This window comes from Aphis gossypii, chromosome 1 (assembly GCF_020184175.1).
Source record: "Aphis gossypii isolate Hap1 chromosome 1, ASM2018417v2, whole genome shotgun sequence".
Taxonomy (NCBI): Eukaryota; Metazoa; Arthropoda; class Insecta; order Hemiptera; family Aphididae; genus Aphis; species Aphis gossypii.
The window spans coordinates 68,231,127-68,303,215 of NC_065530.1; the positions used below are offsets into that span (position 1 = coordinate 68,231,127).

Here is a 72,089-nt window from a genome sequence, read left to right on the forward strand (position 1 = left end):
AATTTTAAAATTGATATTTTATTTTGTAGTTGAATGTAACTTACTTATGTTTTACTCTGTAGTTTATACCTTATGTAGGTACCTATAAAAAAATGTTAAATACATATGTCATACAAACATATAAAATACTAAAATAATTTGTAAATACTCAATAAACATTAATTATATTAAATATTTACCTACTCAAATATGTATAATAATTAATAATCATCATTTATATTACTTGCTCATATAATTATTATCATATCGACATTATTTTCAACAGGACCGTCAGGACCTCTGAGCCTTATCTTGATCTCAAATCTCCAATAACATAGGTATTTGAGAGATGAAAATAAATGTAACCTACGTAAATCAAAAAATTAAAAATAATTAATATTCCTTTATTTTGTTTTTGTTTTTATTTAGACATGGTATATATTAATAATTTAAAAACAAGAATTTTAAACTGATTTATGAAATTTATCATTTATAGTTGGTGAATATAATGATAAATGATAATCTGTGTTTTGCGAATATACTTGTGAAAGTTGATATAGTTCAGGGCATTCGGAGTCGGCTATAGTCAGCAGAGTTGTTCTCGAACGTCTCGCCATCTACGTTCCCGAACAATTTTCGAACGTTTCCAACGAATATATTTTATTCTAGAATGTTCGAGTAAACACGCGAGCAAACGCAATAATACTTCAAAATGTTTACGATGTCGTCACATAATAACTGATAATTATTTGGATCGTTTACTTCAAATTCTCATTCTATACCTATTTTAATTTTCTATTAACTTCAAGATCATCAATTTCTAGCTCATGATAATTTGTATCATTATTTATCTTTTTTTTTTATTGTATTTATTGAACTATACGTTTTAAACTTTTAACTAAGTACAACTTTGCTAGTTTTTGATAATTCGGGTAATAAATATTTATAACATGGAACAAGATAAATTGGCTAAAATATTTTTTGAAAAAATAAAATAAAATTACTTATGAAGATTTAAGATAGTTCAAAGTTGAGTACTGAACTAACTAATTTACTATATTGCATAGGTACCTGATTTGAGTAAGTACAAGATTCTAAGTATTTTGATTTCTTACAGCTATATTTTTTAGCAATATATACTTTTGATAGTTATTATAGTTCAATATAATTAAGGTATAAGAGTCGTTAACCAAATACTTTATACCAAATGCATCACAATTCATTAATAGTTAAAATCATATTTTATTGAATTTAAGCTAGCTCTAAAACTGTAACTCGTAAAATGTATTATGTTTACAATTTTTAAATTGTACAACTAAAAATCGATTAAAAAAAATATTAAAATATATTTTATTAATACTTATTAATTATTATCGAATTTTTTAAATTTTTGATTGTCACTGACAACTGAAGTAGGTAAGTAAATAAAATGTATTTTATTTTTAATCAAATTTAAATTCTTAGATTATAACAGATAATTTATTCATTAGATATATAAAATAGTTTGAATTCAAGAATTCTGGATATAAGATATTAAATGCGTGTTATTCTATCTGGTTTCGATGTCTAAATATGCCTCCTTTAATCATTCCCTTTTCAACCAGGTTTTTCAAAAATATTTAAAATTGTATTAGGTACTTACCAAGTATAAACATTAAACATAGGTATTACCTATATAATATTGTACAACAATAAATAAAACCAAAATAAAATAATAAAATCAATGATCTTTTTTTATATAAGTATATATTATGTAGATTGTAGGTAGGTACTCTATAAAGTACATACCACTATAATATATAAATACATAAATTATTCGATTAGATATAGAATTATATTATACTACAAGATATAATCAGAATATCTTGAATAGAATGGACTCACAATAAATCACGAATACGAAGCTAATATCTGTGAATGGCACTTCTCATCCATGTTATTAATGCTCCAATCTTTATAACTGGTGTAGGTACCCCCATTTTCTATTACTGTTTTCTGCAATTATTACAATAAAACATAATTTTGTTGATATGATTTATTTTCATCTATATAAATAAAGATTGTTTGTTTCAAAAATATTAATCAAAATTTTGAGGGTATGAAAGTATAAATAGTTTCTTTTTATGCAAATTTAAAAATTTTTCTTTTAAATTTAGGTATAAATCGTCGAAATATACTTAGTACTTAAAGTAAATATTTTGTTAAAAAATCTCAGAACAATTTATTTTAACGAATCATTCGTTTTTTACTGCCACAGTATAATATTTCTGTTGAAAACTTTTTTTTCGTAAGCACACTGTAATGTTCATTTTAAAATTTAATTGCAACACTGCAGTAAAATTCTATTCAGCTAAACTATAATATTTTATATTATTATTCCACTTATACCATACCGGACGCACGTTACACAGCACTTGCACTTATAAATATATTATTATACAAGTAGGTAATACGACATTCCAAATTCCAGTGCGTTGTAATTTGTAATCATATTTTTCTTTTTTTATATTCAATCGACCATAAAGGTAGATCTGTTTAACAAATGATTAATAACAATCACATTTTAATGCTTATTTTTTATTGCTTAATTTTTTCATTAGTTATAACTATAAAATAATTAAAACATTGATATTGACATATTATAATTATATATGCGGACGTGTCATTGTATCAAACAAACATAAACACAATAGATTAATGAATAACGGTCAGATTATTGTCGTCGGCAGAAAACGGGAACCTTTAATATAATTAATCGTTGTCAACGACGAATGGTAGGTGCGTACGATCAGTATTTTAAGGCCACATAGGTACTCGTGTATTAAAATATCAACACGTATTTGTAACAATACAATGTAAGACATGATATAATTTTCTTATCATATTATATAATATGCCACCAGAAAAAAGGTACCTATGACAGGAAAATTATTTTTGAAAATATATTTTTCATAAAACTCGTAGATCCTACTATAATTAGGTATTTTATAATAATATTACATTGCTATGTTGCTATGGTAGGTCGTAATTAAAAGCATAATATCATATTAATACATTAATTGTTTCGTATAATATTTCTCGGTTTGTAACTGTTCTCCTCCTCTGCACGTCGAGGAAAACCTATAATAATAATAATAGTATCAAATACGAATATACAGAATCTTGAACCATGGTCGACGCATTAGCTAATTTCGTTCTATCGATATTACTGTGTTGTACGCTCGTGAACGATTCGGCCGCGATAGATTTGACCAAACCGATATACGAAATGCTCGAGGACACTATTGACAAGGAAATGCTGAAGATAATGGGTTTGGCACAGCAATACGGCAACGTCGTTATGCCTCTTGTCGAACAGTCCGTCAACCGCGGAAACTCGGCATCCGTAGCGTCGTCTGTAATACCGCAGCTGGGTTCGAGTGCCTCTCCGGCAGACGTCACTTATATTTCGTCCGCTGCAGAAGCTGTTGGCCGTGACTCGCGGATTGCCGACGTCTCGTCGATGGACTCGATGACCGTCACTCCGGATATCCGAAACACCGTCGGAAACCGCAGTGGTAGACGTGTCCGACGGCATAATCGCGGGCGGTCACGGCGACTTCCTAGAAAGACTGACGCGGCTACAGCGAACCACCCCATGAACCCGTGGTGGCAACCGCCCCTCATAACCGCGGTCCAACACCCCGACGCACTTGCAAGATCGTAGAAAAGAGATTTGAGATTGACCAAGATTGTCGATGTAGGTTATAGGTACCTATGACTGCCACGTATTTAAATTGCAGTGGATACCAGATTCCGTCAACGTTTGAAAACCGCATCGAGAGTTTCAGTTTTCATTACCAGCATTACCTACATACCTAATATTTAATTAAGAAACGAATAGATAATTCAGTTAGCGAATAATAAACTTATATTGATTGTATGTACACACACGAACATATCATAAGGTATTATTATTATAATTACCTACCTACTAGTACTAAGCATACCTATAATGATTACTTGTATAGTTGAAATATAGATTTATAGAATATACCTATTTAAATTAAATCAGAATGGAAACTCTAGTCTCACGCATGACGCATCATTAGACTGCCATACGAAAGGCCCATCGGGCTTAGCAAAAATTGTTTTTTATATTAGGTATTTCTGTATGATTGGCTACATTTGATCTATTACACGAGTATAATATGGTTGATTCCCAGAAAAAAGTCTATGAATACCTACCTAGGTTTTAAATTGGCCCAAATTTAATACGGTTATAAAATGATAGTAGGTACATGTGATTTTCATATTTTATTAATCTAGACAGTGCTCGAAACGGACAAGAATTCACTGGAATAGATATTGTAGTTGTTCGTAATTTTAGATTTGTGTCAGTCCCGGTTTGTTAAAATTTGAATTTAAGAGTTTCGTACCTTAAAAATATTAAGTAATTACAAACATCACACTCTTAATCATAGATGTGAAGTTTTGAAAGTAAAAATGTACTTCTTCACTCAAATAATGTACATAAAGTAGTTTTTTTCCAAAAAAAAAAATATGTTTTAAGGCATTTCGTGTTATACTTTTAGATAATCGATATTATTATTGTAGTAAAAGATAGGGTGACGTCCCTTTGAAAAGGCAAACTTATTCGTAGAAGTCTCACAACCACTCCATACTTTGAAAAAGACGTAAAGTTAATTTTTTTTTTTTGGAAAAACAGTCAACTAGTGATCATGGAGTCTTATAATAAGAAAAATAAAATTTATTTTTACTTTTTTATGTGCGTACATGATTAAAGCAACCCACTTTATCGTAGATGTGAAGTTTTGAAAGTCAACGTATACTCTTTCGACTAAATAATGTAAATGTTATTATATTATTGTTTTTTTTTTAGGCCTTTCTTATGAAATTGTACACAAATTATACAACATTAATAACACTATTTTAAATCTAAAGACTTTAATGAATATAATTAGATTGTAGGTTATACTAAAAACCTCTTAAGCTAAAAATTGTATTTATATTTTATTGTAAACAAAATTGAAATTATTTCAAATAAAAATTTATATTTTTATATTTTTAGTTGTTAAAATATAATAAATAAAATAGTATTTTATTAGGTAAAGGCATTTTAATGTTATATAATAGTTCTAGTTTAAACACTGAAGATAGGTAAGGTTTTATGGACAGACTTATTTATACTAGAAATATAATATATTTTTTTAGATAACTTAATTGTCTTAAAATAATTTACTGCAGCATTAACTGTCTGGTATCATCATAACAAAGTTGATGTAACTTGTTATGTATAATAAACCTTAAAGCAGGCATTCTGTCTATAAGTTTTCCATCCACCCACTTGTTATTTTATTTATTAACAAAAAAACTCTATAATCAATGTGTATCATACTTGACAAATATAAATGACAAAACTTCTAAATAATATATATAAATAAATTTGTGTAAAATTTGTAATTGTTTTGATTTGACTAATTCTTTGAAGTTTGATATGAATTGTATAACTGCAATTCTCAGCTATGAGCAAGGAATATGTATTAGTTAAGAAGATGCTTCATTCACATACTACCTATGTTGTCTCCGTCTTACAAGCATAAAAAATAGTAAGAACTGTTTCACATTGGCAAGAACAACTAAGGCTGTAATCTAAGTCAAACAATCTAATTTTTACACTATAAAAAGGAAAAATATAGGCTGAGCAACATAGTTTTATTTTTTTTTTTTAAAGGGTTTTTATCATTTCAAAATCTATTATTTTGTCCTTTTCAAACTTGAATAACTCTGTTTGTAGTTCTAATATCGAAAATTAATGTAGCACAGTCCAAAGTCTTGTTTTTTTAATGTGAAAATTTGATTGCTTAACTTGGACTACAGCTTGAGTTCATATGAAATAGTATTTATTTTACTATGTTGTACATTTGTAGGACAGAAATAGTACATGCAGATGAAGCGTTTTCTTAAACGAGTCTTTTCTAAACACAGCATAATTCATACAAAAAATACTTATTTGCTAAGATAAATAAAATTATAGTAATATTATCAAGTAAAAATAGATAAAACTTGTAAATTTATAAAAAATTTTTTTAGTATTTTTGAAGAGCTTAAAGACCTAAGTCTGTGTTTATCATAATAATTGTGTGTTATAATGTAAATATTAATTAGGTGTTATACAGTATTTATTTTTTTTTAAAGTTTTAAGTGAATTAACATTTTTAACAAAACTATAGTCTATTCAACGAGAGAATGTATAGATTCTGTGCATTCTCCTACACCTCCCTGCAATCGAAACCGGTTTCTCTATGGCAGAGTGACGTTTGGGAATGTGCAGAAAAACAGATTTTGATAGGCCCGCTGCGTGTTCTCTCGCTGGGTAGAGTATAATATATTTCATTTTCATATTTCTTAAAAAACAATGAAATTAATAATAAATTAAGAAAAAAATACATTGGTCAAAATTAACAACAGGCAGTCGAGTAACATAATTAAATATAAGGGCTGAATTACTCAACATTTATTTTTAATAATATATAAACAAAGCAATTATATTTTAATTTTGGCCCATGAAAAAAAATTAACTTTCAAGTCGTTCAAAATACACTATAAGTTCACAATGTGGTGTTTGTGGAAACATATCAACAGGAACAGCTTTCACTGGTACAAATGGAGCACCTTGTTTGGTTTTAGATTCAGCCATAGACAACGATAAAAAATTTTGCATAGCCCCTTTAGGGTTACAAGACATATATACTAATCGTTTCAAATGTGTCATCCTTCGTAGAAGCAATATCGCTTTATTATCTATAATGTATTAAGTTGAATAAATAATTTAATAGATTATTATGAAACTAGTGGCTTGCTTACGTAATCCTGCTCTAGGCGGATCGACTATGGCAACTACATCATTAGCATTTTCTGGGTTCTGAAATTCACGTCTGTTCATTACTTCTTCAGCTTTTCCAGCAAAGAATATTGCATTTGTGATACCATTTTCAGTGGCATTTAATTTTGCCATATTAACTGCTTCTTCTTGAATTTCTACACCAATTACTTGAGCACAGTCCTAAAAATAAAAAAAATGATAAATATGTTTTGATAATTATTTTAACGAATTGTACATATATGAAAGAAATACAAGTAAAATTGTTTTGAATTACTTTAGCTATAGATAGGCCTATTGTACCAGAACCACAACACACATCTAAGACTGTAGTTTGAGAGTTAATGGAAGCTAAATCTTTAGCAGCATCAAACAATACTTCAGAAGCAGCTGTATTTATTTGAAAAAACGATTCAGGTGAAATTCTCAACTTAAGACCTTTCACTTCTTCAATGATATATCCCTGTCCATGTAACAATTCTAAGGGAAATGAATTTCCTTCCCCAGCCCTAAAAAATATTTTCATAATAAATTACAAATATTATGTTAGTATACTTGTCAGCAGGGCTCGGATTTTATAGCATTTGCTAATTTTTATTGGAAACAGATAAAAATAGCAGAGTAAGCTAAAAAATTTGTTTTGTGCATCAGAGGCTCCAAATATGCAATTTTATTTTGTTATTTTTTGCATATTTTAAGGATTTTTGGCTTTTAGTTCTATTTTTTAAGTTTTGGTGTCATTTTCGGCTAATTTACTGTATTAATATAACTTTTATGTCGTATTTTCATAAAACTAATTTATATTATATAGTATGAAACAATGAATCATAACAAAATGACAATTTTGAATAATTTTCATACTCAAAAATTGTTTATATTTTATAGTTTAATGAATTAACAAATTCAAGTAGTATTACCTCATATTTAAAAAAAAAAAAGTTTGTAATATAAATATTTTATACATAATCAATTTTTAAAAAAAAAAATAATAGTTTATTAATTTATAAATATATAAATATAAAAGTTTTTTAATTTGTGAACAAAATAAATTTTCATTTTTGCTATTTATTGTGTTTTTAGGGCATATTATAGTGCATATTTTAGTAATTTTTAGTGTTATAAAATCCGAACCCTGCTTAATGTAAATCAGAGATATACCTAAGAAATATTTAATATTTTGAATGATCTTATTTAATTTTAATGAGAAATTTAAAAATATGTATCATAAATCTTTAAATTAAAAGGTATAATAGCATTTTAAGAAAGGAGTTACATTTCCAATGTTAACTTATGAATATGAGTCAGAATAAAATACTTATTTCTTACGCTCTTTTTTTTGCTTTTTGAAAGTAAAGAGAATCCACTTTACAATCAGTTCCAGCCCCTTCAGTGAAATAACTTAAGATTAATTGTTTTAAAGAAGTCAGGGCAGAGTCCTCCATGTTTTCTGTATGAACGACACAAATTAACATCAGTTGTCCAGTTTTTAAGCTCAGCCTTACAGTTAACTGACGCCAATGACCTGTATAATTTTCAGGATCAAATACAGGAACTTTAGAAGCTCTAACTAAATCTTGAAAACACTAAATAATAAAGGTATAAGAAATATAATACAACATAAAATAAAAAGCATGTCATTATTTGACCAATGACCATGCTCCTACGTTCACCATAATTGAAAATGAAAAACATAGTTTACAACCAATATTTAAGTATAGGATTTTTATAAAGATAAAAACTTACTTTAACGACATCTTTCATACGTTGAGGAACATTCAAAATATTATCAATGGGAGCAACACAAGTTTTTCCCTGGTTATATGCACCAACGCGAAAGCCAACAATTGGTTCTTTGTTTTCTACATCCATGCCTAAAATAGTAAAATGACAATATATAATAATAATAATAATAATCTTATAAAATATATTATTAAATAAATAATAATATAAAAATGGTCAATGGTATTGAAAATTAATAACAATATTATACTATTATCTAATAATTTAAACATGCTTTTATTATAAATTTTGTTAAGCTGATTTATTGAAAAATAACTACCGAACATTCTTTACAAGACATTAATTAGCCAACTAATATCCTTATTATAAATAAACTTGGGACACAAATTATTTTTGATATTATAATAAAAAGTAGGACAAAACACAGAACAAGAGCATTTGCACCTTTATGTCAACATTAAGAGGATGCTGTATCCCTATAGGTCGCTTTGTCTTACAAACACATAATATAGAAATTTATTTAACTTTGTTATGTTTAATATTAGTGCAAATTGACAAAAACAAACAATTTACAATTTTGAAATGTGTATAACGCACTTAAAAATAAAATATAAAATAAATCTATGAAGCTTACTATAGGTTATATTGTTAATTTTTTTAATTTGATTAGAAATTAATTCACTTATATACTAAACATAATAGAGTTGAATAGATTGTTCAGAATGAACCATTTGTTGTTATATAATTATACAATATAGGAAATACATGAGGGCAAGTGTCCTTTTAATATAAAATACTAAATAGTAATGTTTTTTTTTTCAATTATAAATTAATTAAAAAAACCTAAGTTTAGTTAAAAAGTACTTTTTCTCAATTTATTCCACACATTTTTGTAGTTTTTAATTTTATTTAGAAAAACTTCAGAGAAAATCAAAAAATTACTCTATCATTGAAAAAACTAAATATTAATTAAAATATTCAATTATTAATGAAATTTGTAGAGCTTGAAATTTTTTTTAGTGATATAATATACTAAAAAGTAAAAGTTTTAAAAATTTTAAATTTATTTTGTTTTTATCATTTCCAAAGAAAAAAAAACTGCACAACAAATCAACCAATTTATAATTAAAATTCACATTCATCTCTTTCTCTAAACTCAAAATGTTAAATTCTTAATTAAATATTACTTGTTTCAAAATTATACTGAAACACATTATTATATTATAGGTATTAATGATAAGTTTTATTTATATAAATAATAAACAAATACGTTACCTATAGTAAATTCACATTTATTTCTATAACCAACACATTTCTCTGGATCATTTTTAAGACTTTGTATTTCCAAAAGTTCACATGGAAGACCATTATTTGTATTTTGTTGTTTTTTTAACCAATCAACTATAGCTTGACCACATTTAATTCGTTTCAAACGTCTACTATAATCCATAAGAACATTTTTAATAGAACTGGTTTTTTTAGTTAACTGAAACCAATAAAAATATATTCTATTAAATAAAATAAATCGATAATTTATCAATAGGTAAAGTTATATAAATAATTTAAAAATAAATAAAATTAATTTTTTTTATAAATCTATAGCATTAAATTCATTGTTTTCTAAATTAAATATAGGAACATAATCATCACTCACTTGCTCTGTATAAGATATATTATAAAAAGGTGTCACAGAACTTATCATCTGTTGTTCTGCGCCAGCATTGTTTAATTTAATTTTTTTAACCTCTGGACAATCATCAAATTGTTCATTACGTTTTTTTACTAATGGATCAGGAACAGCTTTGGCATTCTATGATGTTTTAAAATCAATAAAAACATATTAAAAATTATACTTATATAGAATACTTACACTAGCATCTAATTTTGTATTTTTCCAATTATATCCATTTAAAGTACTCAGAGCTGTATTTTTGTCTTCTTCGGAACGAAAACACATATAGAGCCATTTTCCATTACGGTTAGGGGTTTTAACTTTGGAGCAATTCAATTCCAACTTTGTATTGATCAATTTTTTGAATTCCTAAAAATATTTTAAAAAAAAATACTATAATAACAAAATTGTAATCTCTAATATACATAATTAATAAATTAGGTTTTATTGTACTTACAGCAATTCCATAATGTTTTGGAAGATTTCTTATTTCTATCTTATACTTTTCAGAAGTAAAATCATCTCGATCTAAATAAGCAAAAGGGTCTTCTTTTACGACTGATTCAGATTGATTTTCTTTTTCTTCTGGATCTATTTCTCTGTTTTCTTCCTCAGATTTTAGTTGAATTTCTTCGGCCCCCGATTCTTTTTTATCTGATTCTAATTCATTCACTTTTTCTTCATATTTTATTTGCATTTCCTTAGCAATTGATTCCGTTTCGTCTTCATTTTTTACTGGTACGATTTCATTTACATTTTCCTCAGATTTTATTTGAATTTCCTTGGGTGCTGGTTCTAAATGATTATCAGCATTCATTTCCATTGTGTTAATAGTAGGTAAATGATTTTTTATAAAAATTTTATGAGTACACAATGATTACAAATAAAATTATGTTTTAAACTTTTAAATAAAAGTAGCGACTTGCATTCAATTGAAATATTAAATATTTTATTTATTAAATTCAAATTGAAATTTTATAACCAAACATTAAGATATTGTTATCACTATCAATTAAAATTGATAATAATTCACGTGTTTTTGTTGTTATATCTTTAATCGTGATTGTTACTTATCTATAAAAATCTGAAAAACTCAATTACTTAATCTTTACTACAAAACTAATGTTTTATTAAAAAAATTAATTAATAAGTAGTGTTGTGTAGTTGTTTTATTCATTATGCCACAGGGGAAATTCAAAAATAAATCACAAGTTTCTTTTTCAACAAAGAAAAAGAAGAACGAACCACATAAAAGTAGAAAAGGTAATTTTTTCTCATAACTATTTAAATCAAATTGTTACTATTTAACATATTTTTGCATACAAAGTTTTATACTTAAATAATTGTATGCATTTTACTGTATAGCATGTCCAATGCCTTCAAAAAAACACAAATATGAAGAAGGTCAGCGGATTAAACGTATGATAAGTAAAAATGTAAATAAAATGGCAGAAGACGATTTAAGATCATTAGCTATGGATAACAAGAAAGTTTTTCTTTCAAAAAAGAAGAAACAAGTTGCACAAACAGTTAAAACACCAGACCCTAAACCAAAACAAATCAAAATTACTCAAAAATGAATTTCACATTATGGATAATATAAATTTTTTTAAAACACATAATTTAAATTTTTTTTTTTTTTTGAACAATTGAATAATAAAGTACCTACATAAAAAATAATGTGTTATTTTATTTATTTTATGAACATACCTAACTTATTTATAGTTATTACTGAGTATTGATTACCTTTAATATATTAATTATTATGTAATGATCTTATAAATGAGTATATTTAAACGAATAGTTATTTTATATCATATCGAAGATCAAATTCTGATATGTATAGATATGTTTTGTTTAAGTTAATAATAAAACAAAGATTCAAATCTTAATTTATAACTATACAAACTATAATAATATGAGTAAAAAAATTTTTTTAAATTATATTATAATTATTTAAAAAATAGAACTAATGTAAACATTTGGTGAAAATTTTATATAATTACGATTATTTATTTTTGAGTTACACTAAAAAAAAAAATGTTCTCAAAAACTGAATTTGCATAAAAATATCCAGCTATTATTAAAAGAAATACTTAATAAGAAATTTTTACCATTCTAAAGGTGACGTCAGACGGAAAAAAGCACTATTATAAAATTATACAATCATTGGTTCGTATAGAATTTTGAAAGTAACATAGGTTAATGCAGGCATAAAGCACAATGCACAGATATTAATTAGTCACACTACATTATACTCTAATATTGTTTTGTTTTATTAACAAAAAAATGATTTATAAAACCTATAACAGTAGTACAACGATAGGTATATTTTATGTATTTTGTATTCATAGTCTTAGTTGTTACAAGTAAAAAGGTGTTACATAAATATTATTGAACATACATACAAAGGGTATGTACACTATGGGGTATGTTATTACCAATAACCTATTGACTATTAAATAATACCATCTAAGTAAAATAATATAGATAATTTTATCTTCTGTTTTATCTAATAGGTATATATAGTTTGTAATACTACATTATATTTATTTTTACATTATTTAATTAAGTAACATAGGAAATTATTATTTATTAACATAATGGTTTGATAGTTGGTACTATTCTATTCTGTGGTACTACATAGGATTCAAGGACGTAAAATAATTCAGCGACGTAGTCAGGGGAAGGGCTGAGGGGGCTGCAGCCCTCCCCGAAATTTAAATAAAATTGAAAAATTATTTTAATGGTCTATGAAAAACGCTACTGTAATCTTAAACTGTATTTTACTGATTTTAAAGAGTTATAGGTTTTTTTATTTGTTATATATATTAATAATACCTACTTCAGCATCTGCATTTTACACTTATTGAAGAAAATAGGTAAATCAAAGCTGTGAAAAATTGATAGCCTCAGCCAAAAAAATATCCTGGCTACGCCACTGTAACTGATTTAGTCTGATTATCTTCATTACTATTGTTCTATAAGATACTGCGACGTTTTCTTAAGGTGTTTAGTGCGATTGAAAATGGTTTAAAGTTATTTTACATTGTAAAAAATACAAAAAATTAAGAAAATGAATAACAAGTGGCTGTGGCCTTTTTTTTTGTGGAATCGTGAGACGGGGAGTGAAAACTTGCTTCGGCGATAGATACCTATACTAAAATTTTGTGAAAATTTCTTACATTTACTGTGATTAGTTTTTGAGTTACAACTTTTTGAAAAATCGATTTGGTCATACTCTGGTTTTGCGTAAAAATTCCCGTTTTTCCATCACTTTTTTTTTTGTTTTTCTCGATTTTTTTGTAAACTGTTTGAATATTCTTACTTTAGACCTTTATAATGTTCTATGGATATTCAGTTTGTTTGAAATTGAATCATTATTTTGAGTAGTTTTTTTTTTTGAAACAAAAAAAAAAAAAATTTAGAATCAATATTTCACAGTACCATCCAGAATATACATATTGGTATATTTAAATGAGCACTATTTAATAGGAACGTCTTGTTAATTACGCGTTTAGAAGTGTAAAATTAAAGCACAGAATCAAAAGTTATGAATTATTATCTAAAATTTCATTTTACCATTTGAAAATTATTCTGAAGCTAAGTTAATGTTATAAAAATTAAGATAAATTATTGAAAAATAATAGAAAATTTATTTATTTTGTTCTATTCAAATAATTGTTAGAATAGTAGTATTTAAATTTAACTAAGTTCTAAAATATTTATGGTAAACCGTTATTATTCCAACTAATAACATTAAAAGTAATTTTTACCTGTGCAAAGCTCTACATACTTAGACAAGTATCTATAGAAAGTAATTGAAAACATAGGAAATATAAAATCATAATTATTTTCACCTTAAACTACAAAATAAATTATCAAGCTGTTTCTTACAATAAATACATGAGTGGTAATCAAAAATAATAAATAAAACAGTCTTTTATATATATTTATACATAATTATTATAATTTTGAGGTATCAACATTAAACATGAAGCACATTAAATGTAAACAAATAACATCAGTCGGAAATGACAATTTCAAATATTCAACTGTATTGGAATGATAGTATATTTTTTATTTTATTATAAAAAGCCAATTTGTCATTCTTAGATACATTTTCATTTCTTTTTTTTTTTTTGCGTTCAATATTTTTTTTCTAAAAATAAATATATTTATTACCTACTTTATTAATATTAGATAAATATTATTTATACTAACTTTAAAATAAGAATAAGTTGTCCTTTTCATGACTCAACAAATTTTCTTACACTATATTTGCTAATCCATCTGAATTTACTTTAAAGGACGCTGGGGGTGGCTTAGGGGCGCCAAATCTCTTAATTTAAATCTTAATTGAAATATACTTCAATAAAAAAAAATAATCTAATTATGTAATATATTTATTTTTTTATTTATATTTATTTTATCCATTTTAATTTCTCTCTATCTTCAATTTTTTCATAATTGCTCCAATTCCATGTTTCATAACACGCCATGCCTTTTTCTTAGCAGAAACAGGTATTTCAAAACGTTTCAAGCATTTCCATCTACAAGTATTACAAAATTGTAATTAAAATTCTTTATTAAAAAAAAATAAAAACTGCTTACATTTTATAATTGACTTCTTTATATAAATGCTCACGGAAAAGTTCTATATCCATAGCTTCAAAAACTTCGCACTTAGGACAAACCAAGTGAACATTTGAAGATATTCCTCCTAACTTATCATTCTTATTAAAAATATCTATAAACGTTTTCTGTTAATGAGGTTGAATTGAAGAGCTTTTTTATTTCTTGTTAAACTTAATACGTCTTCATTTTGAAATCCTTTTATTAAATATTACAAACACGTTATTGTAATATATTATATAATATAATAAAATCAAATAGATACGATCACGGTTAAATAGTAAAAGTATTTAGCCATGGATACGACCTTATTCGTCGGTTTTATACTTCTATGATTGTGTATTTGTGTCAATTCAATTCATTGGTTGTCGTTGGAAATAGATATTTTGGGAAATTGTAAAAATAATTTATATCTAATGTCTTTGGTACACTAGACATGCGATCTTTAGCAATACTAAAAATAAACAACTAATTATCGGTATCCTTTATTCTCGTTTTGTCTTATGGTTTTTCGTTACGAGTTACATTTTTCTCGGCTAGGTCTCCTCGCCAACCCGCAATAAGGAACTTTGTTCCAAAATAAATTAAGTAGGTAAATCAATTATCAAAGCACTAAGCAGTCATTTAATACATTTTCAAGTGGTAAGTACTGTCTTTAAGATTTAAGAATTTAAAATTGATTATGATTATAAAATCAAATACCAAAAATTAGTTATTTATCAATCAACTTTTTAAATTATTTAATCTTAAAAATATCTAATCAAAAACTTAACACTTTTATCATTTTTAATTAATTTTTTTTATAACATATTCAAGTTAAGAACTGTAGGTACTTGATGGCTAACTTGGGTGCAGAGTTGTGCTATCTTCACATAGTAGATATGGAAATTATTAATTTAGTGAGATGGCAAACACATGTAATCCTGTGCCCTATTACCTACCTCAAAATACAGTAACAGTGACGGTTCTATTGTATGGACAGAGTGGGCAGCTGCCCATGCCAAAATTTCTGGTGTCCTTTATTTTAAAAAGTAATGAGAATGGAGAGGCAACTAGAAATATTATTCGCAGTTAAAACTTAATTATAAATCTACTGTTACACTGTTACCCATACAAACATGTAGTCCTAGAACCTCGCCTGTACAGTAAGTATTTAACTTTAATTTTAAATTAACAATTACCTTTTCAGTATTCATAGAATCAAATGAACTTGCATTATCTGAGAATATATGAGACTTTGGAATACTGTCAATAGCATCGGGAGAAAAACATTGGTTTTTTGTTTTGTCTTTATAATGATAGGTTTTTCTTTTAGTGGTGATTTCTGGTTGACAAAATTCTAATTTATAACATAAAAAAGTCAAAATCTTGAATGGCTATATATTTAAAATTTATTTACTTTATAGACACTACAATTTAAGTAATATAATAAAATAAAAGAATAACTTACAGTAGAACGTTTTCTTTTCAAGCTTGTACTTTGTTGTTCATTTTATTGAGGTATCAAAGAATTGAATAAGTTATTTTATTTGATTTGTATCATTTGGTTATTCTCGTATTATCTTATCATATGAAATATCTTAACAATCAAATTTTGCTCAACATTATGAACAGCTTTCATATGGGACATAGTAATTTTATAGGTGTTGCCCTTAAATTTACACTTTCGTAATACTATGATCTAGTTACATATGATATTACTTGTAAACGGGTAATCAAAATAATTAATATACTAAAGAACTGAATTATGATAACAAAAGCGAAATTTCACCTGCCAAATTAGTATTGGGTAGGCACCCAATACTATTGACTGACTGCAACAATTAGATTCAAGTGAATTGTCAATGAAATGATCAACAAATCAAAATGGAATAATAAAAAAGGTAATTAAAAGAAATCTTATGTTCTGAATAGATGAACGTTGAAAATAGAACAGTCAACAGTTGCAAACACCACTATGTGCCCAAGTGGTTTTTTGAGCTATTTTTTTGAACAAGTAGTTAGCACGGATTAATATTGTGGTTATGCAACGATACATCTTATCAATGCAACATTTATCTAACCGAGGCGTCATATTGATTGAAAATAATTTATTAAAATAAAAAATATTGGTCAGTTGTCTGTTAAATATTGTAGTTAATAAAAAGTTTTAAAATGCATGTATTATTTGATTTTTGACTTATTAATTTATACAGTTACCACAGATTCGATTTAAATATACTTAATCTCAAATCTTCGTGGTTATTAATATTTTAATCCGTGCTTATTATTATTATATTGTGCTCACAAACAGACTTTTTTATAATATATTACTATATTTTCACATAGTTTGTGATATAATCACGAACTAAAAATACCCGGGAACTAGTAAGTTAATACTACACAAGATTGTGCTAGAAATCTTGCCGCAACGTGAGAAGGTCAGTGCTCGTGAACTTGTATTATGTGCCATTATTGTCCGGTTACTGGTTATGTAACGCTCTCTATTCAATAAAACTGTAATAAAAAAGTGATAGTATCTAGCTAAATACAGGTATAATCGCATTAATTAAATTATCATTTATGTTTTATAAACTCATAATAATATTAATTAATATTTTACAAATTAATAATCTTTATCTATATTATAATTTATATATATATTATTAAAACGCAAGGCGATTTCTTATGACAGTTATATCTGAAGTTCTAGTAGTTCTACTGGACCGATTTTCATGATTTCTTTTTCTAACGTAAGTAGGTACTCGGTGTGTAGATGAGCCATTAAAAGAGAAAAGTCTAAAAAGTCAGTTATTTAAATAGTTGCAAAAAGTATAAAGTTTTCCATAAAAAAAATAAAATAAGTCAGGTTGTTATACCAACTATATAAAAAAATAGAAAAATAAAATTAGTTAGGTTGTTATACCAACTATATAAAACCACGAGATGGCACATTATTGTATCTTTTCCACCGTAGTAAAAAAAAAAAAACTTAAGGGTTAGAAATTATAAACTTACGAACACATCTCGCGGGGTCCGCAATTCACCAGTCTTACTGGCAGCGACATGCTTAATAACTATAACATAATCTGACTAACTCACTGACTGATAAATGTAGTGACTGATCACAGTACATTCGTATCATAAATTTAATGTGCAATAAGAAAGCATTTTACAAAATTCGCATCTTTAAGTGGTACTTGCACAAGTTTTTTGAAATTCAAAATGATAAATGAAAATGTCTAAGTTTTGAGAACCATTAAACCGAATATTAAATAACAAATTAAATAAAGTTCGAATCATATAGAATTGGCAATTTTAACGAGTAACGAAGTGCACGGGGTCAGCTAGTACTGTTATTATAAATGTCTGAAAGACTGAAGTCTGATAAACCAAATAGGGCTTCAATACAACATTGATGAAAAATAAGTAAAAAAAAAACTAGAACATCTCACCTATGCATAACATTTGAATTTATCATTCAATTGTAAATCCTAATTTTTATATAATCTAACCAAGGTGAATAATTAAATAATATAAAATAATTATAAATTATAATATAGTTTTTATAAGTTTTTAAATAATTTTCACGAATAGAGCGCGCTACCAGTCTGGATTTAAAATAATAATGGTCCAATCTAAATATTCTTAACTATGATAAAATTAAAAGAGTTGCCAATAAATTAATTTCAACACAGTATAGAAAAAAACTCAAAAAACTGAGTTTTTTTTATTTCATTCTGAATTTAAAAAATAACAAAAAGTTTTATTAGTAGTTGTTGAGTACCTAGTATAAATAGCCAGAATTAAAAAATATGGCTATGTACTATAAAGGTGGCTAATTTTTATGAACTTTTGATCGACCTCTGAGTTTTTTTAGGTTGCTACAAAAAAAAAGATCATTAATAATCAAAAATATATAAATACATACATTATATTATAATATACATTTATTTTGTTTACAATATCATAAGGGAGTCGCGATCGACTTGATGGCCACCTCTGCGACCCTGCTATAAAAATAGGTACTATATTTAATATACTTATAACGAAATTACTCCATTTTTCTGCTAAAAATTTTAATTGTATTTACTTGAATAACTACAGAAGTAATAGTCCATAATGACTTTATAATACTTACATTTTGAAATTATTAAAATATATGAAATAATGTAGTTATATACCTATACTTATAAAATAATATGGTAAATCAAGATTCAAGAGACGTGTCTGACACTAACACTGTGTGTAATACTAATAAGTTATTTTATTAATAAAAATAACACGAACGATATTTTCTAAAAAAAAACCGTCATGTTTACAGTTTATGATGTTCTCGAGAATATTCCTTCACGGGATCGTTTCCGGAAGTGCTATAAATTCTACAAAATACAGATTTTGTAAAAGTTAAAAATAGGAAAGGGAAGGAAATAATTGAAGTTTTATCATGTATAATATATGTTATTTATTTATATATCTTTAATTTGTATGTTCCCAAAAAAACGAAAGCTTTGCATAGGTATATGCTAAAAAATGATAAACTGCAAGTATGAAGTAGGTACCTAGAAAGCCATTATTTTATCCACAATCCACGGGACACAACTAATAATCACCCAATACAATGAATAAAAATGAATAATAATTATTGAAGTTTTAATTAAAATATTAATTTCCCTAAGAGGACGTCACACCCGTATGTGCTGTCTCCATCTTAAAAATTTACAATATAGTACATGTTCGTTCACTAGTTTCAACAATCAACAGTGTGCTTTTAGCTTTGACAGTACAGTGTATTGACATACTATCAAACTTTTATTTAAGAACATTATCTGTGTTCTTTTTAAATATTTTAAAATGCTCATAATTCACTTACAAATTAAAATATTGTAAAAACCCAATGGGTCTTCTTAAAAAATGACTTTAAGCGCACAGATCAGTAATTTGTTACCAAATTATATATCATCATCATGCATTAATAATTTTTTTTTATAAATTTGTCGACTGTATACGTATACCCCACATTCAGTAAATCACAGACGTAATGTAAGTGTTAACTTTGAATTTAAAGATAAATTAAGGAAAAAAGATTCTGAATGGGGACGGGCTATCAGCATATAGGTACGTATAATTACTACCTAACAAGTAACATATATATTATATTTTTATGATACATTTATATTGCTATGAAACTAATTTATTTTACTATTATAGTCATACTAGAAATCACGTCAAATCGAATACATTTTTTCTTAATTCAAAAGTTTTTCAAGTTAGGTTACTTACACAAACGTGGGAACTAGAACAAACGGCATCAACGTACATACATATTATATAGTACAGTCGAACGACCATATTTTTTTTTTTTTTTTTTTTGAAAATTCAATATGGTGAGGCTCGGAAATTGAACCTCGAAATACGCGTAACTATATTATAATTCTTTGACAATAATCTTGTACTATTATATACATATAGGTTCAGTGTGGCCTTGTCGACCGCGAGGTCCACCTATATCGCGAGGTTTTCGTCGATTTTCTCCCGCACACCTGTTGTACGCGTGTGGGCTTATTCACGATAATTGTTATTATATTGAATATGTCTATATATTATAATATAATATGTATGTATAGAAAATGTGTATTATAATATATAAGACGCGAATACGTTTTCCCGCGCCATGTCGTCGCACCAGCTGCTATAGATACGAACACGCGCGTCTCTCATGTTATGTTATTGTTATTTCCAAACAGGTACCCAGGTATATATAAAGAACACATGTGCGCGTCCTGAGGCCCCCGTGGTCCAACGGAGGAGAGGAAAGGACGGATGCTGCAGGGGAGGTGCATAACTAATGTGGTGGCGTGCGAACGGTACCTATATTATAATACATAATATATATAATATAACTTCGTCGTAGTGCAGTGGTGACGGTGAGCACGGCCGGAGGAGGAGTGGCGATGGCAGTGTTATATTCTTCTTCTTCTTCGAGACTGTGTGCACCTTTTGACCTCGAAGACGGCGGCCGTTCCCGGCAGGACTGCGTATCTCTAGATCTCGATCTTTATATTTATATATATATATATATATATATGTGTGTGTGTGTGAGTAGTAGTAGTTAGGTATATGACGATGAACCGCGGCGGTACATATACCACGGTCGTGGTGGTGGAGGCGACCGCGGCAAGGCAGACGGCGATTGAGGACTGAGGAGAACAACAACTGCACAGAGCCAACACCGCGGTCCGCGACACAACCCATTATTATTATATTATTATTTAACATCCGACGTAATATATATATATACATGCACGTGGATATAATAGATGCGGACGAGCAATATGACCGCAGGCCGTTTATCGGGTGCCATCGCGTGGAGGCTGTCCGACAAATTGAAATTTCCACCGGAAACTCGCGTCACGCGCGTCCGTATACTATTTCGCCCGACGATTGATCGATCGATCGTTGGTTTGTATAATAACGATGGTAATATTATAGGTCGATACTATTACCACTATACGGTGGACCTATTAGCGGCCCGTGACTTGTGCGAGAAGAGCGCGGCAAAAAAGAATCATCTGATATGTCACGTATAGTTTAATCGATTTTGTTTGTAATTTTCAAGTTATCTTTGCAGGTTCTTGAAAAACAAACAAAATATAATACGTGTTTTTCGATTTTAAAAATTGCATTTTAAACATAGCCCCGGTCAAATCAGTATAGTGGGTATATTTTTTAATATATGATATATCTACGATTTAAAGTATACTTCGTCATAGATTCACACGCGACCACCGTCATCGTGATAACAAATCGACGTAGATCACGCACAATATAATAATAAATAATAATATATAATATGTTATTATAATTTAGGTGAACAAATACTATGTATTATGGGTTTAAAGTCAAATAGTTAGAGGAAAATGATTTGAGAATTAATATGTTTGTAAAAGCCAAAAATGTATGTACATACGTATAGAGTACCTATAATATTATAATAGTGTTCAACGACTTTAAATCGAACATGTGTTTTCTTTTTCTCTGGGAACAGGCCCTCGAGGGAACTGGCATTGTTTGAGAAATTACCTAATAGTTAATACCCCTATACTTAATATGCATACATACGATAGCATGTCGTATTTTTAATTTTTTAATCTGTGGATGATTTTTTTTCTAAGATAATAATATTATACTATATAGTATATACAATAATTAACGGACATAACTAAAAACAATTGAAGAAGCACACTTAATACACGAGAGTGTTAAGTGCCTATATGATTTTAATTTCTGTACAGGAAGATATTCTGAAAATAGTCTTATTATTTCAAAAATATTAATAATATTTTTATTTTTTACTTTTTTTGAAGTCATTAAACAATAATATTATGGTTTTTTTTAACTTTTAAAAGAATGATTAATGACAATTCACATTTGTAAAATGAAAAATGCTGAATATTATTTTTCGGAGTATTTCAATGTGTTTTAGTGTATATCGAGTTTATAATGAGTGATCAATTCTAGGTAAATGTAGGTATTGAAAATTTAAATGGGGGACTGAGAGAGTAGTGGATTTTAATTTTACAGGCTATACCACTCTGAAAAAATTTCGTCCACTTCTAATTCCACTCTTCAAAATGTTTAATAGGTACTTATAATTAATTTACCACTCTTTCAAAATTTAAATTTTGAACATATTGAAGTAGGTACTCGGAAAAATATTTTTCTAAAATAAATACTAAAAATAAATGTATGTTTTTATCCAATAAAGTAAAAACTTAAAAATGGTAATATTAATACTTAAATAAATAATTTTAAAAATGTTAATAGTTTTAAAAATATTAAGTGTTCTAAATTTAAAAAGAATAAACTTGTAGTATAAACTATAAAGCGCACCTATAACAATCTATGAGTCTAAAATTAGATCAAACCTATAATAATTCAAGTTTTAATATGTTTTTATAAAATTCAATAATTTATAACTCTTAAAAGTATGAATTATTAATAATAATGGGTTAAACAGATTTTTAATATGGTTAATTTTCAATATAATAATATGTCAAAAAATAAAAACTGGATTGATATCGCAAAATTATTATACACTAAACAGTACCTATAATCAACTTAATCAGCTACTCTAATTATTATTATTGTGAAATAGAAAACAACATAAAAATCTAGTTTGTACGTTTTTAATATGATCATATTATTACACTTTTTTTTTAACATAACCATATATTATGCTGTATTTCATTGTACATTTTTACCTTTTTAATGGTTAAGTATACGTAACATGTTAATTTTATATTCCAAAGTTCATATGTTTTATTTTTAATGTAATTGGTTAACAGTAGGTATACCTAGTACCTACTTAATAGACAATAAACATATTAATATAATAATATGTTATGCAATTTTCCACTCCACTCAATCACAAGAACCGTATAGAGGGTATATTAGTTATTTATTATAACATCATAATATAATGTATTAATAGGTGACAGTTAATTTGGTTAAAACAAATTGAAAATGGTTAACGTTATTAACTAATTATTAAGAAATAGTTAAGAGTTAATTTCTATAAGTTATAAGTATATAACATATAACACCATAGTACCTACCTACCTACCTACACTTTGCTTATATGTATTAAAAAGAAGATTTTGTTAATATATGCACATAGTTTTCGGCTGTTGGTTTGGGGTTCTTATAACAATACATTTATCGTTTACACGTATATGACTATGCTGTGTTTTATAAATTACCAATCGATTTATTACATTATTATCTTATGTGTAATATATGTGCACTTGCAGGTCGTTACATGTTAGTCGAAGGACGAATAATTGTCGAAACATTATACTAACATATTATTATTATATTATAATTATTATTTATACTTTTCGCTTGTGTAGATATCAAAAAAAAAAGATAATAAAGAGAGTTTGTCATATAATTTAAATGTTGATGTATTATGTGAAACGTATTCAAATTTCATATCCGTCATATATTATTAAAATATAAAAAGTTAAAATACTACAGGGTTAATTGATGAATTCGAATAATTCGTACGAGCTAAATACAACATGATATCTTGCCTATACAACCGGTTCGTTAAAGTAAAGTTGTAAAGTTATTATGATGTACAATATTCGGAGAGGGGGAGAGGTTAGAAGACTTAGCTTCACCAAGGTGTGAAGGGTTTACTATTTATAACAGTTAAAATGGCTTATATTAGGTCATAATAGTTTTTAAAATATAATTAATAATATTAATTTTTTGAAATTGATAAAAAAAATAATGTTTTCAACAGTACTAAAACGTAACCAATTATAACTACAACAAGCTGGTATAAAACTACAGAAAATACACTATACATATTACATATATTGTGATTATGTGTCTCCTATTAATATTCATCATTAAAAAATGCATAATAATATTAATGTTTTATTGATTATAAGATGATGTCAGCGCTATATTTGTTTTCTGTACATCTGTGAATTACGTCTGCTATTTTTGCGTACATAGCACATTTACGTTAATAAGTAGTACTATAATATACTTACGTATTATAACGCTATTAATTTTAATATTAGATTGAATTGACATGTTAATGAATTTATTATTAAATATATTATCTGTATTTATTTATGTTTTTTAGACATATATATTAATGTATTACTGTAAAATTGAAATATTAAAAAAAAAAACCATAATATATTAGTTAACTTAACTTTAAATTTAATAATATATAAATTCACTCTCATGTAACAGAAAACACTCAGGATTGATTCAGCTAATCGGAAATTTTCTATGGTGAGAAAAAATTGAAATATAGTGCACTGATATTCCAGTATTACAAAATATCGCCATAATCATAATTATGTAGTTATTTACTTTTTGATTTTAGCTAATACTATCTCCTTATGGCTTCTTAATTATTATTGCAAATTATTTTGTTGTAGACTTTATAGTATAGGGGGTTGACAACATTTACATATTATATACTCTCTTGGAACAAACCTGAGCAATAATGATAATTAATCAATAAAATGTGGTGTATACATTTTTTAATATGTAAAAATTGTCAAAGCATCAAAGGTAATATAAAGGGCATAGTAAATCCACCTCAAGCGTTACTTGGCATACCTGTGTTCAGCCTCCTCAAGAAAAAAATTGAAATTGTGCCAATGGTGAATGGCCAACGGTATCTATTATTAATTAATATCTTTAATTATAATATACAATATATTACAATAATCAACAGAGGTGTTGGTGAAATAAAAGAAGTTTAGAAATTTAAAACAGATTAGAGCCGAAGAGCATGGATAATGTACTAGTGTACTACCTATTCATTATAATAGAACAGATGATGTTTTTCGTTTCAAGTTTATGAAGTAGGTACTTAAAAAATTAATATAAAACAATTTAACTATATTGTTCAGATAAATTTAACACATTTCTTAAGTCTCAATGTTCTTAAAGTTTTTCAAAACGTGTTTTTCATTAAATTGTTTTTTTTTTTTATAATTTTATATCCTGTAATACAATATAGGTACTATAGATGCATACCTATTATAAAAAATTGACTTATTAAAAATGTAATTAACTTCATTCTAGGTTAAGTCCTGGATCCTGTAGGCTAGATACTTTACTGGTGTAGAACTTCGTATTTTCATACAAAAATTCCCATACTTTTTTACTGATTTGCTTTCGTATCGACGTACGCATATACGCGTTGAACTGGTTTTTTTATAAAAAAAACTATAAAGTTTAGATAATCAACGTATATTGTATAAACTTATAGATTTAGTATCTTTAGAATATTGGTCAGTGGAGCATGTTTAATAGCAAATAAATAATTATATTTTTATCCTTGGATAGAACTTATAATTTAGTGTTTCGTAGATATGTCTATAAGATAAATCATCTTTACCGAAGGTAATCCACATGATATAATAAGTAATATTGTTATCAGTTAACATTCTCATGTGTCATCGCTTATCGGGAAAAATTAATTTAAATTTTTTATTCAATCTAGCAGTAGAAAGATACACTCATAATAATATATCGATAAATGCAAATTAAATAGGTAAATAATACGATGCAGGCACGAATTTAGTGAAGTGAATAAGTGGTTTCTTTTAGAGAATGTTTGAATTAGACTAAGTTTGGATAGAACGACAGCACGACGGATGTTTAATCGATAGTTTAATACGCATCAAATTTGAATATCATGCATTTTAAAATCAAATGATTATAAAATGAGATTATCTGAATTTTAGGTGTGTAAACTTATAATATAAAATATCAATACATAGAAATAAACTTCTCTCATTCTTTCTCTTTCTCCCTTCCTTTTTCTCAAACACACAGACACACAAAATTGAACCGCATCATCATTCGAGAACGCTGTTCAATATAGATAAAAAACAATACTACTATAAAGTATGAATTTATGATATTAAATTATTAAAAAAATTTTATATATTAAGATGTTTAAATTTATGCAAACGATGGTAAATATATTACAAAACTCAGTTTGTAGTTTAAAGAACGTCTCAAATGCGGTAAATATAAAAATGTGTTTAACCAATAAGTCACAATAAATTACCTTAAAACTTATAAAATGTTTATCTATCAATGACAAAATCGTTGTGCATAGCCGCTGTCGATATAGTCCCTGCCGCTACGGCCATGTCGATTATCCATAACCATTACTAGAGAGTGGCTAACTTTCTAAGATTGTTTTGCTGTTTAAAGGCATTCCATATTTTATTATTTTGTCATTTATCAGCAACAGTTTTTTTAACATAGAAATGTGTTAGTATGTTTTACATTATTTCATTGTGCATGACTATAACTACTCAGGTTGTTAAAATTATAATATATTATATTGTACGATACGTTCATAATAGGTACATGAAGAGTTATTATACTTATTAGTTATAAGTTATTACTCTTCACAATGTTATATACCAACGGTGACTAAAATTATTAATGATAACAATAATATATTATTGACATTATTTCATTGTTTATTAAACGGGTTCGAATATAAGCATAAAAATGCTTAGTGATTCTAAATGTAACTCTAAGAACGAAGAAAATAATTAATATAGTTGCTATATAGCTTCAATTCAAATATTTTATTGTATTATAAAAAGTATAGAACACATTGGACTATATATTAATCTAATACTTTAGTAAACTTAGTTATAATATAATCTATAGCGAATAAACATAAATAATTATTTAATGTTTCACTATTGGTTTATATTTACTAGTAAAACCTATTGATATTATAATAATTGTATTTACACAAATTTTGAAACATAATCATTGTTATTAAATTATTTATAAAAATGAAAAATTCATAAATTATTTATTGTAAAACATTGATATAGAAACAAAACAATATAGATAATCCTATTGGGGTTTTAAACATTTTTGAAGTCCTTATGCGCTCTCTGAACTGACTAAAACTCTTTGTACTCGTATATTGATAGATTTACTATATAGGACATAGGTGTTAAACGAATACTATTTTGAATTAAATTGATGAGTAAAGTTGTATTGCATCATCTATAATACGTGAAAAAGTATCATAGTTTCAAATAATATTATACTATATTAATTTTTTTCCTAGAATCAATATTATATGGTGTGAAATGAAAAACCAAAGTTACAAAATACATAATAATATAATATACACACATATAATAATATATATATATATTATTTATTGGTTTACTAATAAAATATCAGCGTAAAACAAAAAAAAAAAAAAATTACGTAACGATTATTGATTTTTTTTTAACTACAAAAAGAACGATTTATGAGAAATCTTGTATCGAATTTTCAATTTTTTTGGGCACCCAAAGATTTTTTATTGATACTTTAAAAAAAAAAAAGCTCAGAAAAATCGAAAATGTAAGTTTCCTATAAATAGCTCTAAAAATCCAAAACATTTTGAAAATTGAACTGTATATAGAATATAATACTAATAAAACTTTGATGAAAATTTTAAGTATTTACTGTGATTATTAGGGGTTGGATTTTGAAACATAATAAGCAACAAAGAAAGCCCACAATTATTTTAAAAATGCCAAAAGAAGCATATTTATTTTTGAAAAAAGTATGACCAAAAATTAACATGAACTAGTTTTAAAAAAGAATAAAAACAATTTGAAAAATTAATTTAAATTAAAAAAATAATTATTTACCATGTATTTCCCTAGATCTTCAGTAGTGAAACTGATTCTATTGATGTCTGATAGAATATTTTTTTACATAAAAAATAAACTCTCTACATTCACTGAAGTTGCATACTTAATACCAGAGGTTTCAAATTACAACACTAAATCTTAAATTTTGAAACGATTGATATCGATGTTAAAGGTATACTGACCGTAGGTACTGCAGGCTATATGAAAATCGATTATCTTTAATATATTTAATAAACATGCTGATAAAGAAATCAATAATAATCTAATACCTGTAACGCATTCTGGGTTTTTACGTTTTTTTATAATAAAAATCCATATAATAATTAAAAAACAAAATAAAACAAAAACAAGAATTTTTATTTCTTTATATTTAGTTTAAAAAAAAAAAAAATGTGTGCTAATAACCTTAGCAGCTGAAAAGTATTTTTAAGTAAAAAAAAATAAAAAAACAAGCATTTACACAAAAAAAAATTGGTTTGTTTGGAATCAGGAAGACGTGAAACGAATTTGTAAAATTAGATTTCTATCTCATATATACAAAAAAAAGCATATGCTTTAAAATTCGAGTCCTAGTGATTAGTTTTTGAGTTACTTACAATATTACAACCATACAAAAAAAATCGATTTTTTTGAAAACTGTTAGAAAATTCTTACTTTTGACCCTCTGTAATGCACCAAGGATATTCACTTTGCCATCATAAACCACCCCTGAAGCTTGAAATTGAACCATTATTTCGACAAGTTATGCTGTACAAAGACACAAAAAAAAGCATATTGTAAAACCAATACTTTCATCACTTCGTTTGGAATCTAAAACAAAAATGTTATGCGGAGTACAATTTATTACGATAGGTATCAAACAGAAGTATGTTTTATTAATAATTGGATTTGGGTTTCAATTAAAATTTCGATTAGTATATTATAAATCTTAATATTTTTTAGTTTTATGTAACATTTAATCAAATTCAGTGAATAAATGTTTATTTTAATTATGCGCTTATTAGTTATCTTGTGCATTATATTCTTTTTAAATTAAAACTTATACACGATTATTTATTTTAACATGGTGAACCGTTTGAATTCAACGACGTACCTATTCCAGTCAATAACAAAGTTATTATTTATTACTTATAATTTGATACCTACTAACATTATATCCTACTGACCTGTAACATATATTTTAACTTAGGGGTCATTGATGTCGCTAATAAATCACGAGGTTTACCAACAACGTATATGTTAATGTTTTGTATTTTGTGTGTGCTTTAAATACTGTTTTAACTTTAACCTCTATATGGTGACACAAAGTTATACATTGACTTCGATGGCAGTCAAATAAAAAAAATTTATTTGTTAATTTAATTTTAATAAGCTACCTATTTATTTATTGTGATAAATAAATACCCGGTAAGGTTGTTGGTAAGATATTACGGTGATCTATAATGAACCGTTTTTTGTTGTTCACAGTACTTAAATCTATCAAACTGCTTAAAATAACAGCTGGGGAATTAACTTTGCTAGTATTAATCCGATTCGGACAGTATAACTCTCCAGGTCGCTATATTTCCATTTTTAAAACCATCTACAACGTTATAGTTCAACGATTAAACCGGCATTGATGGCTTGTTTCGGCGTATATTTGATAAAAATATTATATTATCAATGCTATAGCTAATTATTCTTATTGCTTTATGGTAATTTTTCACCCCACATCTAAGTGATAGATATTGCCTCTTTAACCACTGCCTAATTATAACGCGCTATACATAACAGCTGTATTATTATAAAGACATAATAGTATAAAATAGTGTTGAGCGATTTTTTTTTTTTATCGTTTTATTATATTTATACGTATAATATGCACCGCACACACTGTGGGCCACAGATCTTATACTCTAGATCTGACGCTCTTACGAGTGGCATATAATATTAATAATATTTTATATACACGGCAGCTATATTATACGCTTTATAATGTGAGTGGTTATCGTAATTGCGTTGTTTAAATAAAATGATAAATAACCGAAATCGTAACGTGTTAATAATAATATAGGCCGTATATAGCTCCTAATTACAGTATACGTATACGAAGTACTTGTCTATATAATAATAATGTATTATAACAAACGCCGACCGGGAGTTTTCCTAACGCGTATAAAATCTCTCTCTCGCGCGGTTGATGACTTGCCATTTCGGAGTGACGGTATCTGTCTCTTCGGCTTGGTCAATCTACCCGCCGGCGTACATAATAATAATATAATATAATAATATTATTAATATCTTATTGCTCGCCACGGACCGTATTCCATTTGTTGGCCTCGCCGCCTGGCTTAAGAGCCACCCAGATTAAGTCCTTAAGATTTCCACCCATACTATTATCGGTTATTAAATAACTAATAATTTGATATTGTACCAAAGTTTCTCCATACACATGCGCGTTTATATAATAAAATGTGCGTATTATAATATTATATTATTATTTTTATCCTGTGTGTATACAGCGTGCGTATATACTATATGCACTTCGGATCGCGATGAGATATGAGCTAGTCTGTTATTAGCGGACGGTAATTAAACATTTTTTTACATTCAATATATTAATAAAAATAATAAAAAAATCATATCGGCAAGGCAAAAGAAAATAAAAATATTACGGAAGCTCTCGCATCGAATGCCACTGAAACGGTTTAATAACTTTATCACGAAGCGACCCCCGGGAATGCAATTAAAACAACACGTAACACGCGCAAGAGGTGTACAACAGGGAGGGACAAATAATAATAATAATAATATTAATATAAAAACGATTTTCTATTCCAATCAACACGAGAAGCTGTTTACGTGAACCAAACGAGTTATCTACACACCAATCTTTTTTTTTTTTTAATGATTTACAACTGAAGTTTTTGACCGATTCATACAACCCGTAAAAATACGTACAAATTAATCGCTTCTTGTATGCAAGAATATATACGTCTTTGTGATATAGCTGTGTGGCTTTATATAATATGCGATGTATTAATCTTAATGTTATAAATCTAAAAATATTTAATAAACGCGAAGATCCTGTTATTGTATGATACATACACATAATATTTTATATAGTTTACACTTTGGTCATGAAAATGAATTTTAAATTTAAACACTCATTAAATGAGTAAGTAATAATAAGATATAGATTTTAATTTTCCTATGCAAACGGAACAAGTATTTATCAATTACTGTAAATACATGTTTCCAAAATTGAAAGATAACAATAAATTATTATCATAAAAAATAATGTCTAATAGAATTTTAATAGCACCAAATGTCCTTGAATTATATACATAAACAAAAATAAACAGTAAAAGAACAAACACATTGGAGTAACACGTCATGGTTTTCTTATGTCAAAAAAAAATCTACCTATACATGTGAAACCTATGAAGTTATCTATGCATACTAACGGTCAAAACTTACTGACGAAATGTCGCAAGTACAAAGATGAGGTCGATGAATGTAAAATACCCAACACCTTGGATGTAGTATTAGTACTTAAATCTTGAGTCTGTAAAAAGTCGAAACATTTTATTATTACTAAGAAAAAATAAAATTATATAATGTAATTTAAAAGTGAAAAAAAAAATAATTTAAGTAAAATCGTATGTAATTAATGGCCTTTGATGCCGAAGAAAAACAACAAACACAAAGGATTATAATATTATCATAACTTATGAATCATGAAATGCTCAAAATATTGTTTGATATTTTTTAACTAGAATCGTTAAAACGCGTTGGGTTGAGAAACATATAAGGACAAATCGATTTAGTTATACAGCTGAACGAGTGATGTAGATAATACATTATATTTTACTTAAATACATTTTTATAAACACTATAAATTCTATAGTCTATTGTAAGTATTATTGTTTTAATAACTCTCAATTTGTCGAATGTCTATTTCAATGTCAACATTTTTTAGATTTCTGTTCCTCTCGACCTTGGGGCATTATCGACACGAGTTATATGATGCAAATTTTATTTTAACATGAAGTACTTAATTAACAAAAAGTTCTAACATTAATATAATATTTTATTTGCCCCTTACCAGTCATAATAATATTATTATATAAAAAAAATAAAAACATATTAAAGTATTAAATATTTAAACTGTTTAATTTAGTGATGCGAATCTCGTATTTTTATAAAAAAAACAGTGATCTATTAAATGTTAAATTGTATATTAAGTAAATAAAAATAGAAAAAATTATTAGTGACCAGGTTTTAAATAATTTTAATGCTAAGTTTATTAATTAAAAAAATAATAACTTTTTGGGTGCTCTAGGGTATGTGTTCATTCAAAGTACATAATTTGTTTCATGTAATAGATAGGTACTTTAAAGCTAGGTTATAAAAAAGTTATTTTTCATCCATACTAAATGTTACTCGTTTTATTTATAAATGCGATAACGTTTTTATCGATCTCATACAATTATAGGATGTGATGTCTTTTTGGTTTAGTCAGTTCAGTTAGGATATTAAGTGTTAGTATGCAGAAAGTTTTCCTATCGATAGCGTAGTTATGTACGGACGTACGGTGCGCGATGTGCCTATCAAAATAATAATTTTAAAAGGTATTATTGCGCTAAAAAGGTATTTTTGGATATATTTTAGAGTATTTTTTTTATGTGTCTTAGGAAATTTAAATTCGAACCATAGTAATTAACATCAAAAATTAATAGTTTTTTACACTTATTTGTTCCAATCTTTGTCGTAAAAACATCTTTGTTTATATAATCCAAATTTTATTTTATAATAATTATGAAGAATATAAAGTAATTTGATTTTTAAGCTCTTATTTTGAGTAAGTACATAATTTATTCATAGCGATGTACAGTATGAGCTAGTATTATTGTGTAGTTCATATTAATGTTTAAACTAAATTAATTTACGAAACTGGGAAAAACAATTAATGTCGTGGGTAGCATAAATAATTACTAAAAATATTGGTAATGAATCAAAAGAGAGTTAATGAGTAATGGTCCCTTAAGGCCTTAAACATTATTTCACGATTTTTAATTTCGTGAACTAAATCATTTATTGCTAAAAAGTGGTTTTAATTAATTTTAAAATGTTTAATTTATATAATTGATTATTATTATTCATTCTTATTTTATTATTATTTCTTTTATGGAAAATTAAAATTATTTTTAATTATCCGTTATTCATTTTAATAACGTATACATGATTTTACTGTATAATTATTATGACAATATATAATTTCTGATTTGTCATGCTGAATTATTTTCAAAGCTTATTCTAGAAATACTACAACTGGTTTAATTAATGTTGGGTTATTATAGACATATGGTACATAAAATTATAATCATATCAACGAAAAAAGCTGGTTTCAAATGAACGTGTGGTAAAAATAATATATAAGGAAAATTAATTATATATTTGTGTATTACATACCTATGGTAATACTATTCTGTATTTACAACTATTTTTAAATAAAATTTGAATATTTAACTAATTTAAGATTGATTCAACAGTATAATATTATTATATCATTATTGGTGTGTTTACAAGTTTGTAAATTGTAGGCGTAAAATTGGGGCAAGATTAAAGACAATAAATGGCAGCATTTAATTTCCCTGTCTTGTTCACAAAAAATTGAGTGCGAAACGAATTACAAAATATTATGTGTAGTTAATTTCTCGAACCGCAGTTGAGTAGTTTTGCTTTTGCCTTAATTCTATTCATCAGTTAACGTTTTTTTCGTTTTTACCTCCGGCAAGATTCTGAAACAAAATAACGTTTATGTTATGTAATTTAGTGGCACGATTTTGATGTATACCTCTTAATGGTTCAATCACAATCGCGTCAAGTCACTTTTCAACGGAATACTTATAATAAATGTATAGTAAATTGAGTGAGTAAATGTTATTCATTTTCTTTTTTATATGCGTATGTGTTTATTGATCTACATAACATGTTATATATTATATATTTTAACATTATGGTAGGTATGTTGTATTATGTATGTTATTATAACTTGAATTTTAAATATCTCACAATAAAATAATGATATGTTTTTCGACATTTATTTTTTGATTTATTATTATGCGTTGTTTTACAATAGAGAGTATATTATCATGAAATATTATTTTCAAGTGAATTTCAAGTGAGCAATTCATGAATAATTTTAATCAAATATTACTCAACGAACATTTTATGATTGTTCTATTGGATATTCGAGAAAATTGCCTACACCGAACCTTTCAAGACATCTCAACGGACGCGACCATCTGTTCATATACTCGTTAGTACGGTTTTTATGAAATCTATCTTCCTTTATAATAATATTATAACAATGATTATATTTCAGCAGACAATATCCGAGAAGAAACGTTGCAGCGTATTCGCGAATAGTCAACCGGAAAAGATTCGTCGTCCGGGCCTACCTGCGAGTTTTAAGTCTTACACACAGTCATTATATTATTATTATTACAGGCTACACGTCGTGATGATAGATTAATTATTGTATTGGGCTCGGGTCCTCGTCAGCGACGGAAAGCGACTGATGGGGCAGGAGTGCGCACGGCGCATGAATCATCGTTCGCGCGCAAACCGTTGACCTTGGGGAAGGCAAAAATACCCGAGAAATCAGAAGGAAAAAAAATCCGCGGACAAAGTGTTGTTATACACTATACAACCGAAAAACAAAAACGCGCCCGACTCGGCGTTGTGCGTATAATATTATTATTTCGTCTTAAATCTCTTGAATGAGGCGCGACGGCGGTGGGGACAACCGATGAATGAACCGGGACAAGCGGTCCAACTGGTTCCGGACCGGGCGCGACAACAGGAAATAGAGTGTGTACTGGCCGCGGCTGACTTCGCTGCCGCCGTGTACTGCAGTGTATATATGATAATATAGTGTAATGTGGAAAAACACGAATCGCAGAGGCGGAGAAGTTTATCATTATTAGCTAGGTATTACTATTATTATTACTATACGCGTCGTGGTCGACGTGAGATGGGTTCAAATTCGCAGAATCGGTGCCATGATATTATAATATTATTATAATATTGTTACGCGTAAATAACACGACGTATAACATTATATATTCGTAAAGTCGTAAACGGCACATCAACCCCCGTTAGACGACGGGTTGTCTGGTTTTTTAGAAATCTAAAAAGGGGGGTATTGAATCTGTTCAGGAGTTCCTGTGCTACAGCCACGGGCCGAATTGGTCCCCATTTAAAAATTGTATTATGTTAAGGTGAGCTTAATTGGTTCCCATATATTTTTTTTTTTAGTCTGTTACCAAACTAACATGTATGAAAACAGTGAAATTATCATTTTCAAGCAATTTTTGGTAATATAAAATCATACCTACTCGAAAAACTGTTGACAGGCTTCGTTAATGAAACACTATTATACAAAATATTTGCAGAAAGTTCGCTTAATTTTTATGTAAGTGGTGATCTGTTGATTTCCACTTCAACGGTGGCTAATGCGACGTTTTAATTATGCCTAGTTTACTTTTAAGTTAACAGTCTATGGTTTATAAAAATAGGAAAGAAAATATGGATAATTGGTCATTGATCATCAATAAATCTATTTAGTTTATCTCGATAAAATACCTATTTCAAACGGGAATCAATTTGTCCAAATAAAAACTAATTTGGCAACATCGTTCAATAAACTGCGGTTATAATAAGCGCGATACCATAAATAGATACGAGTTGAGGGGTGCACAGACGATTTATACACCCCTAACTTTAAAAAGTGCACCTTCAAAAACAAAAACATTTTTCTATTAAAATTTGACTATTTCGAAGTAAATATTATCATTAATTAAAATATTTTATATTATACTGTATATTAAGAAAAATAGGTGCCTATTATATTTCCAGATATTTGTAAATTCTTAACTTTTTGTATACCACCAAAAATATTGATTTAGTGGCGCCCATGTAGATACTGACTAGGAATTAAAATGAGCAAATTGAAACAATACTTAAACACATAAAATGCTACGTGACAGCATTTGTGACGCTATTTTCCATATCTTTTTTTGGTATACAATACCAATTGGTGCAATGGTGCTATTTTCACTTCTTTCTTATAAAATAATATTATGCTATTTGGCACTTATTACTTAGCTATAGCTATGACCTATAACCTATGACAAAAAACTATATATGGGTAGTTTAAAAATGTAATTTTTTTTTAGGTGTAACGCGTACTACCTAGTGTCGTGTTTTGATATTTCAAATAAAAAATATAATACTGTGTTACACTAATAGTCTGCATGCTGAGAACTGCAAAAATCGTTGCATAAACGATGAGTCAATTTGTATTTCTTAACGAGTGTTATTTAATTGTTACGTAAACTTTACTCGTTTTATAATTTAAAATGGTAATTTTAAAACGATTATAATCTATTTACTAAAATATATATCTAAAATTATAATCGTTTGGGTGTTTTACCAAAAAGGCTTATAAAAATTATATTATTCATAATCGAAAAATCTATCTTACGACAAAGTAACCAAATTAATTTTACTAATATTAGAGAATATGGAGCTAATGATCTACCTGTTTGTATTTGGCAAATCTTTTGTCTACTATCTAGATTCTAGATCCAAATTTTATTTTAACCAAGTACCAAGTATTTCAAAGAAAGATATTCACTAAAAATTGTTTTATAGGAAAAAAAGTGTGTAAATGGTTATTTTTTAATTTATAATTATTAAAAAATAATTTCTTATTTTTAATAGAAAAATTTAGAATGTAGATAGTTTTAATTTAAATTTAATACTATAAGTTGTTTCATCTACAATGAATTAGGTATTTAATTATGTTTTTGTGTGTCTGTATAGTCATTTTCATTATAATTTTAAATTTAAATTTATGAATTTACTGTAATCTTCGTTTGGTGTATCAATTTATGTTTTTCATATTCTAATTCAAGTTGTAAAAAATCAACTATCTACTTTAACACAAGTTACGCCTTAAAGGAGTATATATTATTATTGTATATAATCTACGAGTACCTATATCATGTGTGTATTACTATATTATATAAGTAATTAAGTTAATAAAATAATAATAATATACTAATTGAAAGTGTCATAAATCAATAATTAATTTACAGATTTAGAATAATGCCTGAAATTCAAATAACAGATTACTGTTATTTGTAGGTAAAAATAATATGGTCAATTAAATTTAAAAAAGCTAACGTTAAAGTTTTAAACAAGTTTCACAAGACATAAAGTTCCAATCAAAGTTAACTCGAAAACTCTAAAATTCAAATGATTTCTGTAGGTAATACTGTAATATTTTAAATAGCTGGCAACAGTTAAATGAAAAACGAATATATTAATAATAATTATTATTACATTGGAGTTTTACTTATGACTGTTCGAATAAATATTTGAATGGGTCGACAGTATAACGATCACTAGCGTTTATATTTAATAACCCGTTAGGTTTAATAATAATTGTAATAACATACAAGTAGTTTTTTAGTCAACGTAAATTTTACTTTTAAGTTGCATAATTATGTTAAAATAACATTCATATTTATGGTATTAACTTGAAAATATTATAATATTATATATTAAAATAGAACCAACGTATAGGTCATAGAATTAATAAATGATAGTAAAATGCACAGGTTAGTGTATGTTGACCGTTATCGGAAAATTAATAATATTAATAAAATTGTATAGATAAAATCACTCGGCAGTTAAAAATCTGATTTTTAGGTAAACCTAACCTTTAGCGTAGTATATTATGCGTAAATATAAGTCTTGTTCGTACGAAGCCAACACAGTACTTATACTGAATTCCGCCGTTCACCGTATAGACCATATATTATATACTTTGCTTACACCATATCAAGTGTCTAAAATCTAGCTGTTGTTATATGTGTTATTATTATTTTGAAATACACATATTTTTTTAAGCTCTGCAAGACCATATAAAATCATATCATTATCTAATCTCGACTGGCATCGATATTTTATTATAATAATCATAATTATTATTATGACTTTATAATAATATATAATACGTACAACAACAACAACAACAACAACAACAATCTATCTTTGATACATCGAAAATGGCACACGACAATCGGTAAACGTTCCGTATACTACTTATATACGACGCGTGTTCAATATAATATATTGTACACGTTTATATAAGCAATTTTTTTTTTTTTTTATTATTCTTCGCGACGTTTGTGCATATAATATCTGATATCTGTCGACCGCACACTGTATATTTAGTGACGGTGCATTTCTCCGGATGTATATCTACCGATCATCTCTCCGATCGGATCCCGCAAATTGATCGTGTGCCCTGCAGATACCGCGCACTGTAACCCGATCCGACGGTGTATAGGTGCGCGGGTGTGTGTGTGTGTGTTAAATTAATTATTATTCAGATCGTACGCATATATTATATATACGTATACATGTACAGGTACGCGTCGATTCACCACGCCGATAACGATAAAATAAAATTAAAAAAAACTAAAATAATATAATGATAATTTTCATCGCGGCGGAAAATTGTTAATGCCGCGTTTTCTCCGATCGCCAATACGGTTGGCCGCCAGAGGCTTCGGAATAAAATATTATATTAAACACGATATTATACGTAGGTACGCGTACATATTATGCGTATACGCGATCCCGGTCGTTTAGCATTTCGTTAAAATTAATAATGGAACGCGCAGCAGCCGCGCCTTTTCGACCGTATAATATAATATATATATAATATACATAATACGATATATAGGTATATAGGTATATATACGACCTGTGCGCATATGCATATAATATATACCTAAGTATAAATATATTTCAATATAGTCGCGCACATCTGGTCGCGTATACACACCGCCGCTCGGATGAACGACGATTTATTATAATATATTGGGCATTATTATGCGGTATACATTTTATTTCGAATATAAAGTTCGGTCGGAGACTCTGCAGGTTTTCGATCTGAATATCCGACGGTGTTCGGGTCTTGTGAACCACGAACGATAGCACAATGGACAATTACGTTCATCTAGATAATAATAACAATATTATTATGAGTTATGTACGGGATGTGTATTATGAAAGTATTAAATGCACGTTACCGCCAGTCAAGACAATGGTCAACGGGACAATCCTACACGTCATACGCACGCACGCCCATTAAGCGCGCATGTAGGCCAAACATTTTTCGGTCGACACAATATTATAGAAATAATATAATATTTTAATAGTATATTGTCCTTGCTATTTGAACGACGAAAGCTGACATAACGGATCGCGGTATGCTTCGATGTCCGTTAAAAACCAATAACCGATTTGATTTGATAAAATATCTACCTATAACGCATAAAGTTTATTGGGTTAGTGTGAATCGATGTTAATGACTTGATTATTGCAGTGATGTAACGTCTTGTCGAAGAGCGTTTTATCTCTTAAAAAAAAAAAAATCGTTCGAATTTTATAGTAATAAGTACTCGCCGGTATTGAAAGTCGGCTGTAAACGATTGTTGTGCATAAGACTATTAAAAGCATACGGCGTGTAAACGAATTTTATGGACGTTTCGACAGTCTTCCTACGTCATATGCGCATCGGAATATTGCAGTGGAACGGGCGTAGGGTCGGGACGGTTTAAAGACACAGCTATAGGGTAATATAATAAAATATTGACCGCGTAAACTGCACTAAGTACACTATAATACACATAGGAATTTCATGTTGACAGATTTGTAGTGTACACTGATGTTCTCGTAACGAATATTATTTATTTTAAAAACTAAACAATTATTGAATCATCGAAAACTGTAAATACAGAAGAAGAAAAATGTACCTTTTAACTAGAAAATCGATCGATCATGTGTCTATGTATATATGAAATAAATATTTACGTAATTATTATTGTAATGAGATGAATCTATGTGTATTTTAATATTATATATGTGTTTGCTATCATCAGACGAACAGCAGGTAGAGACGAAGAGAAACGTCTGGAAATCATAGTTTTGCCGTTTACAGTACATTAAAATCATACGTATATGATATATATATACGCACACACGTCTTACATATTAGGACCACTGTATCTCAAAATCTATTATAATATAAAGTTATGACGGCTTATACCAATATGAACCGGTTTCGAGAAAATAAAAAAATTCGGCGTTTCGCTGTTAGTTCATTCATAATTTTGAACACACGTTCGACCGGCGATTGGACTATTATTTACTACAACGCAGATTATCCGAATGAACTTAATGATATACACAACAACGACGGCGGTCGTTTTCGATATCACCTACATAACACAATATATTATTATAATATAGGTAGGCACTATTAGCACACGTATCGGAAATCGCCCACGTGACACTCCGGGCCAACGATCTCGGCTGGTACACAGGTGCACTCCGTCTGCTCGAGACTCGTCCACGAAGAGGCGCCCTCTTATCCTGTCTATCTCCTCTAACTGGCAGAATAATTAACAAATAGAATATATTATTATTTCTTTTTTAACTATCTATTTTTCGTATTTATAATATAATGAGTTTGACACTGTTACTGATGTTAAATCTAATTGTTTTCAATTTTAATAGTTATTTAACTTTCAACCAATATACAAGTAAGGGTAAATATTTTTAACCAAAAGAAATACTTATTGCTAACTAAAAATAGTCATGTTTAAAATGCGTTTGTTTGATATTATGACTTTAACGATAACCAAAAGGAAACTCTAAAAAACAGTCTCGAAAGTAATAGACAAAAAATGAGTTGATATTTTTTTGAAAAAAAAAAACAAAGGTTTTCTACATTAATATTTTATATCAATCATATTACGATAGGTAATAATATTATTTAATATTTGTATCGAAATAAATTTAATATAATAAAGTATAATATTGTTTTGTCAATTGTACTAATTATCCATTTCAACATGCTATATGTATGTAAAGAAAATCATTTATTTAATCACTAATTATTAAAAAATATTCATTTCGAATTAAATCTTTACTAACAAGTAAAAAATAAAAAGATTAAGTAAAATCAGTTTTTCATATTATTATTGAAAAATATTTTAATGTACCGAAATGAGTCCCGCTGCAGTTGTCTATAGAAATTGTAGACACCTTAATCAATAACTTGATTGAAAATACTTCCTTCTTTTCTTCAGTTTTATAATTTTCTTTATTGAGTATTACTCGAAAAATTGTTGTAATCTTCATCAATATAGATTCGTGATTGGCTTTGTAATTATATTCTTTTAATTTTAAATATGTATATGGTTTTAGATATTTTTAATGAAACGTCTAAACAAATTATTTTTTCAATTCATCACAACAATATAATATATGTATATATATATAAGTTACCAGCTCAACAGTTGATGGATCTATGCGTTGGCACTGATAAATTTTAAATAATTCCTTATTAGTTGGTATAGTGGTATACATTCAACAAATATATTTTATAAACGATAATAACACTTTTTACACTCCAAGATAACTCTTATCTAATCACTTATCTTCTTCAATAAAAAAAACAAAATCACTTAATAGTCTTAATATAATAAACGTTGAGTAGAAGTGGATACCTATAATATTACTATTTATTTTGATAAATGATACTAATTTACTATTTAATAATCTTTATAGATTGTTTAATAGAGTGGCGGCGCGTATGGTTCACAGTAGGAGAGCACAAACATTTTACCTCATCATCATAACTATAATGATAAAATAATTTTTGTTATGTGATGTGCATTATTAAGGACGACGACGAAAATAAGAACGAAAAAAAATAGATCTCTGACACAATTTGTTTGTGTCCCACATCACCGCATAATTCGTGCTGACAAGTACAAACAATTATATACAATACACACGCAGTTGAGATAGCCTGCCAGGCTATGCTAGCAGCTGAATCTCTATCGCTGAAAATATAAATACAATTATATTTACAAAAAAAAAAAAGTGGGCAGGTGAGTACCGCTCTGCTGTACATTAGGTGCCGTATGGATCATTATTATATATTATAGGAGTGTTAAATTTGAATCCAATGATATTTATCATTGTATACGAAAAACGATTCTGAACGAAGATGATTTGTCAGCCTAGGATATAATTTCTAGTGGTTGGTAAAAAAGGTGGTTTAAAAAAACCAGCTTATATTAAAAAATATTTTGAAAATTAAATCACGTAAAGAAAACGCGAATCTTAATAACTGGTAAAATTTTCAAGTATCTACGACTTATACTTTTTGAATAATAACAAATATTTAAAATCGTTTGAGGATAAATCGTTATCGTTACGCTATTTCGTTAAAATTTAAAATTCAAACGCACTTAAAATTTTTCCTATAATGATGCTTCGAGTTTTCTCTATAGATACTTGAAGGTAAACTTATGGAAAACTTAGTGTTGTATTTTTAATCCTTAGTTATAAACACAAAAAATTTTATGATTTTTCAACTTCAAATATTTCGCAAATATTCATAATTTTGACGAATTTTCGTCAAAATTTGAACTTCAAATGCTAATAAAAAAAAATTGTGCCTATGTATTCTTATAATTTTTTAATCACTATAAGAATAATATATGAGGAACTTTGTATTAAATTTTCAAGTATTTTGATAGGGCCAAAAAAATTTTATCGACACTTCAAAAATATTTTTTCAGAAAAATTGAAAATTTCAGTTGTCTATAAATAGCTCAAAAAAAGTCAAAATATTTTGAAAATTAAATCACGTAAAGAAAACGCGAATCTTAATAACTGGTAAAATTTTCAAGTACCTACGACTTATACTTTTTGAATAATAACAAATATCAAAAATCGTTTGAGGCTAAACTGTTATTTAACGCGGTTTTTGTAAAAATTTAAATTTCAAACACTCATAAAAATTTTTTGTCTGAATCCGGTAGAGTTTTTTTTACAGATATTTGAAGAAAAATGTATGGAGAACCTTGTACCAAATTTTCAAAACTTAATTATAAAAGAAAAAAATTTTATGATTTTTCAACTTCAAAATTACTTGCAAATTTTCGCGTTTTCGACAGATTTCGTAAAAATTTGAACTAAAAACGCTTATAAAAAAAAATTGTGACTAACGATTTTTAATTTTTTTTAGCTACATTAAAAACAACTCATAAGGAACCTTGTATTAAATTTTCAAAACTTTTTGGTCATCCAAAAATTTTTTATCGACACTTTAAAAAAAATTTCTCAAAAAAATCGAAAATTTCAGTGGTCTATAAATAACTCAAAAAAAGTCAAAATTTTTTGAAAATTTAACTATATACGGATACCACTGACATTAACATTTGGTGAAAATTTCAAGTATTTTCAGTGATTAGTTTTTGAATTACAACCATAAAAAAAAATCGATTTGGTCGAAAACTGGTTTTGCGTAAAAATTCCCGTTTTTCCGTCATTTTTTTTTTGTTTTTCTCGATTTTTTTGAAAACTGTTGGAAAATGTTAACTTTTTACCTCTATAATGCACCAAGGATATTCACTTTTACATCGGAAACCACCCCCATTGTTTGAAATTGGAGCATTATTTCGACTAGTTATGCTGTACACAGACACAAAAAAAAAAAAAACAAAAAAAAAAAAAAAAAAAACATACATCATTGTAAAATCAATACATTCATCACTTCGTTCAGAATCTAAAACTATGGACATTAATTATAATCTTGTTAATATAAAGCCAACAAGATTTTTGTATTAATTTGATAATATTATGGTTGCATTTTTTTAAATGTTGAATTAATCAATGAACACTGTTGATTTGACTATTTTCTTGGTAATATACCTAGGTATATAGAGATCAACAAAATTAGTACGTTAAAATAAGTTTATGTAAAGGCGATATGACACCTAAACAAAAGATATAATCCTGCTTAATATTGCTCTCCTGTAAAGCTCATTACTGGTCCTTTGTCACGAATCATCCCTGGTAGAACCAATGAATTACCTACAGGGTGTCTTTTCCAAGATAATATACTGAAGTATACGGTATACATAATATTATAACATTAGCCTTCATTCACCCGTTATACTCGTACGACGACAAAATACACGAATATAGAAGCTACTAGAGCATTCATCCATATGCATATATCTGTAATCCATATGGATTGTAAACCTCCTCACTGTTGCACATACGCGTAAGCTTGGTATTAAATAATATGTTTGTGTATAAAGTTGATTATTATTTTTGTGGTCGTACTTTTCTTAAAAAATTATTTACCCTTCAAAACGATGACTTTTCAAATGCTTGTATAGTTTTAACCAATATATTATATTCTGAGTAATAAAAACCTTTGACGTCATGCCCGTTAATTATAGTTTTTCTGCGATGATAAGGGTCTTGTAATGTTCTTGTTTGTAATTTTTTTTTTCTGTTCTATTACATCAGTCTCAGACAGGAACTACTACACCAATATAAAAATTATGTTTCACCTGAGAAATCGTTGTCGTCGCGATATTTTATTGATAGCCAAGTCATGTATGTTATTATAATGTACCAACGGAACGAACCGATGATGTTGATGATGATAATATTATAATATTATAGCCAATTATATATTATTTAGTCACCCGCACCGCGCGTTGCGTCATATCCTGCCAGCTGTTTGCACGCGGCGTATGTCCACATCGCGGATCCGGTGGCCGTAAATAATGCATATAATAATAATAATAATGTCGTCGTCGTAGTATCTATATTGCACCAGTCGGCATTTAATAGTCGCGCAAACGAAAATGTAATATTCGTGAAATGGGTTAATCCGTAGGAGTGTATCGCCACGTGTCCTACTATAACGCGTACAATATAATATTGTTTTTGACACGACATAATACCTATACCTATACAGTGTCGTGTTTAAGTATAATATATAAGTATATATTATTATGTGATACTACACCGCAGGATGTGTGGGCCGAGATAGGTCTCCGAGGACGCTCGTAGCCTCGGGGACACCGCTCGCGAGCGCGCGCGCGGGACACTCCCAGGCTGATTTTGCTCAATGGTTTCCTTCCTTCCGGCCACAAAGACGACTACGACGACGACGACGACGACAACGACTGCGATGACGCCGCTGCTGCTCCGAGCGTGTGTATAATATATATATATATATAGTGTACGATATAATATGCGACGTACCTATATAATATTATTATTATATCGCGAGCCGTTTACGAAGCAAAGCGTGTAAGTCATATATATACATACATATTGTAGAAAACAAAGATAAGTCCGCACTATGACTACGGAACCTGCGTAGGAGTGAAAGCCGGTGTTTTTTTTTCTCAAGACAATTTCTCAGTCGTTGGAGGGGTGTGAGGGGGGGATAGGCGAGGATTTTCGTAGTCGCGGTCGTCGTATACACGCGCGCTCGCGGTCGTTTTAATAATATGATGTGTTTTTTTCCCATTTCTTTTTATGAATGAACCGGCCGGTCGCCTGGCGCCATTGATGTATTTATTATGCACGCTGGTTCGGTGTGTGTGTGTGTGTGTGTCAACCCGGGCCATATGGTCGCGCCACGAAAACTGGTTGTTGTTGTTTCGTCGTTGTCGTAATAATAATAATAATAATATATATATTATGATATTATATTATATTATTATTACAATATTTTCGACTCTCACCAGCCTCTCTCGCACGCGGCGGAAGATCATCGATTTATCTACCAGGAGACTTCCTCTGCCTCGACGATTCGGTGTATTATACATATTATTTTAGCCGCTTATCTCGGCGTCCGTATCTGACGTGCAAGTGGTCCGGCTAGGGTATTAGAGGTGTATAATATCATATTATAATATGGTACACAGTCGTAGGAAATTAACACCGCCGGTTCACATTTTTGACCGTTGGGTTATTTTCCCTCTCGAGCACACACACTATATAACTACGTTCGTAACCTATCCTGCCGTCCTATATATTGGAGGCCGAATGTATTATTATGAGCGGTAATGCACATTACATAGCGTATTATTATAACATTATTGTCGAAATAGCTGACGATGTTTATACCATGGCAATGCTTTCGTGTATATACGTACTAAAGGAATCGACGGTCGTATACATACATTTACGAGCATGTTTCTCACTTTATAAAACATCGAAAACTCGAGTGTTGTGAAACGTTTCTCCCAACAAAAAGTCACCAGAATTCATCGATAGTATTCATATAAGAAACTTACGTTTGTATTTCGTATATTAATAAGTTTTAGAATTTATTTTTATGAAAAGAGTCTTTATGTAAGACGAGGTAGCGATTCCCTAGTCTCGGACTCATATCACGAACCGAGTTGGTATTGCCACTCAGATTTTCATAGTAGGTTGCAAGTGCATAAACGTGAGCGTTTCAGCATTTTTTTTGTTAATATTACAAAAAAAATCTACTAAAAAAAATTGAATAACAAAAAAAAAATCGAGAAAAAAATGTTTATGAATATTATATTGATACTCGGTATGCTCAAATATGTTAGATTTCTATTTTTGTTTGTGTTTTTAATTATTTTATACTAGAATTTAGTGTTAAGGTTGCAATAAATTATTATGATTATTTTAAGGGTATAATGAAAAAATCATATTAAAATATTATGCTTACATTCATAAAAACTTGATAACCACTAAAAGTTAAGATGGCTAATAATATAATTATTAAATAATAATAAGTACCATATCATAATATGCATTATCAATAATCAATAATTTAACATAAAAATGTAATAACTAAGTATTTGGTATTTATTTAAATTAAATTCCATCAACATTATTTAAAGATAATTAAGATACTTCTCTGAATTACTTAAAATAGAAATACCTACGTCACAATTGGTTAAAATTTAAAGGTACTTTATAACCATTATTTTCAGAGTGGTGTACAATTTTCGAATGATTAGAAACAAAACAATTACCTACAACAAGTTACTTTTTTGGAGTTAAAATATCTGATTTACTGTTTTGATTATAAAATAATGTGTATTAATATTTTATATCTTACTTATATATACCCATCTATCCACGTATATTATAAAATTATCCATTGGAAAAGTCAAAGTATGATTGCATCACGACTTCAAACACGTTACGAGCGAGTTACTCAAAGTGCTCAAAATTCTAGATGGTATAAACACGGATGATAAGAATCGTGTTTTCCGTAGGAAAAGTTACGAGAGTAATGTAAGCGCAACTATGCAGAACTATTTAGCATTCATGTTGTTAAAGTAGTTGTTTTTAAGTGTATCTAAATATGGATCAAATTGTTACTTATTAAAGTTTATCAACATCACAATAAGGACAAATAATTAATCAGTTCAATTTAAACAAATATATTATAAACAAAATAAAATATAATTACGTTGAATGAAATTTGATATAAAATGAATATTGCATACATTTAAAATATATTCTTATTCATAATTCATCTATTCCATCTTAGTTTTTTATGATACCTATTATTTAAATTTAATGAATATTATATTAGTAACGAAACTACAAACATATGGTACATAATATTCAATCTTTCTTATGTATATGTATATAAAGTGTATGACGCATTAATCACTTTTTAGTGATGTAATAACTTTATTCATAGAAATTCCACAATCAAGTAATAATTAATATTTTTGATTTTCTTTAATTTTAAATATTGTTTAAAAACTAAAGTATCATACAATAATCAACATAATTATTAATATTTTTATAAATTAACTGAACATTTCTTAAATTTGAATATCATCCTAAAATACTAATTTCAAATAATTCAATAGGTACCTAAAATAGTTATTTAACAATAAGTATGATAAATAAAAAAATAATTACGTGAAATTATTATAAAAATAATTAAAACATTTCAATTTGGCTAAATTTTTTGTGCTAATATTTTACATTTATGGTAAAAAAAAAGCAATAAATAAATAAATAAAAATAAAATATTTTTAAAACTTAATTATGTATTTTTACAATATCGATAAAACAATTAGAATTTCTTAATAAAAAAGTTAAGAATATTTGAAATAAAGTTGATTTATAAAATAATATATACATATACCGTATTTATTTTATACTATACGTGATATATTCGAGAATTCACTATAATTTGATACGGTAATGTTTCGGAATCTACATTACATCATCAGTCATCACTTATAAATTATAATAGATAGTAAACCTCAGGGGACACTCTGTCCTTTATAGTAAAAGAATAATATAGACGTTTCAAGGGAAAATTTTAAATTATTGATAACTTTGCGTAACGTTTACAATAATTATCAGCTATCGTATTAAAAAAATATTATACGGTTGTATACGGGTTAATTATTAATTTATGTGTTTTTAGTAAAGACATTTTTAAGTTCATCCGGTATAATTTAATTATATAATACTTATGGGTCATGGATAATGATCCGTTGTTGATGTACAATATCAATATACTATAGTTATAATAATACTAAATTGTATTTTTAATGTTGTGAGTATTAGTACCTCTCAAAATGTTTCTACTTTCTATAGACTTCCTCACTTTAAGTCACATTTTTAGACTTTTAGCACACTTTTGCACATATCTCATATTTTTTTCCAATTACATTGCCAGATGATATAAACCACACATTTATTGAACAATGATATACCTAATATTATATTATATAATAATTATATAAACAGGGTGATTCATTAACATCTTCATCTCTTTTTAATTCGTCAATGCCTACTTTTTACAATTATTCAAAACCTGATTATTTAAATTGTCAAAATTGTGGTACTTATACTGAATGTCCTGTAGAGATATACGAATAATAACCTCTCTTTTCTTCTGTAAATTATTTGGCAGAATTTTCTAATAATTTAGTCATATATCAAAATCAAAATTCAAAGAAGTGACTGTTGAGTACAGAGTAATATTCCCATAGTGATAGGTTTGAAAAATATAAGAGTTATAGTCTATATTTGTTTTAAAATATTTTTAATTTATATAAATTTATCAATGATTACGAGTACCTATATAATTTATAAAAATGGTCACGTATAATAAATATTAATAACTAGATCCGATATAACACATTTTTTTATTCTTAACTATTTTTAAATACTATTATCTTTAATATTAATTATATAATAGTAATTTAATTTATATAAAAATATCCAAAATAAATATTTTTATGATAAAAAAGAGAGGTTCTCATTTGAAAAGCAGACGATTGTATTGCAACATGACATTATTTTTTGTAGGTAGTACAATTAAAAAAGAAAACTCTAGAAATTACAAATTTGGTCTTTAAGTATATGTTTTAAAAATTTCAAAAATCATAATTTGAATAAATGCATTATTAAGAAAAAAAAAATGGGAACGAACATGCTTGGTGAATCAATCTGTATTATATTATTGTATAAGTACGGTAGAAATCGTATAAATGACCTATAATATCGAAAATGATTATGTTGAACATATTATTTTCTATGCACCCTAGAATATATAGATGATATAACGTGTCGATTTCAAAGGTAAGGTTAATACGTCTTGAGAAATAAATGATTATTAAATTCTAAACGACTAATCCATCCCCACGTGTAGGCTACGCTGACTAAGGAGAGATACACGGGACGATAGCTCATTATGGTTTGTTTTGTGTTAACTATTAAGTAGACACATACTCACATAGGTATAGATATATACATTATTACATAAACATATAATACGCATATACACTACACATATATCTTAGCTATTACAACATAACACTATTGTAACAGCTTTCCGTAAACCATACCTCAACAACGTACTATATTATTATATATATGTATAATATATTATAATCTCCATAATTTTTCATTCAGTAACGACTGATTAAACAAACCCACATATTCACTTTTTTCTCTATTTATCATTATCATCATTATTATTTACGCAAACGTAATTTTTTCATTATAATAATGATAATATGAGCGCGGCGCATTATACAACGAAATTTTAAATCTCAAATTTTAATGTACGCCGGTATCTCACTGTCGAAAACAAACATAGGTCATTGCAGTAGTTTGTTGATAATATTATGTTGTGCTGATAGTGCGTTAGCTACGAAATCGATCGATTTCACTCTCTCACCCCATCATAAAAATGATCTCAAAAGAAGTATTCGTACGATAAAAATCTTGATGTAAAATTAATTTAGGAAGAATTAACTTCTTTTTTTTTGTACCTACGAATAATTAACGTTACAACGACTATTCGCCATTAAATCGTGACTTTAGGGTGTTTAAATAGTCTTATCTGATTGGAAATGCTTAAAATGTAATGTAGAAATATTGTGCAGTACCCTTAGTATAATAATTATAATAATATACATACATAAAAGATAAAATTCGATATTCATCTTTGAATCGTGCACGATAAATAAGAAACTTGTACTATCTATAATACGTTTACGGTAGCATAATAATCTGAAACGATAATAAAATACTTTATACAGTCGAGTCTATTATTCATTAAATACTATGTTATTAATACACGATAATATTATAATATTCGAAAGCGTTGAAGTCTTTTTAAACAATATAAAATTCATAATTTAATTATGAAAATGAAAGTTGAATTAAATCTAATTTTGTTCGTTGTGTTGTAATAATATAGAAACAATAATATATTATATTTTATACATTTAACAGTTCTCTGATTATAACCATAAATTATAGTTTCAAAACGTGTAGTTACCTATCTGTTACGCTAAAGAAGATGTATATGACAGTCCTGTAACTATTTATGTAGGTACATATTATTATAAACACTGACCATTAGGTGTCGTGTCGTTTAGATTTTCAAATAATTTTATTATATTTTGCAATCGTTGCTATCAAAATATTATAATGAATGGTAATTAACAACTTCCGGTGCAGGTATATTGGCCGAAGGCCAATACACAGAATTGTCGAGACTTGGCGTCTCAAAGAACATTACACACGTACAGAAAAAATGTCCAACAAATTCGTGAAAGTCAAGTCCGCGTATTTATTTAAAATACGTTCGCGTCATGCGCGTACAACAAGCCGTCATTAAACGTTCAAACGGCTATGTGTAGACGGTAATTATAATACGTGCCCCCACACACCGACACCTGTAAACATAACGTTAAACGACTATCAATTTTAAAAATTCATATATAAGTACCGTTAAAACATGTTATTAAATAAATATAATCACAGATCATCATTGTTCTCCTGTGGTAGTCATCGGAAGATGGACGACTTTTGAATGGTGTATACCCTTGATCGGACTTAAAATTCACGAAGAAGTGCAAGTTTTCCTCTCTCCCCTTTTGCTCATCCATACATGATTTCTTTTGACTAAAACATTATATTACTACAAAAGATAATGCCACTATGGTTTATGATCAATGATGATATTTGGAAAACTCTGAATACTTCAAATCAGAAATACATTTTTATAATATTTATGTTCAACATAGGAAATGTTATTTTTATACTATACCCTGTAACCATCATTGATTTTTAACCAAGTTATCAATAAACGTTAAGTTATTAGTGTTTATGTTGTATAATTGTATTTTTGTAACGATGTTGCGAGTTGTGAACTGTTTTAATTTGATGAGAATGATAGTTTAATTGCCCATCCCAAATGACTTATTTGTTACTGCTATATGAACGTTATATAATTTTTTAACAATATATTATTTATTTTACAGTTTCTGGTATCAATAATATCTTATTATTTTATTGAAATAAAATATAAAAAAAAAATGATTTTAAATTTAAAAAAAATACACATCGTATAACAAAACACAGAAATCACAACACAACCAAAATGTATACAATATATAATTCGTGTTTCCAAATATGTTATTATTATTACGTTTTTTTGGTGGTTATTAGACAATTAAAAAGTCTCTAGACTCAAGAGTCTAGAGTTTTATGAACCAACCCATATAATAGTTATAACGATTGAAATTTGTTAGTTGCAGATGTTTGTAAGCAATTTTTTTTTTCAATTTGTAGTGGTTTAGCAATAATTTTAAAGCACATCATAAAAAGTAGTGACGTTCAACCACACTGCTGTTATATTAATTAAAATTGTAAGTAATAAATATTAGCACATTAAAACCATACTCTGAATACATTTCAGAAGGAAATTTATATTTTATAATATATAGAACAGTGATATCCATCTGTACGGTTCTGTGTCAAAAGTCAATAGACGTACATTCGATGTATATAATATCATTATTGATACAGGGCGCATCTGAAGGATTTTAAAATCGCTTATTACGATCGTCTTGAGATACGAGTATCTATACATGGCGTATGTATAAATCGGGAAGATTTCAACTAACGACGCGTCCCGTACCCGTCGTTGGTGGTCGTCGTATATAGGATTCGATAAACACGTATAAAACGATAGTAATGTTATAATATCCCCGTAGTATATTAAACGCGATCGTGTGTGTCTCCGCGCGTACTTAATATGTTTGGTTATGGCACTTTAACATATTATAAAATATAATATAAAGTTAACATTGCTTGTACGAACGCGGGTACAACACGCATTTATACGTTAATAATACAATTCGTGATATAAAAATACGATAGGTATAAAACAGTTTTTACGACCGGTTGGAACGAAATCCGAATTCGTCCGATCTTCCGAACGCATATTATTATATCATACATCTACTATATCTAAATATCTCCGAATCTCGTCTTCCGGTACGCAATTACCACCTGTTGATTACAATATAATCGAATAAAACTCACTTATACAGTTATCCAAATAAACATAATGGACAAATTTAAATAACAGAAAATTGTCTTAATCAAAAATAATGATTGGAAAAATAAATGCTGTACAACAGTTGTTTACAATAGCTGTTATTTATAATAACATACTCAATATAAGACGTACACATAATATATTAATACATATTATATACTTTTATGTAAATAATTTATGTACAGTCAAAATTGTTTTTGTTTTTTTTTGTCTACATTGGCTATGTAGGTACTTTTAAATACACTCGTAGATGAGTATTCGTACTCGTCATAATATACTTCAAAAATTATCAATGGGAGTTCAACTGCGATTTTAATATTACCCATGTAGCCAGAAGAGGTACATTTTGGCCGTTCGGCTTTCTTCTAACCACTCTCGTATGTACATAATATTAAAACGGTCATTTACTCGTTTCCGCCAGATAACCGGAAAAACGCGAATCGTCTGTGCGGTTAGAACGTGCAGCGTGAATAATATAATATTATACTACCTATGATATCGAGTGTTGCGATCGGGCGCAGAAAAAAAATCGTCCGACCTCGCACGTATAATATACCTAACCTAGCTATTATAATGTATAATATATAGGTAGTATTATATTATATAGTCACGTGCGCTCGCGCCCGTCGATCGTAAAAGCACGGCCACCATTCATAAAAAAATCACGAAAAATGTTTAATGAATATTATAATAATACGCCCGGCCCCGATTGCACGTGCGTATACCGAGTGTTTACCATATTTTAGTACAAGGTATATTAATGTTGCTGTGATCTACCTGGATACAAAAATTTCACTGCAGTTGTTTTTAAATACTTTCGAAAAAACCATTGGAAATACGCATATTTTTATAAAAGAAAAGCCATTTTATTTTTTATTTAAAAAATTCGATAGGTATATAATATTTTCTGTGGAAATTTAACGCTCGTGATCTCCACTAGTATTCTTCGGTGCAATATAGTTTTCTCTAATAATCTGATGCGCTTTTTTTTAAAACGCTTTTAAGTTTGAAGTCAACTCGCATTAATTTTGTGTATCTAAGATCCATTATACTTGAGATCGTCAGCTTAATAATTCGCTAGTACTTGAACCAACAGAAATGTCGACGAGATTTTTGTTAATTTGTATGATACCTCAGAGAAGCTTGTTTTTGTCTATTGAATATAATATTATTTTTCTTACGTTTGAAAAAAAAATCTGTTACTCAAAACGCATTAATTGTTCATTATAGACCCATAACATGATTAATGGTTGTATCGGTTATATCGCGTATCTACGATCGATAATATTTAGTCGAACGACGAAATACTTAATCGGAAGATCGCATTTCGGAGGAAAATGTACGCATTAAACACTACTACACATACATATTACGTATTATGCATATATATTACATTTAACTACCAAATATTCATAATCTTTTCATATCATATTGCAATATGATGTTACGAAATTACGACGTGTGTAGTATACTATCGCGACGACGACGACCCCGCCACGAGACCGAAGCATAATTTCTTTTCCCTCCGCCTGCTTCACCTCTTGTCATCCGCTCGCGAGTGTGCACCCTTGACTGCCCGTAAGTCCGCCCCCGGTCGGCGCATCGGTTCGATTCGAAAACTGCCGGCCGTATGCCGCCTTTGGTCGCCCGATGACCGGTGTCTTGCGTTTCGTACCGGACCGGAAGCGCCTGGTAATGTCCGGCGGGCTGACACCTGCGCGCACACCGGATGTCCCGACCCGTCTCGCGCGGTGACGGAGTACGATAATAATAATAGTAATAGTAATAATATTATAACGATACTAACGTGCGTGTGACGTCACTGGGCGCGGGCAAACTCGTACAAGGTGCGCCCCGCCGTCGCCGCCGACCGGTCCGTCGTCGACGCTTGCGCCGGAGGAGGTGGCGCTGCTGCTGACTGAGTGCTATCCGGCGCTGATGTTGCGATGACCGATTTAAGCCAAGTTTTACTTGGGAAATTCCGTCATATCAAGCTACATAATATGATAATATGACCGGTATAGTACACGAGTGTGCGGCGAGTTAGTGACATTTTACAAAACGTTCGGTAGGGGCGTTTAAAAGTTCAACTTTCCAGTACTTGTTTTAAGAAACAAGTTTACCTATTATTAGATTAATCGTAAAACAACATTTTTATATAATATATAAATGAAAATAGGCTTAGAGTCATTTTGTATAAAATGTATTCGTTTTTTTTTTGCAAAAACGTCCGCGGCACAAAACTATATGCGTTATAAAAGTATACGAATTAAGAATATCGTTATCTGAGATCCAATCAAGTATATTATTTAATATGGGTACCGTTTTATCGTTTGTTTTTCGATATCGACCGGACCTATTTAGTTTGTGGATGTATAGATATTACAGCAGTGTAAGGTATTAATAGACGTATGTGAGCGCGTGCGGCGTGCACAGTCTACATAATATGCACGGCACCAATATGGTCTGTCGTTGTCGTTGACGTATACCTACGTCGTGTTGTAAATGTTATTCGCCACTATTTTTTAACATACTACTCCCGAAACCGTTCCTGACGTGAAATTATAATATATAATATTATGTATTATAATATCGCTCCCGGGTCCGTTTCCCGCCGAGAACGGCCGTCACATTCCGTCCGCACGACACTTTATATATTATGTATAGGTACCTACTATATCATAATATACATATACACACACACACGTCATATTATTATAATATACGGTCGTCTTCTCTGTCATTGAAATGTACGCGTATAATCCTTTATATATATTATAATAAACATATATAATATTATTTGTGCCAAGCCCTAAAGAAAAATATTTTCGGTATTCGGACATTGTCTTATACATAGATACCGTTTGGTATCGAACATTATTATGCGTGATGCGAGAGCAATTAAACGTACTCGTAAAATCCTATAAAATATTATATCATTTATTTATTACTCGTCATAGGCATTTACTCAACACCATAGTTTTCACGGCCTTTGGACGATACCGTACTCCTGTTTAATTCATTTATTTCATTGGTGCTTTTATATTACTTACTAAAAGACGATGTTTTATATAATATGATCGAGTAAAGACGAATTTAATATTTAAAAATTATATATGAATAATAAAACGATTCGATGTGTATGCTTGCGCACCTATAATATGATAGGACGACCGAGAATTCACTTTACTGCTGGACATGAGGTTGATATCGCAATATTTTTTTATGATTTGGAAAGTGATATTACGCCACTATATGCGCTTGAAGTAGTTTATACAGACTACAGTAAACACAACAGATGCGCAAATAAACTTTGAAACTCTTGTAATCATTTCATTTTTTTTAAGGTTTAATATTATACAGTATACAAGTTATACAGTATAATGTCACGTAAAAATACCCTTAAATTGTAGTATATAGAAGGATAGAAAACTTATAATTAGAAATTTGTTTTTCAAAGTTGCATATAAAATGACGTAATAAAGTTTAATTTTCCACAAAATAAGATGCTTAAAATATTTACTATATACGCTAGATAAAGTACATATGTCTCATATACTGCCATTAGAAAGTTATCGTAGTGTTTTTTATAAATGTACGTATATAATTTAAGCACTTTAACTCGTCTATAAGAACATAACATAATAATATATTATTATATTATAATCAATATTAAATCTTAAATATTGAGTCAATAGTCAAATATATTAGATAGAACTATTATCAATCGTGTTACGTATTTTAAAGTAAAACGTTTTTCTACAGCAAATTATTGTATTTAAGTATTCTATATTTACAGTTGTACAATAAAACGTAGACTGTAGATTTTTTTTGATTAGTTGGAACACGTAAACGAAGTATCTATCAGTTGAATAATGATCATATTTAGTATTAGAAATATTATATTTTTCATTAATACAATTATTGTATCAAAATATTTCAAAACTTGATAATTTATGCAAAAATTAATGAATCTATATAGATTACTAATATAAATTGAAAAGATCGTTTTTATCTCTTAAAATAATAAACACTTACATCTAAGTTCTGATATGTTAGAAAAGAGATTGAACGTCTAGCGTAGTAGCGTTAGTACTTAGCTTATACTCAATATTCATCATTCATCATTAACGCTAGAAAAATTAGTTGACAAACAAGCAAAAAAAAATGTAGGCATATTTAGTTTATTCTTTATCTATGTGAAGAAAATAAACTGAAATTATGTCTGTAACTAACCTACATATTATTTCATTGATAAATTCATAAATATAAGTAATTTAATTGTTGTCCACACAAATAATTTTTTTTTAAATATGACATGTGGCTTAGTAATTTGAATTCTCGTAAATTTAACTAATGAATTCAAAAAATGAATGAATAAATAAATAATTTGGAGCTTTACAGATTTTCAACATTTATTTCAGCGACGAGGGACTAAAAATGTATAATTTTAATATATACCATATAACACAGACTTCTACATAGTTTTGAAAAAGCTAAATAAATTTTTGGAAAATGTTGCTAATATTAGTAATATTTACAAATCTGCGGTCACATAACAGTTTCCATAAACCTATTATTCAGAAAGAATTTTAATTTTCTCAGCTCATTTAAAAGCAACTTTTAGATTTTGATACACATTATTTGTATAGTCTAAAAATATATACTCGTATTATAATATATTGATTACCCACAAAATGTATTTGTGTACATCTGCCAAAGTTATTAAAGTTAATTTTTAATTAAAACATTATTGTTAAACTTTGGTTACATAATATTTGTATGGAATATTGTGTTAGTATGAACATAGTTTTCGATACCATTTAATTTGTGAAAACTATTTTAACAGTTTATATTAAAATCGTTTATAGTGTTTATACTGTATTTTAGTATACATTGTCTATGTATGCGATGCTATAAAAAGCAATACTGTGAATTAAAATACTCATTATAATGAATTATGTATGAAATATTATACATTTATATGTACTTTATACTAAGAAAAATAGATTGAAGTCTAATTTAAATATAATTATGTACTAATTATACTTACATGTAGTTTTTTACTACATTTAACGAGTTTTGTTTGAAAATATATTGGAATAAATTTAAAAATCTTTTGATCAATAAGTATTTTATACATTTCAATTTAAGAAAAACTTTAAGATAATGAATATTATTGGTAAAATAAGAGTGAGCCTTTGAATAAAACCGTTTTTACCGTTATTATAAAATCGTTGATTATACAGCTAAAAAGCTTTTTTTTTATTCCACTTAGTGTTGTTTATTAATAAAAAAAATATGATGCGTAGGTAGAACAGTGTTCAAATATTTTATCAGATTTTACGGAAAATTGTTTTAAATGTTTAGTACCTTAAATAAAGTTTATAAATAACTTCAATAAATACGTAATCAGAAAAAAAATATTCACGATTGACCGTTTTTAATTCTTTTTGATTTATGTTACATAATATATTCTAACTATATTTTTATTTTATTGTTTATGCATAAACTACGTGATTATTCATTATTAAATTTATTAACATTAGGGTTTATATTATATTAAATTTAAATTTAATTATGTTTAATATAAAAGAGTGTTCCTTTGACATCTATCAGTTTTCATTAATTTATAGGAATTATTTTAGTCATCGTATTCGTATCTGGTCTTAGTAAAATTTGAATAGTTAACGATATTATCTATTATTATTATTATTATTATTATTATTATATTATTATTATTATTATTATATTATAACCTAGTACAATAATTATGTTTATTATTTTAAAAACAAAAACCAAAACTTTTATTAAAAAATGAATAATACAACGATTTCCGTTAAAATTATGTTATAATTAACACCTGGGTCATAGCATTTAATTCGTGTATGAATTATTTTTAAGTAGATAATTTTAGATGAAGACCTGTACCAATAATATTATATTATTATTCAAATAATATGAAGGAAACTTAAAAAACAATTGATAGTTTATTCTCAATGTTGTCGTTCTCGAGCAAAAGGAATTTTTTTCTTTAGGAGATATAAACACGCCAGTCATAAATCATGTATTAATATTAAACACAAAATTATTTAAGCCAACACGTAGGGCAAATATTTAGTAGAGATTTTATAAATTGTTTAAGCGTGTAATGCAGTTTTAATGGATAGATTTGATAGAAGTGATTAAACAGGAGGCGAAATCAGGATCCGTACCTACACCTCTTGATCTCCGCCAAAAGGTTGCAGCAATTGGACGCCGCAGTCTATTATTATTATCATAATAATTATTAACCTTGTATCACAATTCACAGTATACTTGGTTAATGGTTAGTGTATACAGAGTGATTTTTTTTGTTTTTAGATAATATCACCCCGACCCATAAATATTTGTATGTTTAATTTAATATTTATTTATATAAATAATAAATATGATACATTGATACACACACGATTTGTCTGGAAACGTTTATCGAAGGTGATCGACGACCATTTCTATAGTATAATTATGCACTGTTATAGGCGCATAATATAAATAATAAATATTATTATTTAATTGTATTGCAGGAAAACACAGGATTTGTCTCGAACAGCTTGATCCATGAACTGGCCAAGCGTCGCTCTAAAAACATGAAAGGGTGCTTCATCTACTCAGCCATTGCTAGCTGATACTTATACCTGATACCTGAAAAAATATAACTTACATTACTAAAATTATATAGAATAACGCGAGGTAGTTCCATGATGTTTCTCTTACAATTTTACTGCGATAAACGTATGATATTATTAGTCATTACATACGCATTATATATGAAAATAATATATGATACACAAATGCCCGGAAGAGATCTTTAATTTATTATTTCCGGAAAATAAAACGTGTTAAGGCGAATTGTTCACTTAATTGAACATAACACTAAGAATAGATGAGTTTATTTTAGTAAAAATATACGTTTAATGTTTATAATACCTATATAATATTAATGATGGGCGTATAGACATAGGGAGAGTTTCCCGAAAACATCATTACATATAAATCTATCGGCTGAATTATAATTATAATATACATATCATTATGCTTTTATAATATATTGTTTCACTTCAAATCAAACGTCTCGATTAATTAATTCGTCTAGATGAGCTGATTAAATGTGAGCCATCACGATATTACTATATGGAACACGACAACACGTAACCATATGCATGTATAACATGTATAATAATATATACACCGGAAGTTCAGGACATGTACCCAAGTGGATATGATTTATATGTTGTTGTTTTTTTTTCACTGTGTCCTGAGGATAATACACGCAATATTTTATCTGACACTGCAGAGTTTTCATCGGTTGAAAATCAACTTAGCAGTATCTATCATAATAGTAAAATATTAATATTATTATTATTATTATTGTGCAGTATATACTATACAGTATGCAGTATGTAGAACGCCCACTGTTTGGCCTCCGATGATGAATAAACATTATTGACGTAACTAGCGGGAGGGCCGAGGGGGTGCTTAGATTTAGCCCACCATTTTTTTGCAGTTTTGTTTGGAGTATTTTGTATAAAATATATAGTTTGTTATTGCATTGATTGTATTAATTTGTTGGTACCTAATTTTTACATTGCTTTTATAATGAATATATTATCTTATTTATACGCTTATATAATCTATATATACCAATATATATTATTTATATATTCATCTGTAACCGCAATGAACGACTATAATAATTAGTTGATTACTACGAGATCAATATAGAAAAACCTTGGCTGGACACTAAAATAATATGATGATATTATACATGATCCCTATATCATATTATAGGTATACATTTTTATGTAGTAGTCTCATGGTTTTTATGTTACGTTTTTGTCAAGGTGACATGTATGCAACATTGCAACGTTGTTGATAAGTAAATTTAATATTACCTAACATATAATATTGTTGCGGGAAATGTTAGTATAAAGATATAAAAGTTGATGTGGTGATTATAATTACATTCTTTTATAACCTTACATTCAAAAATATCAGTTACATACATAAATTCAACATAGAAAGATATGTTTTTGGGCTGGGTACAACTTATTTTTTCCGAACTATCACGATTTACAGTACCTGGGTTGTCCCCGATAGTTTATAGTAGTTACATAAGAACTCATCTTTGCAAATAAAATTGTTTAAAATTTGTTTTTTATGCTTCGAAGTTTAAATGACAGAAATAGGTAATGTCGAAAATAAATCACGAATATGTATTAAAAATAAACACCAAAAACATATCTATGGAGAAAATATCAAGTATAGCACGCTACGTATTCGTTGTGTAATGATTTTTTTTTAATTTAAAGCATGTAAACTTTTAGGCAATCCGATTTTTTTTTTGTGGGCCGCTTAAAACGGGTTTTGTATATGATCGCATAATAATTTTTAACTGCAAATCTTAACGTTATGTTTTGATATAAATTGCCATCACGAATACGTATCACAGAATCATTATGAGCCATTTTATGATTTACTTTGTATCATTCCACAAAAAGATAACATAAAAATAAATATTGATGCATTAAATGTTTAAGGTAATAAAAAAAATTATAGGTATGAAGAAAATATAAAAATTATTAACAATTAACAAACGTTGAAATACATCGTTTCTGTGGATGGAATATCAAATCGTTTACAATTTCACAACTTTTCTTTATACAATGTGTTCGACGATACGTCCTTTTATTTTGATTTATTTACTTTACAATTACTGGTGGTGCTTATAGTCGGTAAGAAAATAGATAGTCATCGTCATTACAAACTGTACGACGTTTATTGATCGATTGCTGAAAATATACTTATGGGGTCCTTGATCTAATAATTCTGATGGGTTTGAGAGAAATCTTTAGAACCAAATTATAACAATGTTTTTAATTAAAATTGTGTGGAGTACGTAAAGAAATAAAATAATAATGAAACAATATGCAATTTTCTCAAAATTATTAAACGCTGCCGTCACTCGTGAAGTTATATATGTATCACTAAAATAATGTATTACTAATAAACAATATAAACTATTGTTTTAATTTTTAAATAACATCAAATAATACAAAACTAATAATAAAATATTAATTAAATGTAAACGCGAACGTAATAAACAATAATAATTATTATAATTAGTATACCACGTGTCCATTTAACTATGCTAACTATGTTACCAGGTTATATTAACATGGTAATAGAGTTAATTAAATTTCATCGATCGTATTAAATGGTTATTTCGTACTCATCCTATAAGTGTGAATTAAAACGTCTTTTATAAATTCCAAATTAACTTGATGAAATTAACTTTAACTAACGTGACAATATAGAAACAATAACTCATACTCGCTCTTTCGATAGTACATACGTTTATCACTGATGTTTTGCAATACGCCCTGCGTCAACAACTTGGACATGGTGTCCATTCCGGTAAAATAAATATAAGATACGAATACGCACAAAATAAAAAAGGTGATAAATTATAATTTGGTTGACGAGTCAGCGAATAAAAACTGCAACGATTTGTATTCCTAAAAAATTATGTTAATGTAAATATGAGTTATTCGTAATCCATTGTCATTTAGCCATAACGTATTAGTCAATTTTCTAGTTCTAACAAAGTTGAAAATCTAATATTTTCCTTATTTAGTTGTGTTAATTTCAGCATAAACACTTTTCAGGATAGAAAACGTGTTTAGAACGTTACGTGTGCGTATCTTCATAATATATTTTAATAGTAGCCAATCGACTGAAAAAAGGGGAGGGGGGTGGCATGTTGTGTTCTTGTACCTATACGTGACAAAATTATCCTTCATTTTTGTAAACACTAAACAATTATTATATCACAGGAAGCATTATGATGAAATAGTAGAAGACACTGAACGATGACTAACCCCAATTTCGGTGTAAAAGTATCAGGCATATCGACTTTGATTGACTCGTTCAATTTAATAATAATAATATAACGGTAACTCGAGTATTAAAACTTGAAATGACTATTGTTTAAGGTCGTATATATAGATAGGTTAGGTATATCAGAGCAAATAGAAAAATTATTTTTATAATAATATACTTGTTCTAAACGATCAGTACCTACCTGAATCATTGTTTCGGATCTTTGGAAATCATATGGAGCAACATTCATAGAGGTACTCATATAATAATAACCGTATAGTGTTAATAAATTTGTGGGTTATGATTATGATTATCGATAATTATTAATAGAGTGAAGGTTATACGATATACGAACCGGAAACACATAATAGTATACTTAATACTTATTGAACCCTGTAATATATATTGTAAATGTAAATTGTATAGCGGGTTCTGTTTTAACAATCATATATTTATATCATACTGAAGAATCGCTATGACTATTATAATACAACTAGCCCGCGTTTAAAACAAAAAAATAATGATAGTAATAATAGTAGGTAATGACAACAATGGTATATTTAAAATTGATAAACACGCGTGACGTCTGGTTGTTGAAACTCGAGAGACTTCGACGACCTTCTCTAGCAGTGCAGCTGTCAGTGACTTATGGATCAAGGGTAAGATACTAAGATTAGAGGACCACTGAAGACTATTCATTATTATGTATACTTAATATTTTATTCTAGTTAAGATAGTTAAAGTAACGCATTCAAAATTGTTACACCATACATTGCTAATTGTTTTTTACCTCCTCTTTTTATACATATATAACTTTAGGAAAAATCAATTTAACAGAGAAAAATAAGCAATTAGTTGTTTTCTCAATCAAAATATCAAAGCAACAATAATGAATGCAAAACTTGTATAGCATATTGAAGTACTAATGATTGGAAAGTTGATTGAATTAAAATAAATATAAAATAAAAATAATTATGTCTATATATTATGTTACATGCCTTGTAAATTAATTGATCACATAAACTTATTACCTGTTTACAATATCTGTGTAATCTGTTTAATAATAGCTGTTTATTAAAAAAAATATATTAAATATATATATTATATAATAAGTTGTAATAATTATTAAAAAACATAATTATGAACTTTGCTCATGTAAAAAAGTGAATAGTATTATAACAGTATTCTAAACAGTACACCGAAAGTCTGCAGCCGGATCGAGTTTCACGGGTGGCCCAATTGAACTTACAATAACCCTTCACCCCTTATTTACCCCGAGTAGTGTCGATTCCACGTCGAGATTACACGTTTAGGTGTGTAAATATATGTATTTCTAGATTTATATTATATACGTGTAAAAAGGATGACGTGCAGACGAAAAAATCGTGCGAAAACGATGGCGCGGTGTGGTCGAGTCGTTGCGGGAGTCATCCCGCCGGAGTATTCCGTGCCTCCTCTATGTAGTAAGCTTATACACTGCGACCTATGTCCTATATATACATGTATATGTATTACGGCTTACGAGCTTATATATTATTACGTATTACAATACACGCGTTCTTACGCCGTGGCGGTGGAAATAATAAGAGACAATGGAAGAGAAAACAATAATATTATTGATGTGTCCATTGATTCCGTGACCCCCCAGACACGACCCCCGTAAACGGTCTCTCCGCCGCCGACACCCTCCCCTCGCGAGCCGTTTTATCCGTACAGTATATAATACAATATTATGTGTACACAGAACAAATTGCCGGCGAGAGGGCGCCACCCACGCCGCTGCGGCAAAATATCCTTTCTTCGTCACGACTATACAATATAATATTCCGCAGAATTATACGAACGTATTTGCGCGACTGTCCCGGTGAAAACGGCGCGTGCTCAAGAATTTGCACCGACGGTGACCTGCTCCTCCTCGTGGCCCAGAGGCGGTTCAAACCTGGTCGGTGGTAGCGGCGAAGAGGAGAGTATTACCTCCGGGGTGGTATCGCACTATCGCGTATTATAATATATTATATATACGCGTGTGTGTAGTAGTTATCGGTCGCTGCCGTTTAACACGCGATTTATTACACGTTCTGAGATCTGTATCCGACGATACGATCGAAAGATGGATATTCTATCGTCGGGGTCGAGACGAGTTCGATTCGCACGCGGATTTCCAATAATTAATCATTTGACGTTTTGACGCCTGTACGTATGCGCTCTACTCGTATACTATCCTTTGTTATGCTCTTACCCGCTAACGGCAATCGTTTAATACAGATGATGGGTATGATGTGTAGTGTGTATTGTAAACGTTAACAGCGCATAATTATACATTACCTGTGTACATTAAAAGCGACGGCGATTACGGGTACTTAATGGGTTAGGTTCGACGTCGGCGTTATGAAGAGTATAACCCGATGGAAGCGATTGAGTTGAACGAATGATTTTGATTTATTCGGCGGCATCGTGTGAAGAAGTGTCCGGCGGTAGATTCTACCGACTCGGAAGGAGTTCAAAGTTGCAAATGCCGACATTCGTTAAAACAATATGGCGCATAGTCGAAAAAATCAATCAAGTCGAAATTGCATTTAGTACAAACAGTAATAATGATAATTTTAAACTGTTTACACTCATCGTCCTCAATATTAGTAGATGTTTACCGTAAATCAGCATTCTACACCTGGTACAGTACATCGTAAATATTATGAGTGTATATAGTATTGTATAGTTGTTTCGGAATCGTCGCAGAGTCGTTTATACTTTATATATATATATTTGCTCCGTAGGACCGACAAAATTAATGATATGATTTTTATCAACGGCATACGATAGTAGTAGATTGCGGTTAATAATAAGTGCTCGTAAAATATTATTATCGCAAGTCGAATCGCAGTCGTTCGAGACTCGACGTCTTTAAATCGTAATTATAGTAAGCGTTTCTTCACCGAGTACTCGCAGCTAGCTATAATAGCACAATGCAAATGCTCAATAGATTATAATATGTACAGTGTTATGTGTATACAATGTATAGTGCACAATACATTAAAAAAGTAACAAGATTACAATATGTTAATTGTTTTTCGTATATAATCCATGATTTATATTATGATGAATTTTCGCCCGCTGAGAATTTTTTTCTGATTTTTTCCTATCGTTTTGTTTTGTATTATACAACTCGAGATTTGGAATCGCACTGCACAGTTTATATTATTTCTTACTTAGAATACATTGTCTGCCGATAGATTATATTTCTTCTCAATAGCAGGGGGGTTATTGAAATCAATCATTTTCATTAAAACGGTGGATAATAAAAATGTTATGCCGAAAACCAAATTCAAACATCAAACAACATTAAAATGTATCATAACTTATAAGAACAATATTAAGAATACATAATAGTTTATTTTCTTATAATATAATATAATATAATATATATACCTATTGGTAGATAACGACATGACGCTTTTCAAAAACACATAGATTGTGATTGGATTGAGTTAATCAATCAAAAAAGAACATACTAATTTTTGAATTATAATACTTAAGGCCATGGGCGCTCATAAGTAAAATTTTAGGGGGGGTCAAAATAAAAAATTCTCAAATGTAAAGATAATAATTATATTATGGTAATATTTATTGAGTTACAAGTTTTTAATATTTTTTGTCCAGGGGGGGGAAGTGCCCTATCTTGCCCCTCCCAATTGGCGCCCATGCTTAAGGCGTACTAATTCTAATTAAATACGGGATATAAACACACAGAAAAAACTAGGACAATAATATTTAAAAATGTACGGTACTAGTACCTAATGATGACCATATACGAGTACATCTATACAATATATACAATATACATATAAGAATCTAGAAAATATAATACATGTATATACATTACATAGTATAATTATATTTTAAATCAATTTAATTTATTTCACAGTTTTCTATTGTTTTAATTTTTATGTACACAACAATGATTTTCACATTTAAAATTTAAATAATTCCTCACGTTAACAATATTATCACGACTTTTGTCAAAATAATAATTTATTCATCACTTGTAACATAATACAAACAACTTAATACCAAATTTTGGTTAACTAATCAAATGAAATAACAAATAATTATCTAATACCTACTTCAAAAGTAATTATAGTAATTATCCCTATGCGATATAGTAGATAATCATATTTTGTATTATATTTATATACTTTATAAATTACCATTGTATTTACATATTGTATATTTATTTTAACTATTATTGAATATTATTTAATATTTTAAATAATGATTTTAATTCGTTTAATCTTTCAAAAACGTTTGCAACATTTAAAATGTCGACTAAATACGTATTTGTTATTGTACCTATATAGACAGTTACACTACACAATTTTTTCAACTTAAAAAGGTTATGTTTAAAGTTTATATTTATATAATAAATATATAATATTATATAATATTTTATAGCAATGGATACTATAGGTAATTTAGTAAATAAATAAGTAGGTAATTAATAAATGTAACAATCTATTAACCTTATGAATTGGTAAATATTAAACTTTCAAACATATTAAATTAACAATAATTTAATATATTATTTGATTTTCAAAAGTTTTTAGATTTTATAATGAAAGTATGTTGTAACTTTATGTATTATATGATTTTGTTGATTGCAAATTTTTTTATATTTTATATGTAAATTTTGAACCAATATCTTTTTTTACCTTTTTTTTATTGGATAAATAAATGTGTATAAAATAATATTTATAATATATAGGGTTCGGATTTTAAAGCACAATAAGCAATCAAAAAAAAAAAACCACACACGACTGTTTAAAAAAGCAAAAAAAATCTTGACCAAAACTTAACATGAACTAGTTATTAAAATGAATATTTTTTTTTTTAAAATTACTTTAAATATAAAAAAAGAATTAACTACCGTGTAGTCTATCTATCTCATTATCAGATTTGCAAAAAAGTAAAGGCTTCTTTAGTTGACACTAGACTTTTTAACTCCCCTAAAATATTATTAAAAAATTTAAACATTACTAGTCATTTTAGATATTTCTTAATGAAAAAAACTTTTGTATTTACAATTTTTCTGTATTATTTATGAATATTATAGGTATATGCTAAAATGGCTGTAACATAAATTTTGAATCATCCTATATATAAATATATTTATGTATATGTGTGTGCGTACTGTGTATGCATAGCAGTATTGTACGCCCATTTACTAATGTTTTGTCTCCACTCTTCACCTATTCTGATATTCTGATTCTGCTATTCTTAAATTGTAAATTATAAACTAAAGATTTATTATTTGGCCATATGGTATTGTTTTGGCTATAGCGTGACAAAAGAATGACAGGACCACCCAAAATATTAAATCTAGAAACCTTTTGATGAAATTATTTTTAGAACATTTTTATTTATATTAATATATATTTTGTTACATTCAAATTTATATTTATGATGTATTATATGTTTACAAAAACTTAAGTCTTAAATACCCATCATTTTAAAAGTACCACAATATTACGATTATTATTAATCTTTCATACTTATTCAATTTTTTATGAAATATATCACATCGAAATATATAAGCGTTAGCCTGTAGAAATATGACTACATCTTTTAGTAATACTATATAATACAATACTATTATATTATAACCATGTATTTTGTATTCTCGGAAAGTTGAAAGTTATATTATATAAAAATGGAATAATTTATGCACTCTTACTTCTAATCTAAAAGTTAATAGATTATTGATATTTATAATGCACTTCTATTGATTAAGGAGTAAAACGGCCTAACGCCCTAACTTATGACAATCATCATTAGGAAGGTTAAATATTGAAATCGATTTTTCACCATAAAAATGTTTAAAATATATAATTTAACACAGTGTTAAGATGAATACTAAAAAAACTGTTTGTAAATCATGTTGAGCCTTATAACTTATACGATACAGTGAACATATGCATGTATACATTGTACAGTATGAAAAATGTACCAGTCATCGAAACTTTATCATGTAATTAACTAAATAATGTGTCGTATGCTCCTACCTGTATAAACATAATAAGATCAAAAAAAAAATATATACTACAAAATACAACTCACAGTTACCAGCTATCATTATGTTTTTTTTTTGTACATACGTTATTCCTATGAATTTTAAAAGATAGTTTGTCAAACGATAACTTAAATTATATCCCAATCCTTTTTGGGAAAACGACCCTAATTTGGTTTAATTGGTTGACCCTTAAACGTGCCCTTTAATTTAAGCCCACAGGAGTTGAAAACATATTATTATGTTTTATACCACGTGCCGCTCCAGATGACGGTGGTATTATTATAACCTGATTGGACTTCTGGGTATTTTTTAAACGTTTTCTGCATTGATGGGTTTTTAACTACGAATTATTTGTAAACTCGTTATTATTGATGAATTGAAAAGATGACAAGTTATAGGTTTTTCATTTTTTTTTTTTTCAAATAATTGACCGCCACTATGGTTTTGAACTGTTTAATGGATTGTGTACACCTTAGCGGCTCATTAAAGCGTGTGTACACCTTAAACCCAAGTCAATTTCGATCGGAATTTATCATTCAGACCATCGAAAAACTCTAAAATGTGGAGAGTTCACGGAAACCGTAAATACGGCGCAGTCTTATGTTTGGAGACGGAAATCGTTATTCGCGAGTGCGGGTATTATATAGGCGCACTTTCAGCAGTACACGACACCTGGAATACGGACGAGGCATCTTCTGCGTTTATTATTAATATACAGTCTTCGGGGGTGGCATTCGATCGCAGACTTCAACGGTTTGATAACCGCGTAACCGCGACAATATTACGTCGAAACCGTAGAAATACGTAATTTTCGTGATCGATTAATATTTTCTTCGAAGCCTATTCGATTCTGCTATTTACGTACGACTTCTACCAATTTATCGTACGCCGCGCGGCGAGTTAATCAAAAGGTCCTTGACGTGCGCGCATTATATAAGTATATACCTACCTACCTATGTGTATATATATATTATTATAGTAATTATTATTGTTATCGTTTTTTGTCGATATACGTATAATATTTATTGGGTGTAACACAGACTCACACGTGTCGCGTCACAGGCGTTATATCGTATATTATACGCTCGTGTGTGCGTACGTTCAGATCGAGTAAAATGGGCGCGTGCTGCAACCGTGTCGGTTTTCATGACCGGTAGGAGAGCGCGACGCGTACACACACCGTATGGAAGAGCGCACGTGCTCGGCTCGTTAAACACTCTCGATCGGCGGCCGTACGTATATAGTTTTTTATAATATATATTATGCGCGTATGTGTGTGTCCGCCTCCGTGGGTGGCGCGGACTGTACTCATCAATGGACCGCGTACGTGTCGGTATATGCACCTACCTACGATATTATTATACACCTCGGCCGAGACGATCTTCGGCAGTGGCGACGACGAAGATCGCGACCGCCGTACGACAGTAATATTCTCTCTCGTCGTGACGCGACCGCCGCCGAACCGTATGTCGTCGTTAGGTTAGAACACATTATTATTTTATTAGTGTTATTATTATCGTTTTATTCGACACAACATATCACCGTCAACGAGTATTCAGACGGCACAGCTGTATAATGCATTTTTTTTAATCGAATCGATTGCGTGAAAAAGGATAAAAACCGGCCCTCCCCCCCTCACGTAATGTGTACACGATAAAATAATTATGATTTTTGAGTCGCACACATCCGCTTACACGCGATGTGATTATCACGGTTAAATTAGTGCAAACGGGTTAGAAGCACGTATACTATCTGTGGGGAAAAAGTACTTCGTACTTGCAGGTACATACTATCGCGATCTATTTTCTCTCTCTGTGTTTATTTTTATACTCTGTTTTTAGCCGATTTTGGTTACTGATCAAGTTTCTTCAGATAAAATGGATAGGTCCATAAACACATCCACATCAAAGTAAATGATACTATTTGATTTTGAAAGTAATTAAATAATAATAATAATACATTTAAATGCATATATTCATATTATATTATATTTTTGATAAAAAAACTTACAGTCTACTTTTGAAAATTAGTTTAAAATATATTCTGTAGAAATATTACTAGAAAATATACCTTGCTATATAAGGCTCAGCTCAGGGGTAGGCGACATAGGCCCACGCCTAGGGCGGCATTTAACATTTTTGTATTAAAGATAAAAAAATAAATAAATGTACCTAGTATGTAAAGGGCGAAAAAACTTAATTTGTTTTAGATGTGTTTAAGCACTTGAGCCGGTCCTAGTTATATGTATTAAAGAAAGATTTGAAAATTTTACTCTAATACTTTAAATTGTATCTTATTAGATTTAGACTAGTCGCTATATTATTGTAAATCATAAATGTACAATTTAAAGTGCATACATACATACATTATAAACATTATTAGAATATTTTAAATATTTAAAAAAATATATTTTAATAAGTTATCTCTAGCGATATTTATTACCGACATACTATTTTTTCAATGAATACTATTATTAAAACAAATTAAATGTGTGAATGTGTGAAATGTCACACAAAAATGTAAGGGTCTTTAGAAAATTATCTTATTTTTTTTATGTGTAATATTAATTATTAACTGCATGTGCTACTACCTATTAATTTGTTATTATTATTTGAAAGTTTTTATCATCATATTACAACGGACAATCACCCGATAAAGCGTTAACATAATATAACTTAATAATTTTATGATGAGTACAATACAATAATATTATCTAATCAGTGAGTTAATGTTAAACGCATATACATAGTGTGGAAATACATCATATATTTATAGATATTATTATTAATTCCGAATAATCTCCTTGTGAATTTTGTTAGCATTTAAACCAGTTTTATCTCGTGGTTATGTTTTAAAAATTAACGTTATGATACATCATAAAAATAATGAAAATAAAATTTTTAATTTACGTAGATATTAGATCTAAAAAATGAAACTTTTTAAAATAATAAAACATTAACAATGATATTGTATACTATAGTTATAATGAAAATCAAAGAACATACCTGATCACAAATATTATACTTTCTTGATTGAACTTTGTGCCTTATATTATTTGTCCTAATAACAACAAACAAATGATCAACAACATGTTGGATCTAATCCAAAACTTTTAATCAATCCGTGGTAAATGCGAGGTCATTATTTAC

General features: G+C 28.3%; 2 protein-coding genes and 2 long non-coding RNA genes across 4 annotated transcripts; 1 reads left to right on the top strand and 3 right to left on the bottom strand.

The window, feature by feature from the left end:
- Positions 1-6,440: 6,440 nt before the first annotated feature.
- LOC114127516 (tRNA (uracil-5-)-methyltransferase homolog A-like) lies at positions 6,441-11,241 on the bottom strand. Its single transcript, XM_050196921.1, has 9 exons — positions 10,732-11,241; positions 10,473-10,643; positions 10,257-10,412; positions 9,878-10,088; positions 8,606-8,733; positions 8,189-8,445; positions 7,140-7,371; positions 6,847-7,045; positions 6,441-6,783 (listed from the first exon to the last, which is right to left on the bottom strand). The coding sequence occupies exons 1-9, from the start codon at positions 11,095-11,097 to the stop codon at positions 6,557-6,559; spliced, it is 1,947 nt and encodes a 648-aa protein (XP_050052878.1). The 5' UTR covers positions 11,098-11,241; the 3' UTR covers positions 6,441-6,556.
- A 93-nt stretch (positions 11,242-11,334) lies between these two features.
- Positions 11,335-11,954, top strand: LOC126548879 (uncharacterized). The gene is made up of 2 exons (XM_050196925.1): positions 11,335-11,537; positions 11,640-11,954. The coding sequence occupies exons 1-2, from the start codon at positions 11,453-11,455 to the stop codon at positions 11,852-11,854; spliced, it is 300 nt and encodes a 99-aa protein (XP_050052882.1). The 5' UTR covers positions 11,335-11,452; the 3' UTR covers positions 11,855-11,954.
- A 2,294-nt stretch (positions 11,955-14,248) lies between these two features.
- Positions 14,249-15,230, bottom strand: LOC126548880 (uncharacterized). The gene is made up of 3 exons (XR_007603021.1): positions 14,889-15,230; positions 14,499-14,827; positions 14,249-14,436 (listed from the first exon to the last, which is right to left on the bottom strand). It is a non-coding gene; the product is annotated as an uncharacterized LOC126548880 (long non-coding RNA).
- A 23,839-nt stretch (positions 15,231-39,069) lies between these two features.
- Positions 39,070-44,633, bottom strand: LOC126548881 (uncharacterized). Its single transcript, XR_007603022.1, has 3 exons — positions 44,485-44,633; positions 39,274-39,508; positions 39,070-39,200 (listed from the first exon to the last, which is right to left on the bottom strand). It is a non-coding gene; the product is annotated as an uncharacterized LOC126548881 (long non-coding RNA).
- Between the last annotated feature and the right edge of the window lie 27,456 nt (positions 44,634-72,089).

Excerpts from the sequence above, each read along its gene's own strand:
- LOC126548879 (XM_050196925.1), top strand. The coding sequence starts at position 11,453 with ATGCCACAGGGGAAATTCAAAAATAAATCACAAGTTTCTTTTTCAACA. Across the intron at positions 11,538-11,639 it reads ACCACATAAAAGTAGAAAAG|CATGTCCAATGCCTTCAAAA; the intron begins GTAATTTTTTCT and ends TTTACTGTATAG.
- LOC114127516 (XM_050196921.1), bottom strand. The coding sequence starts at position 11,097 with ATGGAAATGAATGCTGATAATCATTTAGAACCAGCACCCAAGGAAATT. Across the intron at positions 10,089-10,256 it reads ATATATCTTATACAGAGCAA|TTAACTAAAAAAACCAGTTC; the intron begins GTGAGTGATGAT and ends TATTGGTTTCAG. Across the intron at positions 7,046-7,139 it reads TAGGCCTATCTATAGCTAAA|GACTGTGCTCAAGTAATTGG; the intron begins GTAATTCAAAAC and ends TTTTATTTTTAG.